Source organism: Benincasa hispida, chromosome 4 (genome assembly GCF_027475165.1).
Source record: "Benincasa hispida cultivar pf3 chromosome 4, pf3_genome.v1.1, whole genome shotgun sequence".
Lineage (NCBI taxonomy): Eukaryota > Viridiplantae > Streptophyta > Magnoliopsida > Cucurbitales > Cucurbitaceae > Benincasa > Benincasa hispida.
In genome coordinates this window covers 65,027,949-65,100,037 of record NC_143481.1, presented here as the reverse complement: position 1 = coordinate 65,100,037, position 72,089 = coordinate 65,027,949, and the positions used below count along the sequence as shown (strand labels likewise).

Here is a 72,089-nt window from a genome sequence, read left to right as displayed (position 1 = left end):
GACTGTAATAACCACCTCTTGCTATAGTAAATACTATTTTTTATTTCTTAATTAGCTACAGTCAACACTATTTCAAAACCCCAATTTGCTACAGTATTTACTATTTGCTATAGTTTTTACTATTTGATATTCATCATTTTTTTATTCTTTGCTACAAGGTTTATTACTTCCTTTTCAAACTAAAATAGTTTACACCTCAAACACATACTATTATAACCCAAACTAAAATAATCTATACCCTAAATACAAACTATTATAACCCAATTATAATAACCAACTCCTTGCCCCAAACACTCCCTAAAGGGTGAGTTCGAGGCAAGAACTATCCCAAGACTATAATAACCACCTCTTGCTACAGTAAATACTATTTTTATTCCCTAATTAAATATAGTCAGCACTATTTCAAAACCTCAATTTGCTGCAGTATTTACTATTTGCTATAGTTTTTACTATTTTATATTCATTATTTTATCATTCTTTACTATAGAGTTTACTATTTTCTTCTCAAACTAAAATAGTTTACACCTCAAACACATACTATTGTAACCCAAACTAAAATAATGTACACTACAAACACAAATAATTATAACTCAAACCACAATAACCTAGGACTATAATAACCAATTCCTTGCCCCAAACACCCCAAAAGAGTGTGTTTGAGGCAAGAACTATCCCAATACTATAATAATCACCTCTTCATACAGGAAATACTATTTTGTATTCCCTAATTAGCCATAGTAAGCACTATTTCAAAATCCCCATTTGCTACAGTATTTACTATTTGCTACAGTTTTTACTATTTTATATTCGTCATTTTTTTTTTATTCTTTGCTACAATATTTACTATTTCCTCCTCGAACTAAAATAACTTACATTTTAAACACATACTATTATAACCTAAGCTAAAATAATCTACACCACAAATACAAACTATCATAACTCAATTATAATAACTTAGGACTATAATAACCAACTTCTTGCCCCAAACACCTTCTTAAGGTGTGTTTGGGGCAAAAACTATCCCAAAACTATAATAACCACCTCCTGCTACAAAAAATATACTATTTTGTATTCTCTAATTAGTTGCAGTCAGCACTATTTCAAAACTTCCATTTACTATAGTATTTACTATTTGCTACAGTTTTTACTATTTTGTATTCATTATTTTTTTATTATTTGCTAAAATGTTTACTATTTCCTCCTTAAACTAAAATAGTTTACATCTCCAACACATACTATCATAACCCAAACTAAAAAAAACCTATACTCCAAATACAAACTATTATAACCCAACTATAATAACCTATGACTATAATAACCAACTATAATAACCTACGACTTTACATTATAATATAAAGTTTGATGAAAGAGATAAATATTTGAATATGATTCAAATATTAATTATATAAATGATATTCATATTAAAACTATAGGCTAAAATCAATATGAATATGATTTATATTGAAACTATAAGTTATATGAGAGAATATAATTTGAATATGAGTCAAACATGTGATGGTTATATTATACGTGATATGATATAAGGTTTTTTATTTAATTATATTAAATTTAATTATATAATTAAATGTAGAATAACTCCTTTGGGAGTTATTTTATGTAATGATGGGGAGTTATTTTGAATAGCTTCCCCTTACTTACTATTACACATAACACATCATAGAGTAGTTCTGTACAGCGTGAGAAACACAGTGAAGAATACTCTCTACAATTATTCTTCCTCTCAACTCAAAAATTCTCTCTAAAAGAAAACTTGCTTCTCCCTCACCAAAATTAAAAGACAACCTTACGACTCTGTCTTGACTCTTACCTTGAGAATAGCCAAAGAAGGCTTTGGTGTTGGTGTCCAAGAAAAGATGTGAATTTGCTATGTTTATGGAAGAAAAGTTCGTGACGTGGAGAAAGAGTTTGTGATCTCTAGAGAGGAATATGCTAAGATCGATTTTCTTCAAGGGTAAGTTGTTTACTTTTCCCTTTCCTCTCTGTGTAATTAATTTAGAAAGCATGCTTAGAATTACTGTTTATCCTTTTGTTTTGTAATTTCTCTATTTTAAGTTGCTTTCCAAAAAGAATTCATTGGCACAAAGGCGATCACTTGCTTCCGTTAGGATTCAATCACTTCAGTTAATTCCTTGGATTTGTTAGAAGTTGTCTCGATTTTTGTCTTTGGTAGATTTTGTCTCAAAGGATGTTCTTCTAGATATCAAGTCTGCATAATATTTCATTCCTTATTTAACTTATTCTGCATAATATTTTATTTTGGATATTTCCTTTTTGGTGAGCTAACAATTTTATATGGCGATATTTCATCATTCCTTTATGCTCTTTAAGTTCAAGAGGTACTCATGCTAGGATTGCCACATCAATTATTTGTGGGATTATTGTGTGAGCTTTACAGAATTCTTACAACACTACATTGTTTTCAAGTAGAAGTTCTTTAAGCTATTTAAGCTATTTATCGTGCCATGTTCTTCACTGGTTCTTGCTTCAATTCACGAAGGTTGATTAGTCTTTAGGGGAGCCTAAGACTTTGTTCATCGAGAAAGAAGTTCTCAAGACTTAGGGGAACCTAAGTTCTCATGTGAAGGGAGTTCACAAGTTGAAGAAAATATATCATCAAGTGAAAGGGAGTCTCATACACTTAAGGAGAGTCTATGTGTTTCAACATTAATATTCACATACTTAGAGGGAGCCTAAGTTCGAGATAAAGTGAGTCTTACATCTAGAGGGAGTCTAAGAAGCCAAGTCGGGTTGTACGTACGTCATTTTACTTGTTATTTATAGATAAGTACAACATTGTAATTACTTGACTTTTATATATTAGTAGAATATCTTTCCCAAGCACATTACCCCCAAGACGTAGGTGGTTTATTACTAAATTGGGTTACCAATCTCGGTGTGTTTATTTTGGTTCACTCTCTATTATTTTACTGTTGTTTCCAAAATTGTAATGACAAATTGTGCGAGACAAGTGTATTGAGTTCAACTGACCACTTTCCAAAATTTTATTTAGTAGTAGAGTGGGTCACTTTTATCTTAGGTGGATGGAATTAAGGAAGGTGGTTCCACAACGCGTGCTCCTGTCCTTGATGGGACAAACTACTCCTACTGGAAAGATAGGATGAAAACCTTCTCGAAATCAATCGATAGTAAAACCTGGAAGGTAGTAGTCATAAGATGGTCTCATTCAACTATGAAGAGTGTTGATGACAAATAAATCTTGAAACCAATGATTCGGTGGTATGAAGCTGAAGATGAAGCTTCTTTGGGGAATTCACATGCGTTAAATGCTATATTTAATGGTGTTGACTACAATATATTCTGTTTAATTAATATGTGCACCTCAGCTAAAAAAACTTGGGATATCCTATCAGTTGCTCATAAGGGAATATAAAAAGTCAAGTTGTCTAGACTGCAACTGCTGACATCAAAATTTGAAAATCTTAAAATGAAGGACCATAAATCGATCGTAGAATGTAGTATTTGAGTGCTTGACATAGCCAATTAGTCATTTACGCTAGCAGAGAAAATTTCTAAAGAAAAGTTGGTCAAGTACATAGTTCTTTACTTAAGAAATTTGATATGAAAGTTACAACCATCAAGAAGGCTCATGACATCTCCACTATGAAGGTTGATGAATTACTTTGCTCTTTATTGAGTTTTAAGATGTCTTTGGATGAAAAACTAGAAAAGCAAAACAAAGGGTTTTCCTTGCAATTTCCGTTGAAGAAGAGTGATAACTTGTAAAAATACAAGTTATTATATCTCTTTTATTTAAAATAATAAGGCAAAGACATGCAACTTAGATAAATTTTGTCAATAAATTTATACAAAAAGCAAAGCATGCGATCACTTACTTCTAACGCATAACATATTTAAATTCCAGACTAATTTCGCTACTTCTGTGTAGTGTACCCTTCAACAGTCTGATGATCGCATGATTGCATGCTCATTAATTTGTTCAAAGAAAGAAATGGCCTGAGAAGAAAATGAAGATGACCGCATAGGCTGCAAGTGATACGACATGACATGACATGGGCGGTGGGTGTCACATCATAAGTTGCGTTGGTGGCCGACAGGAAAGTTATGTTGAAGATTCAATGAACCACTGACACGTTGTAGTCGGCGCGACAGAATATGGAATTTAATATGCCCCATCAACGCAATCATGAACTTAAGAAAAGCAGTGATCGTAAACACCTATAAATACCCATGCAAATACCATGCAGAAGAATACATAATGAATAGTGAGAGGAGTTAGTCGTTAGTTGTTAGTTAGAATTCTGAGTTTGAAGTTCTTATTGTACTAGGGGATATATTGTGGGAGACATGGAGAACACCCTGAGAAGGGATTCTGCTTGAAACCTTTATCATTCTTCCATAGAAACTCCTTGGTGAGAGCTTATGACTCTAGGGAAAGAATAAGATTATTCAGTTCGATTATATAAAGAAGCAGCTATAAAACAAGCCGGAGGAAGGAAGGCATTGCGAACCACTTTTTCTCTCTCTCTCTCTATCTCTCTCTCTCTCTTTGTATTTGTATTGTATTTCTTGTATTGACAAATTCAGAATTGTAGTATGAATACATGTTTATTATACATCTTGTCTATCATTTCCACCAATATCATGTATAGCTAAATCGCTTCATGAGTTGGAAAGATTGTAGCTAACACGACTAAATAACTGGAAGAATCATGCGATCAACTTGTTTTATGCATGCTTATATTTGTTGCTTGAATCAATTGAGAAATTGTTCTAAGTAAAGCTAATCTAAGTTTGAGAGAATTTAGATTAAGACCTCATAAAACGAGAGAAAATGTTCCTTAGAAATAAGTACATTCTCTGTATATTACACCTATCACATGCATCTTAGAGATATGACAAAATACACTGAGAAGTGTTGGTCGTAACATTGAGTGTATAGCTTGGTTGTATATTTCATCCAGTTGTTTAGAAAATGTTAGTGAAAGTTCTTCTCAACCCTCCTTTCGCATAATTGTTATTCGATTCACACTGCTTCACTTTAGACATAATCCCATCACATATTTAGGTTTCAGTTTACTTATTTAATCACTATTTTGAACATTTTTAACAAACGCGAAGATCATATTTTTAGTTTCATCGCATACTTATAAGCAATCCCTGCGTTCGACCCTGGACTCACTAGGAACTTTGGTCAAATTTGCACTTGGGTTTGACTAAAAAAAACTAAGCTTTTAATTATCATACGCATTATTATTTCATCGCATGAACAAAATGCATCAAAGAGCATGATGATCCTAATAAAGAGCCTGATGAGTCTTTCGCTGACTCTATATCTTACCCGTCCAAACAATTCAACCATTTTCTCAAACAATTTGAGAAGAAGATATGAAATCAAAGTGCTTGGAATTTTAGATCTAGAGAAAATTCCACTCCTAAACAGTTTAAAACTCAAAATTCTCGAGAGGAAGTTGAAGCTGGTTCAACCAGCTATCAAAACAAGGAGAAGACCTTCAAATGCAGAGAATGTGAAGCCTATGATCATTTTTCAAGCTGAATGTCCAAATTTTTTGAACAAGTGGAAGAGAAATTACATCCTGACCTGGTCTAATGATGAGTCTGATAGCAGTAGCGACTCTGAAGCTGATGTTAAGGCGCTTGTTAGTAACATCTCATCTGACACTTTGTCCTATGAGAATCTTGAACTTGATGTGTTCATGGGAAGTGAGGAAAGTGAGAACAACCCTATGTTTCCTCATCCTTCTTATCAGACACTGCTCAATGAGCTGGGGTAGTATTTATCCTTGAATGCTTTCTTTAACTTTCCTCAAGTCATTGCCTTAGATCTATTTCTTAATCTAGGACTTTCCACCACTTCTCTGCCCCTTTCTTGAGCATGAACACAGTCAACCCGACCTTTCGGTCTTCAGAATATTTCATCACATCTAAACATTTCTCTATCAACTCAAGCCATACCTCGACGTCTTCTGGGTTCGCTGATCCTTCGAATGTCGTGGCACCTAGTGCCTTCAACCTCTCTATACCATACTTTTTCTCTGATTTACCTGTACAGATCCCACATTTGCTGCTAGCCTCTGTGCAATCCTATAAAAAACTCTATCCTCAATATGAGGATCGCTCTACCTTAAGGGGTACTAGACTCTCCTTCAGATGTAGTCTCTTGTATTGTTGGATCCTTGTTAGTATTATGATCTCTACCGACCTCAGGTTCTCTAATAGGATCTCAACCCCCTTATACTATGGGATTTCTGGTAGGGTTACGATCTTCGTTTGTCGTTTGCTTACTCAGTCTGCCATTTCTTCTAGGCATTCTTCCTGTAATAATGTAACAATATTAGGGACAATTCATTGTTTACATGCTCCTATTCTAATGCATGAGTTTAATTGCCAAAATCTTATGTTCAAATACCAACTTGTCACACCCCTCCCAAATTTTCTTCCTAACCTAGGAGAAGATGTAAGGACTGCAGATGTCAACCTTCTTATGACATCTACCGCCCATCTCAACTCTCATAACCTATTTCTCAAAGCCTTTAACACTAAACAATTTATAAGCATACAATCTCTAAGACACGCCATATCTAGAAACAACTAAAGACAGGCACACAAACTTATATATACACAACAAAATATTTATACAGATACACACTAGTGGGTTCTACTCTCAGTTTTACTCGTAGTCTTTACTATGTACATGATGTTTAACTCTTAGACAAAATATGTTTAACAACCTAAACTTTTATTCAGCTTCTTCTCTTCAAGAGTTGTTCTTTTGGTGGCAGACCGACAGACCAACTAGGCTCTAGGGGTTGACCGCCACCTGACGAAAAGAGAAAACATTGGAAAAGGTGAGCTAAATGCCCAATGAGTGACTTCTTAAATCTTGCTTTTAGTAAACATGGTATAAAACATAAACATACTCAAGTAAAAACATAATAAATTAGGGCTCGGTAAGCAATAAAAAGCATTCAAGCATAATATACTTAAAAATGCTTTAGGAAACCTGAAAAATCTCGAATATCAATCAAATAGTTTGGAAAACATCATCCTTTAGCCTTAGTTGAGGATAACCCTCTTGCTCAATCACTCCACATCGATTTCTTTAGCTAATGTAGAGTAATTTCAATACAATGGAGCTGATAATATAAAACCTACGTACGGTGGTCAAGCCTTATAGGCTTCTCATATGCCCTAAATATCGTCTTCCTTAGGTATCAGGGGACCCAAATACCTTCATACCTTTAATATTGGGTTTCCTCAATAAAAAAATCATAAAATTTAACATTCCAATGGAAATACATCGTGGCATAGAAATTACCGAAAAATAGCTCAACTCATGGAATGCTAGCTAACGTATGCTATAAAGCATTTAAACTCGAGTATGCTTCACTAATTTCTTTTAGAATTCGTTGCACATAACCTTTAAGCTTGGTTTTGAAAGCTAGGAAAACATACTTTAAAATTCATAGTATAATTCATCAAGGCATGTTGTACTTCACATAAAACCTTAAGCTTTCGAAAGAAAAGGGACCATGCATCCATATCTCAACTTAAACTAAAGCATGCTTTGAAGTAATACTTAGGAAAACATACTCTATTCAGGAAAATTCATCGCATAGTTAGCATCTCATGCATTGAAAACATTTCAAGAAAGCATCCTCGAAACTTATGAGTTCAATCATCAATCACTTCGAAAACTCTTAAGTACGTTATTCATCAAACTTATGCGATCAAACCATTAAATTGAAAACATTTATAAACAAGTCACTCGCTGTCTTAGGCTACTTCCTCAAATGATGGTAAGCTTCCCCTATTGGCATTTGACTTAATAAGTACCTTTGGTTAATGTCATTAGCTCCCCTTTGAGCTTAACTCTAACACTTAAACCTAACATCAAACTTAACATTTCCTCATAACTCTTCAACGCATAGCCTAGCTTAATGCATCCTCAATACTTAGGTAGTTTCAACACTCTATGATTCTCAACCAAATGTTACCTTGAAACTAGGTTGGTGGGTGCCAACACGCATACAGATGCTCACTGGCATCAGGATGCGCCCACCTTGCCTAGACAACGAGTGCTCGTGGTCGAAACCCTCAGTACGCATAACCGTCACATGCAACCTCATGCTTTTCTGCACACACACCTCAACAAATGCCCGTTTACTACAACATATGCCCTCGTCAATCGCGAACATTCACCAAATCACAGACTTAGTATGCCAACTACTTGCTTATGCTTGAGATGTGGCTGCCTGCTTGTATATCCTATCAAAATTTCATATTCAACTTCTAGCTCAAATAACTTAAATTTCAAACTTCATCTCACAAAAATTCTTCCTAAGAACTTCTTTCTAAACATCTTAACTATCTTACCTCAAAATTCCAACCTCTTGTTCCTCTTAATAAACTTGAAATCCTTCAATCTTCCATATTGCTCGAGTGATCCAAGAGCCTTGAACACTTGTGAAAACCTTCAGCCTTCAACTCAATCCGTGAGAATTTCCTTTTAGCAGCCCTGGATTAACTTCAGCACTAGTCAAACATCAATTTAGCAGTAATTCCCCTTTCTTTGCACGAGTAGTTTGGGCAAACCGAGCTTCATATTCCAACCTTCCTTTTATACTAAAGGTTGCATGCTCATATTTAGTTATTAGGGTGACACCTACCCCACTAATACTTGTTTAGTCCCCTAATCAGGCTACTTAGCCTACTAACTAGGTGATTAAGCTGGTTGCTTTAGTCTTTCCTCAATGCATAGGCTTGCGACCATGCACGCTTCTTTTCTTAACCAACGCATACTCTGATTAGCGCTGCACTTCCTTGGTCATCGCTCAATCCTAGCCATCATCGCATCTTCTTGCCTTAGGCACTCCTTACAAGCCTTGTCAGATCATCCTTGCCTCACTTAACTCCCATAACATACCGCACCGCACTAACAGAGCAACGCCACTTACCCATGTCATGATTGTTATTGAAGTATAGTGTATGCCTAGTTTATTGTATTTTGTACTTTATTTGTATTGTACATTTGGCTCCCTAAGCTTTAGGAAAAGGGGAGATTGTTGGGATTGGTGTCATAAATCTCTCTTGTATTCTCGTAGTTTGTAAACTTTGTATAAAAAAATTGTTATTATTAAAATAATTGTTATTTTATGAGAATACACTCAATTCAATAAACAAAGATTCTAGTTTATTTTATGTAATTTAAACATGTATGTAGAGACATATAGGTGGACCATGTTCAAATGATAACCTAAATGGTCTGTAGTAGATGGATAAGGTCAGATACCTTATCCTGGTGACACTATAGGTACAACTTGATTTCTAGATATTACAAGTGTTGTAAAGTGCTACAAATGATCTAATCCTAATTATTCATGTGGACATTTGAGTGGGGGTATCCTATACAAAGAGTTGTATAGGATCGGACCATGAATTGAATAGTCTCATTATATAACGCCGTTAATAGTAGAGACTTACATTTCACCAGGATGACCATAGGTGACATGACCTAAATCCTGAGTGAGTTGTGAGCTCCTACCTATGAAGGCAGTTCTTCGATTTGCATGGGTACGAATGGCCAGATTGCCGACTCAATATGCCTACCATTTTGGGGATTCGTTTAATTGTGGAGCTAGGAACATACCTACACAAGACAAAGCTACACAAGACGAAATTCACTCTTTCTCTGATGTCGAGACAAGTAGATAAATTGATCTTTTAAGGGTTGATTCTAGGGCTTAAACAATGTGGCCACACCCTCTGTTAGCCCGAGAGGGGTTTGGTCATAGTTGGACTATGACTTATTGTTCATTAGAGGGATCGGTGGTACTTAAGGAGTTAGATGTGACTATATGTGCAAAACAGTAATTTTGGTCCAGTTGTACTTATGAGCAATTTGTGAAGGGTCATCACATTGTTGTCTGGCTATATCCAATAGACATAGAAATATATCTACAATGTGAAAAACGCAGTTGTCTGTCTTTAGTGGAGTGTCGGACAGTTAATGGATGTTGAATAATTTAATTAAAGAATATTATTCAAGTACCATTGGACCTTCAAGCTACAAGTCCATGAGGTCCCCTCTATAGCTCAATAGAGATTTAGTGAGAATCAATTTTGGATTAATTTGAATTATTCAAATTAAATGAGGAAATTATAATTAATTTTACTTAATTATATATGATATAATTACTATAATATATATGATAAATTATAATATAAAGTTTATTTAAGAGGAAATAAATATTTGGATATGATTCAAATATTAATTATGTGAATTAGATTCATATAATTAATTTGAGAGAATTAAAACTATAGGTTATATTGTAAATGATACAGTAGTAAACTATAGATTATGTGTTATATATAATATAACATAGAGTTATATATATATATAATAGGTTATATATAATTTATTTTAAATTAAAATTAATTTATTTTAATTAAAATTTTAAAATTTAAATTTATAGGGAGGGAAATAACTTATCTCCCTTTTATTCTCTCAACTAACGTAGTGAGTGGGAAAGTTATTTTTTTGTGATATCTTATTCTCAGAAGATTAGAGAGAGTCGTACGATGACTTCTAGATCTCTCTGGGAAATCTATAGAATTTTTTTTTTTTTTTTTTAATCTTCTCCTCCTTTTAATTACTCTCCCTCTACCCAAAACTAAGAGCCCACACCTTCTTAAAGACTCTCTACCCATAGGAGAATATAGAGGAAACACTTTTGGTGGTGACCATTATGGATTACGATTTGTTCATGATAGATCTGGATAAGGGATTTTTCGTGAAGAAGATTTTTTCTTCAAGGGTACGTATTTTTATAACCCTTTTTTCTTTTCTCTTCCTTATGGGCATGCTGTAAAATTTTAATTACACTACATAATTTGTTTAAGTATTTTGTGATTCTATGAAAAACTAAAAACTTAGGACGATTCATGTTTCCGCTAAGGGCCTTCATAGGTTCCTTCAATTCTCAAACCTTAAGGAGAATACAGGAGGTTCTCTTGTGGTGATGACCATCTTGGATTGCTACAATTTTTGGAAACTGAGTTCCAGACGAAGTGTTCGTGATCGGATCGAGAAGGGATCTAACAAAAAATTGGTTATTCAAGGGTAAGTTTTTATTCTTCCCTAATTCCCTCTTCAGTGTTAAGTATGCTGTAAAATTTATGGTTTTGCATAAACTATTATTATGTAAATTTGCAATTCTGTGTAAAATTCGAAACTGAGACGATCCCGCTTCCACATTCGAACTTCACTATTCCTTCAATGGCCTAAGCCTACGGCAGCCTCACACGCAAAACTTTAATCTTCTGGTGAATATGTACCTCACGGCTCTTCTAACTTCCTACCTTAGTGCCCCCTCCTAGTGCATTTGCTTAGGCAACTTGGCTGCTCGACTGCAACATGCAATGGCCTTCACTAACCTTAAATGAGGCTAATCGTATACTCCTTCACGAGCCTTGACCAACACATCACTCGATATTCATCCTAATCTCCATCACGACTTTTTATATGCACCTTGTGCCACGCCTACTAACCTTTTAAGCATCACTCATCGCCAAACATACATTTACCTAAGCATGATCGGTTGCTCACTTTCCACTTACCTTGGCCTTTACCAACCTCCTTTATGAGATTATTCATTGTGGGCAGCCTCGGCTAGGTCTTTCCTCGTCAAACACCCTAACCTTGATATATATAGCCATCATATCATGCCACAAGTTACACTTAGCAAAATTCCTCCCCTGAAGCCTTAAATGCATAGCTTGGCAAAATCTTCCTTCCCAGACCCTCATATTTTCCCCTGAGTGTTAAAAGTTCCAAACTCACCCACGAGCCTCAAATATCATGCTTAAGAAGTTTTCGTCACCCTTAAATCTAGCTCAATGCCTAGCTTCTGAAGGGAAACTCAACATGAGGAGTTCCTTGAGCGGAAGCCGATCGTCCAAATTCCAATTCGATTGAAGTATAAATTTATAGTACAACAAACATACTATGCAATCAAAATAAATTACAACATGCTTTTCAAATAAAATATATAGTTAAAAAGAAATCACCTTTGAATAACACTTCTTCTCGTATCCCTCAAATAGTCACAAATTCTTTGATCAAATAGCAACAAGGACTTGAAGGCCTTCTCCAAGTGAATCACGAATCAAATGGAGGAGAACACTACTACTCGAATTCCTCAGTATGCTCAGGGTGAGAACCTAGGAGTGGTGGGCTTTGACTATTTTGGTTAAGAGGATATTTTTTAGTTTAGAGGAGGAAGACAATCGAAGAAGTACTATCGCATAGGAACTGCTTCAATCATTTAGGTTATCGCATAGCAAAATTCTTTTAATCGTGTAGACTATCGCATAGACAAAGAGTCTATCGTATATGCTCTCTTTCTGTCGTGTAGACTATCGCATAGCCTCTCTTTTGCGATCTTGTTGTTCTCCTTTTGATGTCTTGGTCTTCCAAGTAAAATATGATTTTTTTTTTCATTTTATTCCAATTACCATAAAATTTCCATAACTACCTATTAAGGTAGTTTTTGAGAAAAAGGGATTATTATTCAAAATAAAAAATAATATAAATAAATATGATAACCAACTTATCACATTATATTCATAATCTATAGTTTTAATATTGCATCACATGCAATATAAACTTTAGTTTTTTTTCTCTATTTTATGGCATGTAATATATATCATATTTATATTAAATGAACAACTATTTGAATCTCATTGAAATATTTATTCCTCTAAATAATGTATCAAATACATTATATCAATTATATTATATATAATTAAATTTCCTCTTATTAATTTGAACAATTCAAATTAACCCAAAAACTGATTCTCAACGTTGTCCTTTTGAGCTATCAAAGGGACCTTATGGACCTGTAGCTTGAAGCTCCAACGGTACGTGAATAATTAATTGAACTCTTTAATTACATTATCCACCATCCGTTAACTGTCGGACACTCCACTAAAGACTAACAGTTGCACTATTTGCGCTACAGATATATTTATGTGTCTCTTTGATATAACTAATCAACAGTGGGACGACCCTTCACAAATTGCTCGTAAGTACAACTAGGCTAAATTACCATTTTACCCCTATAGTCACTATCTAACTCCTTAAATACCATTGATTCCTTTAGTGAACAATAAGTCATAGTCACACTATGACTGAATCCTCTCTGACCAAGAGATGGTGTGGCCACTATGTTCAAGACTCAAAGCCAGCCCTTAAGAGAGCAATTTATGTACTTATCTCTAGATCGGGAATGAGTGAATTCCGTCTTGTGTAGCTGAGTTCTCAACTCCTCAATCAGACGAATCCCCAAAATGGAAGGCTTGGTTAGTTGGCAACTGGCTACTCCCACCCATACAAATTAAAGGGCCGCCTTTACAAGCAGGAGTTCACAACTCACTCAGGATTCAAGTCATGTCACCTATGGTCATCCTAATGAAATGCAAGTCTCTAATATCAACGGTGTTATATAAAGAGACTAATCATTTTGTAGTCCGATCTTATACAAACTCTTTGTATAGATACCCCCGCTCGCATGTCTCCACATGAATGATCAGGATCAGATCATTTGTAACACTTTACAACATTTGTAGTACCTATAAAGCGGGCCGTATCTGTAGTGTACCAGGATAAGGTACCCAACCTTATCCATCTAATACAGATCATTTAGGTTATTATTTAAACAAGATCCACATGTATGTCTCTACACATTTGTATAAATTTACATAAAATAACCTTGGATGTTAGTTTATTGGATTGAGTATATGCTTATAAAATAACACTTATTTTATTGATAACAATATCTTTATATAGAGTTTACAAACTACGAGATTGCAAGGAGATTTAAGACACAAGTCCCAAAAATCTCCCACTTATCCTAAAGCCTAGGGAGACTAATGTACAATACAAATAAAGTACAAAATACAATAAACTAGGGCATACACTATACCCTAGTAACATCTCCCACTTGCCCTAGACAACGTGTCGCATATCCCGTAGACCGAGACTTTCTAGATGACCCTCGAACACTTTAGCCGTGACAATCACATCTCCGCAATTCACAATCTCCCGGATCAAATGATATTTTTGTTCTATGTGTTTGCCTCTTCGGTGACTCCTAGGTTCCTTAGAATATGCCACAACACCACTCCACCATTATCACAATAAAGTGAAATGGGTAAAGACATATTTGGAACAACTTCCAAATTAGTAAGGATCTTCTTAAGCCAAACAACCTCTTTAGCAGCTTCACAAGCGGCTACGTATTCGGCTTCCACGGTGGAGTCCGTGATGCATCCTTGCTTGATGCTTTTCCATACTATAGCTCCTCCATTTAGAGTGAATACTAATCCTGATATGGATTTCTGAGAATCTTATCAATTTGAAAGTCAGAGTCTGTGTATCCTATAAGGATCAAATTCTTATCTCCACAAGCATATAGTCCCTCGTTCTCCGAAGATACTTGAGGATCGTTTTGACCGCCGTCCAGTGATTTAATCCTGGATTGGACTGATATCGGCTGACAATCCCTACTACATATCAAATGTTAGGTCTTGTACATAACATTGCATACATAAGACTAACAATAGTCGATGCATAGGGAATCTTTCTCATTTCCTCAACCTCTTGAGGTGTCTTAGGACACTATTCCTTAGAACAAAACAATTATGTACCTGAAATGCAATAAACCCTTATTGGAATTGGGCATTAAATATCTGACAAGCATCTTGTCAATATACGATGCCTAAGACAAGGGCCTAGGGTTGGCAATGGGGCTAGGGTGGGGCGGTGGGGTGTCCCCCGTCCCCGGGCCCGTGGGGGAAATTGTCCCCCATCCCAGGCGGGTATTCCCCTTTGGGGAAACAGGTCCCCGCGGGACCTCATTCCCCGTTTCCCCGTGGAGAATCTTTAGGAATCCCCATTTTTTTAGTTAAAATTTGATTAGTCCACGAAAAATTCATTAAAAAAGTTTATCGAATTCCTCGTTTTTTAATTCAAGTGATTTTATTTGAAATTTGACTAATGCACAACAAATGAACAAAAAACAATAGACTATTCTATGAAATAAACACAATTGACAATTTAAAAGCTAACATATCCATTAGATAACTTTACAACTTAAAATTCAATAAAGTTTGAATAAGAAAGTCTAGTCAATTAAAGGCAAACGTCTTATACATTCAAATAAGTATACAACTTAAAATTCAATGAAACTCGTCCTTCTCTCTTCAACGACTTCACAATCAAATCTTTCACCTTTCTTGGCATCATCCCATCCTTAGTTGTATTCATTCCTACATTGAAAATGTAATAAACAAATAATGTTAAAAAAAAAAAAAAAAACTAGACCACGAAATAATGTTAATCCTTGAACATACCTTAGTCACCACACCATCTTCATCAGAATCGTCTGCATCTTCTAAAACAGTTGCTAAATGTGTAACCATTTCTTTTCCCGTGATAGTACCTTACATTGTCAAATATTTGTAATAAAAAAAATATTTATCAATATATTAAATGATAGAAAGATGTAAAACAAAATAAACAAACTAACCTGTCAAAACTTTAGTTGCAATCCAATTTTGAGCGCACATCAAAGCCTCTATCATCTTTGGATGAAGTTTGTTACGATGTGGGCTTACAATCCTACCACAGGTACTAAAATAGACTCTGATGCAACACTAGATAACGGGATGGCTAATATGTCTCTTGCAATTTCTTGTAAAATTGGATACTTGACACCATTCAATTTCCACCAACTCAAAATGTCAAAATCGGATGTTCGAGGTAAGACAGGTTCATCCAAATATGCATCAAACTGTTGCTTCTGATTTATATTATTGGAATTTGATACAAACAAGTCATAATCATTAAAATCATCAAATTCGATATTCTGTGAGGTTCCATCTAAATTTCTAGCGTGATAATCATCACTTTCACCTTCATGCTTCAGCTGATATTCTGTTTTCAAATCTGAACAAATTTTTTTAATCCTTTCTACTTCAAGAAAAAACTATCTCCATAAATTCTAGGGAAGTAAAACTCAATCAACTTTAATTTATAACGTGGATCTAAAACTGCAGCTATGGCCATTACCCCATGAATTGTCTTCCAATACTTATCAAACTTTGACATCATATTTGAAGCCATGTCTCTGATCTCTTGAATGCTAGAATTAGTCCACTCAGAAATAGTTAATTTCAATTTACAAATTTTTGGGAAAAAAAGATTAGCAGTAGGATATTTGGATCCAGAAAATATTTCAGTCACGTGATGAAATATTTTCAGTTTCTCACATATCTCTTTTGCTAATACCCAATCTTGATCCAAAGGCAAACACTTGTACTTTGGTTCTCGGTTTTTTAATCGATAAAAAACCGCTTTGTACTTCAATGCAGTGGTTAACATAAAATAGGTAGAATTCCACCTAGTACAACAATCAAGACTCAACATCTGACCATCATAAACATTCAACTGTCGAGCTGTTTCCTCAAATTTCTCTTTCTTTTTTTGTGTATGCACCCAAAAAGACACACTACTACGTACTCTTTCGATCCCATCTCCTATCACTGCCAACCCATCTTTCACAATCAAGTTCGGAATATAAGCACAACATCACATATGAAATAAACTCCCATCCAATATTAAGTTTCCACCCAAACTATCAACAAACATATTAACCATAGAGTCATTGGTACTACAATTATCTACAGTTACTGATGACAATTTTCTATCAATATTCCAATCTAACAGACATTCCATTATTTCTTCATGAAGCATCTCAGAAGTGTGTGGAGAAGAGACATATATAAACCTGATTATTTTGTTTTGCAAAACCCAACTATTATCAACAAAATGAGCAGTGACGGCCATATAACCTTTTGTTTGGTAGTTGGAAGTCCACATGTCCGTTGTCAGGGAAATCTTTCCTCTGATCTCATTCAACAATGCCATGGTTTTCAACTTTTCAGTCTCATAAATTTTCAAAATCTCCTTCTTTATTGTGTTTCTTGACACCATCTTAAATAATGGTTGGATGACATTACAAAATTCCCTAAAACCTTCATGCTTAACTATTGAGAGAGGATATTCATGCCTTATTATCATCCAAGCTAATGATTTTTTTATAGCTTCCTTATCGAAGTTGTATAAGCTCAATGTATTGTTCTTCTCTCTATTAGGATTCAATAGGGATTGTCATATGTCCTTTTGTCCTTTATATGGGCATATCTTCATATGATCATGCAAATGTTTGGTTCCAGTTTTACTTTCACCCCCTAACTTTCGTTTGCAATAATTACAAATCGCCTTGTCTACTTCGTCTATTTTTTGTTTCTTAAAATGGTTCCAAACAACCGATGTCAATCTCCTCTTTAAAGATCCCTTCTGAATATCGTCATAAAAAATAACACAATTATCAACAATCAAATTATCATCATTCGATGAGCATGAAGTTAAATTTGGGGTTGAATCTTGGGTTGGATCTGGGATTGGACTTGGAATTGGATTTGAAGCATCTTTATTTGTAGAAGGTGATGACGACATTGTTTTCAACCTACCAAAAAATTAATTTAAATTTTAAAACCCCCTCTTCAGACTTGGACTTCATTTTTAAAGTATTCAAACATATTCAAAGCATTCGACGGTTCAACCCCAAAATTGAAAGCATTCAAATTTCAAACATATACAAACATATTTTCCAAACATATTCAAGCCTAAAATTCAAAACATTGAAATAACAAATATACACGAAGACGTGGGTTCGCACTTCGTTATGGTAGGCGCGATTTTGAAGCTATTTTTGAAGCTGTTTTTAAAGCGGTTCGAACTCGAAACAGAAGACGTGGTTTCGCGTAGTTTTTGAAGCTGTGGTAGGTGCGGTTACAAAGCAGAAGACGTGGGTTCGGTTCGTTCGAAACTTCGGAAGTGAGTCGGCTGGGCAGTGTAGAGATAGAGACAGAGAGGGGAGGCAGTGATTGTGAGGTGTAAGTCGGCTAGAAGAATAGAAGAGACAGAGGGGGGAGAGGAGGGATGGGATTTTAGGGATTTTGATTTTTTTCATTTCAATTTTCAGTAATAAGTTTATGGATTTAGGGATTTTTGGGTTTGGGCTTTTGAGTTTTGGGCTTTTACTTTTTGGGTCTTTTTATATATAAGTTTATAAAATTTATAAATAAATATATGTATTTATAAAAAAATATATATAAATTCGGGGTCAGGGTCGGGGTCGGGATCGGGGCGGAGATACTGTCCCTCGACGAGGCCCCGAATAAATTCCCCGGTTTGACCCCATCCCCGGTTAAACTTGGGAATCCCCGCCCCGTTGGGTTTTTTTGCCAACCCTAGACAAGGCTAACCTTTTGTTCTTACGATCCCTTATGATCTAGATCCCTAGAATAAACTGTGCGTCTCCCAAATGTTTCATTTGGAATTGGGTGGCTAGTCATTTCTCAGCGTCAGTAAAAAAGCCTACATTTCCAATGAGTAGGATATCATCCACATACAACACGAGGAAAGCTAATGAGTTGTTGATGCTTTTCTTGTAAACATAAGATTCATCAATATTCTGATCAAAGCTATAAGATTTGATCGTAGTATCAAATCTTATATTTAAAGATCTAGATGTCTATTTCAGTCCATAAATGGACCAATTAAGCTTACAAACCTTTTGCTTTTGATCTTGTTCAATGAATCCTTCTGGTTTAACAATGTAGATGGTCTCCTTAAGATTACCATTCAAAAAGGCAGTCTTGATGTCCATTTGCCATATCTTTTAGTCATAGTATGTGGCTATGGATAGGAGAATCCTGATAGACTTTAACATGACAACAAGTGAGAAAGTTTCTTCATAGTTCACTTCCTCAACCTGGGTATAGCCCTTTGCCACAAGTCTAGCTTTAAAGTTCCATCTACGCCTCTTTTTCTCTTGTAAATCCATTTACAACCTATAGGTTTTACCCCATCAGGTTGATCTACAAGCTCACAGACAGAATTGAAGTACATAGACTCCATTTCTAGATTTATGGCTTTAATCCATTCATCTTTGTCAACATCTTCCATTGCTTGTTTATAAGGCAATGGATCCTCAACTCCATCATCAAATATGATGTTTTGGGTTTCTGTTAAACCCATGTAGCATACATGTGGGTTCACAATCCTCCCACTACGTCGAGGCAATCTCAATTCTTGAGATGATTGACTAGATGAACTGACATCAATAACCTTTGTTGATCTATCAGTCTGTTCAACAACTCTTGTTGATGTTTCAACAGTTTCATCAAAAATCTCATTTAAAACAAGTTTACTTCGTGGCTTATCATCCCTCATGTGGTATTCTTCTAAGAAGGTACCATTTGTCGATACAAAACACTTTGTTCTCACTTGGATCATAGAAGTATCCACCTCTCGTTTCCTTAGAGTAACCTACAAATAGGCACATTTTTTAATAAGGTTTCAACTTTTTGGAGTTTGTCAAAAGCACATAAGTTGGACATCTTCAAATCCTGAAGTGACATAAACTACCTTTACGACCTCTCCATAACTCAAAAGGTATTTCAGAAACACTCTTTAAGGGAACATTGTTCAAACTATAAATTGCAGTCTCTATTGTATATCCCTAAAATGACTCTGGAAGATGAACATAACTCATCATAGACCGAACCATGTTCAATAGGGTTCTGTTTCTCCTTTCTGATACACCATTCTGCTGAGGTGTACCTGGGGCTGAAAGTTGGGACGTGATTCCATATTCTATCATATAATTTTGGAATCCTAATTTCATATGCTCTCCACCACGATCAGATCGTAGTGTTTTTATCTTCTTACCCAAAAAGTTTTCATTTTCAGTCTTATACTCCTTGAACTTTTCAAGAGTTTCAGACTTATGTTGCATTAGGTATAGATACCCAAATCTAGAATAATCATCTATGAAAGAGATGAAATATTCATACCCAACTCGTGCTCTTACATTCATCGGACCACAGAGGTCTGAATGTATAAGCTCCAAGGTTTCCTTGGCTCTATAGCCTTTTCCAGTAAAAGGTCGTTTGGTCATTTTGCCTTCAAGACTTGATTCACATACTGGCAAAAAGTTTTCTTCTAAATAATTTAGAATCCACTTTCACCAACTTCTCAATCCCATTGAGATTGATGTGACCTAATCTTAGATGCCAAAGATGGACATTTTCTTTAGGAGGAACTCTTGGTCTTTTTACAATTGTTACTATTTTGAACATTTCAGTATTGAGCACAGCTTTTATGACTAACGACCTTAGTACATACAAGTTATTTTCCATTGAACAAAAAACTATCTCCATTCCATTCTTAAAATTAACACTTTATTCTTAGAGAAGGAAATGGAATAATTTTGTTCAATCAGACAAGAAAATGAAATTAAGTTCCCCTTGATATGAGGAACTACATAAACGTTATCCAATAATAGATACCTTTTCTTGTCCAAAAATAACTTAAGCTTGCCTACAGTAATAGCTGAAATGGCCTCATCAGTACCGAATCTAAGAGTCATCTCTCCAGTTTTCAACTGTTTCCAAGAACTAAATCCGTAATGGGAAGAACACACGTGGTTAGTAGCCCCTGAATCAATTATCCAGGCATAATCATCATTTTCTACTAAGCACGTCTTTAAGACAAATAAATCTTATTTATCGTATTTGGAGTTCTTCCTTTTCTGGAAAGTAATGGGATCAGTATCAAAATCCATATTATAAACTCCAATTTTCATTTCAGAGGACAATCCTCTCGATGAACATCATCAGAGTTAGCAACAATTGCTTTCTCTGTTAGTCCCTTGACATTCAATGTGTACTAGAGATTATCTTGGGAACTAACACTATTGGTTTCATTGTCATCAATCCCATTTTGCTTGAATAGTGAGAATTTACGTTCAAACAATTCTTGCAACGATTCGATGATCTATTGTGCAATGACCATGTAATCAAACCTTTTGGCTAATGCATCAAGTATGCTTGCCAAAATGTGAACTCGGACCTTCGAATTAGCATTCATCCACACCTCATATGCATTACGAACATTTCATGGTGCATCAGGGGTTGAGACTTGAGGACAATCCTCAAATATGAAAATTTTGAGGTCGTTTACCACGAAAAATGTTTTAATAGATTCTTTCCACGCCATGTAATTAAAACCGGTCAAAGTAGAAAAGACAGTTAACGAAAAATCAATATTTGACATTTTGCTGAAAAAAGCAAATATATTGATCCACATTAGATTTAGCATAACTTTTTAAAACAAGTCCAATCAGTTTTAGCAAAATCTAAATTAACCCCATATAACATCTAGTTTTGCAATGACGCTTTAGTGATGTAGAATAAAAGCCACCGAAGGGTAGTCAATTTCTCCCTTCAGCTTCCTCCTTGCATTCCTTTTCAAATTCTCACTAAGTGTGGATGTCTTCTCCAACTACATGAGAGCATCCTTTCCCTAAACTTAGGGAAATTTCTTTCCTTCTTAACATTTATATACATTCTATATATACATAGCATTAACATACATTACATCAACATTACAAACATCTTTAGCATATAATCAAGAAGAAACTTAAACATAATTACTTAGTAAGGTAGGTTTAGGGATCTACACTTAATGTCAAATATTTTCATATATTCAGCATGTGTTATATCTTAGTGGACAGAAACATAAAGATAAAATGAGATTCCAAATTAGGTGAAGGCACTTTTTTGTGTTATTCCATAAACAGTAGTGCCTACCGCGTGTAGAACAAACGTACACGATGCGTTATGGAATTTATAAATGTTGTAATTGATGATGTTGAGAATGGTTCTGATACTGTCTCTGAGGAAGAAGAAAGTAGCATGTTGCTTGTTGTTAGCTGCAATATCTAGGACAAGTTATCTTACAAGTGCATTGAAAGCCAAAATGAGAATAGTGAGAATGTAACTGAAGAACATGAAGTTAGTAAGAAGAAACCCTCAAGCAGGGTTCGTAAAAATCATTTTGCCTCTAACAAAGTTTAGAAGAAGGGTTCTCTACTAGGAGAAAAGATAAACTTGACTATCTTTAGATGACAAGTAACATCCTTTTACTTCCTATATTGAGCCAAGGAATGGCAGTGAAGCTCTTGTTGATGAGTGTTGGGTGGATGCAATGCAGGAGAAGGTCGGTCAATTTCTGGGGAATGATGCTTGAACTTTTGTTCCTCGTCCAGAAAATATAAATGTTTTAGGGACAAAGTAGATTTTTAAGAACAAATCTGATGAAAGTAGAAATGTAACTAGGAATAAAGGTCGTTTAGTTGCTCAAGGGTATACTCAGATTGAAGAAGTAGACTTTAATGAAACATTTGCTCTTGTGGCTCCACTCAAAGCTATCATATTGCATTTTGGTATCTCATGCTTACTGAAATTTAAGTTATTTCAAATGGATGTGAAAAGTGTCTTCTTAACTGCGTACTTGAATGAAGATGTATATGTTTATCTACTTCAAATGTTTATTGATTCATTTCACCTCAATCATGTGTATGAGCTCAAAAAGGCTCTTTGTGGCCTTAAGCAGGCTCTTAGGGCCTAATATGAACGGTTAACTCAGTTTCTTGTCGAAAATGACTATAGTAGAGGAGGAGTTGATAAAAATCTTTTCGTGAATAAATCTGACAGGGATTTTGTAATTATACAAATTTACGTTAATGATATTGTTTTTGGTAGATGTCTAAAAAGATGGTTGATCTATTTATAGAGCAAATGAAGAAAGAGTTTGAAATGAGTATAGTAGATGAATTGACCTACTTTCTTAGGGTTTCAAATCAAACAACTTGATAAAGGTATATTTATCTCTCAGAGTAAATATGTTAGAAGCATTGTGAAGAAATCAAAGCTTAAAAAGCAAAATTCAAACAAACTCCAGCTCCCATTCACTCTACGCTGTCCATAGATACAAATGGAAATAGTGTTGATAAAAGCTTATATAGAAGCATCATTGGGAGTTTATTATACCTCACTGCTAGTAGACCTAATATTGCTTTTGCAGTTAAAGTTTGTGCTCGATATCAATCATGTTCCACATCTATTCATCTTCTCATTGCAAAGAGAACAATAAAATATCAGTGGAATAAGTGATTGCGAGCTATTATATACTTTTGACACAAGTAGTTCTTGAAGGAACGGTGAAGTTCCATAGTAGAAGCAGGGATCATTCCTGATTTTTAATTTTACACAGAACAAAATTTACAGAACCAAAAATTATGCAAATTACGAAAAAAATTTACTGCATGCAATTGAAGAGGGAATATGAATTAAGGTTGTATCCTTGAAGAACACAAATATCTTCGTAAATTTCCTCTTCTTTGATCACAAACAATCACAAATCAAAAGATTTCCAACGAAGACACCACAATAAGAGAGTCCTTTGTATTCTCTATAGGAGAAGAGAAATACAGGAGGTGTAGGCTCAGTGTTTTCAGAAGAGAGGGACAAGATTTTCAGATAGGAGATTTTCTTTTGCAGGGAGATCTGTAAGAACCTACCACACAGACCTTCTCTGTGAAGAAGAAGAAGAAGATTCTACATTAAAATTGCCCCACTTACCACGATTTGATGAGATAAATAAGGGGAAATAAGTTATTTCCCTCCCTTTAATTTAAAATTAAATCAAAATATAATTTTGATTTAAATAAATAAACAAATAAATAAGTATGTATATATATATATATGCAATGTCATATATAACACATAATCTATAATTTTTATATTGTATCAAATACAATAAAACCTATAGTTTTTAATTCTCTCATCAATGCATGGTATTTAATAATATAAATCATATTTATACTAAATTTAATTATATGAATCTCATCCATATAATTAATATTTATTTGCTCTCAAATAAATTTTATATTATAATGTATCAAATACATTATATTAATTAAATCATATATAATTAAGTTAAATTAATTATATTACATATAATTAATTCTATCAATTAATTTGAACAATTCAAATTAATCTAAAATTGATTCTCAAGAATCCTGTTGAGCTATAAGGGGACCTTGAACCTATAGACTGAAACTCTAATGGTACTTTAACAATTAATTAAACTCCTTGAATTAAACTATTCAACATCCATTAACTGTTGGTCACTCCATTAAAGACTGATAGCTGTACTTTTCGCACTACAGATATATTTTTGTGTCCATTGGATATAACCAGTTAATAATGCGACGACTCTTCACAAATTGCTCGTAAATATAGTAGACCAAAATTATCGTTTTGCCCCTATAGTTACATCTAATTCCTTAAGTAGCATTGATCCCTCTAATGAATAGTAAGTCATAGTCCAACTATGACCAAATCTTTTTCGGGCCAAGAGAAGATGTGACGCCACATTGTTCAAGCCCCAGAATCAGCCCTTAATGGAGTAATTTATCTACTTACTCAGACGTTGGGGAAAAAGTGAATTTCGTATTGTGTAGTAATGTTCCCAGCTCTCTAATCAGAAGAATCCCTAAAATGGTAGGCTTATTGAGTCGGCGATCTGGACACTCTCACCCATACAAATCAAATGACGCATTCATAGGCAGGAATTCACAACTCACTAAGGATTCAGGTCATGTCACCTATGGTCATCCTGGTGAAATGTAAGTCTCTATTATCAACAATGTTATATAATAAGATTAATCATTTCGTGGTCCAGTCTTATACAAATCTCTCTCACATGTCTTCACATAAATGATCAGGATCATATCATTTATAGCACTCAACAACAATTGTAACATCTACAGAGCGGGTCATATTCATAGTGTCACCAAAATAAGGTATCTAGTATTATCTATCTACTACAGACCATTTAGGTTATCACTTAAATATGATCCATCCGTATGTCTCTACATACATGTTTAAGTTACAGATGATAACCTTTGATGTTAGTTTATTGGTTTTGTGGGTTAATGCTACTAAATGTCGAATAAAACATCTCATATTTTATTAGATAAATAAAATTGTTTGTACATTACAATTATAAACTACAAGATCCACAAGATTTAGGGCATCAACCCCAACAGTTCTATTATTGGCTACTGTGATGCTAACTGGGCTGGGAATTCTAAGGATAGAACAAGTACTTCAGAAGGATGGTTTTTCCTCAGAAACATTCTTATATCATGGTTTAGCAAGAAACAAAAGTTTGTTTCTTTATCTACTGTAGAAGCCAAATACATTGTTGCAGGCAGTGGTTGTACTTAGCTGATGTAGAGTAAGCAGACGATGAAGGAATAAGATGTTCAACAGGAAGCCATGACTTTGTACTGTGACAACCTTAGTGTTATCAATATATCAAAGAATCTTGTTCAACACAGTAGAACCAAACACATTAATATACGACATTACTTCATTGGTGAACTTGTTGAAAATAAGAAAATTGTTATTGAACACGTTCGTAATAAAGATCAACTAGCAAACATATTTACTAAAGCCTTGGATGCAGCTTAGTTTGAAGCCTTAAGTACAAGTTTGGGCCTTGTAAAATTAATTTCTGGCTATTAATTAACAGATGTTGTTTTTGACAGGTTTAGGTCTTTATTGTAAACAGACCTTCCAAGCAGTGGGAGGAGGCCAAAACTTTGACCACTACCTATTGAAGAATGAACTAGTGACTTATAGATAGTGACTTGGTTAAGGGAAGCCACTAGAGCCGTAGCGAAAGCGGGTGTTCATGGGGTAATTGCCACTACTTATGAATCCGAACCTAAGTGATAACGAGTATGAAATTAAGGTCATTTTTGTACAACAGTGCACTCCCGTATTAGGTTTCCTCCTCACTCCCCAACACTCTCATTTCTCATTCATCCCTTATGCGTTAGAGCTTTTCCTCCGTCCCTTTCTCACACTCCTCTTCGTGATCGCCTCTCTAAACTTCTATAAATAATGCACGGGGAACAATATAGATAATTAACATATTGTTAATGCGTTTTACCATTGACAGATGGTCATCTTCTGAAAAAAAAACCTAAAAACAAAGGATGAATGGGATGAAAATGAAACGGTGAATTTGGGAAGAGAGGCACCAAAATGGGAAAAGGCATTGAGATGTTTTGGTGTATAAAGGTAGAACGCACACAGTAAAAAGGTTGGGTGTGTTTAGGTTGATGACATATGGCATTAGGGTTCCACAGAAGGACAAATGTTTCCAACTACTGCCCCCTTCCTTTCCAGTTGTCTTCTTCACTTCTTATATTAAAACCTTTCTCACCAAAACCAAAATCAACCTTAATAACAATAATCCTTACTCTCTAAAACAACATTCTTCCTTCCTTCTCACTGTCCCTTTGCCTTTTCATCATCCCTTCATTTGTAGGGTCCCCTCTCCCAACACTCTCTGTTTCCCTCATTATTAAATCCTCCTCTCCCTCCCTCTTCATTTCCCCAACTTCCGCCCACTTTTCTTCTCTTTCCCCCCCTTTCTCCTCTCCCATGGCAACTCCCTCTTTGTCCTTCCCTACTGAGTTTCCTTACGATTTCGACTCCTTTTTCTCCAACTCCGACCTCAACTCGCCCGTGGAATCGGTTGGAAGCTCTGTTACGGATTCCACTGATAGCAGTGGCAGCGACGATGATGATTTCTTTGTGGGGTTGGCTCAGCAACTTGCATGGACTTCCCTCTGTGAAACTGAGAAATCTACATCTCCTTCCTTCAATCCAAAAAATTTTGAGGTACCCTTTTGATGAAATCTTCATTTCTCCCCAGATTTTACAAGTTTGGATTAGTTTGTTTCTGATTTAATTTTCTGATTTTTGTTTTTTTAGAAGATGTATGTTAAAGCTGGCTCTCCTCAGTCGACTTTGACTGGAATAGACACCTGGTTTCGCCCTGAAAGTCCTTCCTCTCAGTTGCAATCGCCTCCCATGGCGGTTTTTGGGGCTGAGAATGATGCTAGAGCGCTCCTACATGCAGCTGCTAGAGAGGCTGCTAGGTTGAAGATGAGCGGCGAAACAACCCCATTTCGTAACAATGACCCTTTTATGAGAGAATATGTGGGCGCTCGATCTTCCATTCCAGTTAAATCTACTAACAATGTGGATTATGGGGTTTTCTCGAATCAGAACTGTGCTCGGAATCTGGCATTTGCCGCTCAGGTAAAATACTTCCCAATGTTCAAATCCTTCCATTCGCTGAATCATTCAGAGCGGAGTATTTTAACAGATGGGTCCTCTGTTTTAATTTATGGGTCGTCTTCCATTTCTGAGGTTTTTGAAATTTTTCGTTCTACAGATGCAGCAAGTGAAACAGGATATTGTACTACAAGCTCTTCGTGCTTCTTCTTGGGGAGGAAGACAAGCTAAAGTCAGCTGGTCGGCTCAGCCACACTGGAAGGCGGAGATTCAAAGCAGAGAACGAAACGTTCTTAATGCAAGTGGCCGGTGCGGTGGAAACACCGGCGGATTGTACCACTCCCCATGGCTTCCGCCGCCCCAAAATCAGCAACCACCGTCCAACCCCTCCGTGATGCGCTGTATTCACCCCGGCAGATCTGGCGTGAAAAGGGCTTCCTCCGGCACCGGTGTTTTCTTGCCTCGCAGATACATAAGCCCTTCAGAATGCCGCCAGAAACAAGGTATTTCAGAGCCGCCCTTCATCTGAAAATTCACATGGGTTTCTTTAATTAAACTCCATAATAATCATTTGTCCTGCCTAATTAGGAAGCCCAGCCGTTCGATTTGCAGAGGAAATGAAAAGCCCCATTCAAGCTCCATTAAACGGCTGGCTATCCCCTAGCATCGGTAAGCAAGAAATTCCCCTAATTTTTGGGCATATTATGCATTAATTTAACGATTGTTGTAATGGGTTTCTTGGATTGGACTTAAACAAACTACAGATTCAATGTTATCTCGAAGAAATAATCCCCTTCTGCCATTGCCAAGGAGTTTCCGGACAGAGGGAGCCATGAATCAAGAACTTCACCTACCTCAGGAATGGACATACTGATGTTGGGAAAGCAGAGAAGAGTTAGAGATGGAAATTGTTTTTTAGGGTTTTAAAAAAGAAGCCATTAAAGTAGGCATTTAGCAGCATTAATTTATGAATGAAGAAGAAGAAAAAGGATTGAAAAGGAAGTTTTTTTTTTTTAGAATTAGGGAAGCAGCAATAAGTAACCATGAAGTTATTTATTGAATGATGATGTTCATGTTGGTAGGCAGCTTTAATAATAAAGGAAACAGTGAAAGTAGTAGTGAGAAGGATATCAAGAAGGATGAAAGCTTGAAAAACAAAAAGGACAGGGATGGTCTTGTGTCCTTGTAATAATTCTGTAATTTTGTGTTATAGTGATTTTAGAAATGTTTTTTTTTTTCCCTTTTTTGGGTGGGGAAAATATAAAACCCTCTCTGGCTTGTAATTTCCTTGAATGATTTAAGGATATGCTTTTAATAAATAATAAGATATATGTTGGCTTTTCTTACATTGTTGTTGTTGTACATTCAAAGTTTACCTATTTTCTTGCACCAATTATTCAAATGTGTTATTTTGATTTTTTATTTTAGCTTCTTATAAATCAAATTATAAACATTTTTAGCCTTTTAGCACTTGTTAGTAGATCTAGAAGCATATGGAAAATTATTAGAAATAACATATGAAAACTAACATGTTTTTCAAAAAGTCAGAAGTTATTTGAATGAGTTTTTTTCGAAAATTTTGAAATTTAAAATGAGAGTTTTGAGTATGATATTTGTGTTGAAGGGATGTAATTGAGGTGTGTAGGGCGGGAATTGGGGCATAGGATATAAAGTAAGACAGAAATTCAAAATGAAAAAAAGGTTTGAAATAAATAGACAACGACAAACTTCTCAACTTAATATAATCTCCAAAAGTCTCCTCTACTATGACAATGACCTTCAAATTTCAGCCATTTATTCATATGATTTTGTGGAAATTTTCTGTCACCCATAACTTTGGCAAACCCCTATCATAATTGTTGTGTTTTTATTAGCTTAAATTATAAGTTTGCTTAGTTTTTTCTCTAAAATTTGAGATTTTTTTTTTATATGATTGATGAATCTTTAAAGATGTCTAATAAATTCTTTTAACTTTCAACCATTTTTTATTCTAAATTTTTATGTCTCGTTTGAGAACCATTTTGTTTTTGTTTTTACCATTTTCTTTTCATTGTTTTTACTTCCCTGAATTCTTGATCAAAATCAATAAACAAAAACAACTTTTCAAATTTTTCTTAAAAGTTAATTTTTAGTTTTTAAAATTTGGTTTGATTTTTGAAAATATTAATAAAAAGTAGACAAGGCATGAATGTAACATTTTTAATTTTTATAAAAAAAAAATAGAAGGGAAGTGAATGTAGAGTTTAAAATCTTAAATTTTAAACACGCACAAAAAAAAAAAAAAAAGAAGAAGAAGAAAGAAAGAAATACAAAATAATTTCCAAACTTGGCCTTAATTTCATTATTGAAGTTTAAAATTAAGATTCCGTTTGACAACAATTTAGTTTTATTTTTGAAAATATTAATACAAATAGATCATAAAACCTAAAAACTGTTTATAAACTTAATTTCTAAAAACAAAAATTAAAAAAATCAAGGTTCCATTTGACAACCATTTTGTTTTTGAAAATTAAGTTTATATACATTACTTCCACTTCCAATTTTTCCTTATTTGTTGTTTACTTTTTACTAGTGGTTTAAAAAATCAATTCAAATTTTGATAACTAAAAAAATTAGCTTCCACAAAGTTGTTTTATTTTTGGAATTTGACTAAGAATTTAACTATTGTATCTAAAAGAAGATACAAATCATTGTAAAAAATGTGTATGAAATAAGATTAGTTTTTTAAAAAAAAATAAAAAATCAAATGATTACTAAAAAATTTTTTTTAGTTCATAATTTAAAAATTTTAGGAATTAAATAGAAAGAAACGTCTAAAATGAATATAAAATTTATGGAATAACATTGAGGAGAGCATAGATGATTGGGAAAACTAGAAAAGCAAAGTGGAAATACAATCAATTAATCGCTTCAAGCTTAAGTGTAAAGCTATGGGTGGAAGTCCCACAAAACAAAACTAGAGAAGTCCTTTTTTTTTTTTTTTTTTTTTAGGGGGGGGGGGGTTCTATAAATATTAAAACAAAATTAAAGGAGTAGAATTTAAGCTTGGACTCCACAGGCAAATGAAAAGGTGGGGCCAGGGAAAGATTTGGTATTTAGAAGTGGGTCCCACAGGCTTCAAATGTGGGTCCCATTCTGGTAGTTTCATTTTTCCCGCTTCTTAATCTTGAAAGGGCAAATTTCGGAACATCCTCGTTCCTCGTGATTTTTGTTTTCTTTTTTGTTTTTAGTCTTTCAATGCTTCTATTGACTTTGGTCAAACCTCTTTTTTTTTTTTCTTTTATTATTATATAAATATATATTTGAAAAATCTTAATGTCTTCCAATTTTTGAAATTTGAATGAATGGCTATGTTTGTTACGGCCACACCATGCTGAGTCATCCACCACCTCATCTTCATTTTGTTGTTTTGGTTTTTATCAAATAATTTCAATTTTCAAATGGTGCCACTACTCATTCAGATTCAAATTAATTACGATACCAATAAATAGCGCTTATATATACAACTCTATTAATTCAAGTTGTTGCCCTTACCTAGTCGTTTACTAGTAATGAAACTAAATTGATTTGTGTTTCACAAGGATCTACATGAATAGATAGTTTTTTTTTTAACCAACTCGAAAATTTATTTGAATTAGTCAGATTTATTATCTGAATGACTCGAATCACGGTCTTCATTCCAACCCTTTAAATTCGGATTAGGTTGTCAGGTTATTTTTCTTATTACATTTTTTTTTATCAATTTAAAATACTTAAATTTGTGTAATAATTAAAATTTCATAAAACTCAAATGTTAAATATCAAAATCCAAGATATTTATTACAAACTTAAAAAAAAAAATCATAAAAGTATATATGAGCTCCAATACCTATAAGTCATGATAATATATATATTTTTAATAATATTAGAAATTCAGGTTGGGTTGAGTCGACCCAAATTTTTAAAAGTGTAACCGGAACCCAATCCAGTCCTACAAAGTATAAAAAATTCAATCTAAACCAATCCGAAATTAAAACTAACTCAACCCAATTCTTATTTGGGTTAGATAATCCAGATTGTTGGGTCAATTGAACACCCCTAATGTATCATCACAAGTTTAATAATTAAATAATTAAATGTTATAAGGAATTTATTCAAATCGGAAAGGAAAGATATCCATCAATTTTAATATATTTAAAGATATTTACATATGTTTTACGGTAGAGACACTTTCAATAAACTAATAAACCAACCATTGCCAATGTGGGTGTAGTCTAGTTACAATTATTTATTTATTTTTTTAATAAATCTTTTAATCAAAATGAGCATAAATGCAATTGATACAGTGATTATACTATAATTTCGAAGATATAGGTTACATCTATGGTAGTAAAAATAAATAAACAAACCATTTTGATAAAAAAAATTTAAGAAATGGCAATTGATGTTTAATAACTGTAATGAGCGATTTTAGATCAAATGACATAAAAAAAAATAGAGTGAAAGAGCCATACAATTTGTGCAAAAAACAGAAGCCAGGAACCAAAATAGGTCTAGGGAAGAGAGTTAGCTTGAGTCTTTGCCCAAAGCATTACCTTAGGCCTAAAATGCATATGGGATGGCTACTTAGGTCAAAGTTAACCTTAGAAAAAAAAAAATTTAAAGTTTCATTTGGAAAAATGGCAAAAATGTTTCAAAATTATAAAAATAGCAAAACGTATTAATATAATAGAAAATACTAATTAGTAAATGACAAAACTACCCTAAAACAACAAAATTAAGTACAAATGAGAACACAAAGATACACGGCTCAAAAACAATACAAATACCACAAATACATAGTATTTAAACGTTTCAGAAACAAAAAAAATCACTCAATATGGTCCTTAATGCTTCAGAATGCGTGTATGCGAGGGAAGATAACGACCGGGCGGTAGGAATCATTAGAAACTTATAGATGTCTACAACGATGGACTTTCTCCAAGGTGACAAAGGGCAAAGTTGATTGTATCAGTGAAGTTGTTGTTGACAAGTGAGTATTTGAGAGAATTGCGACAATGTGACTATTAGAAATATGCTTATGTTTGACATCAAACCAATTGTAGGGAGTTTCATCGTCTTCATTCCATGTGATTAGTTTGTTCGTAGAATCTTGAAAGGCAACTTTAAACTCTATCAACCCCAGAACATCATTGTTGGAAACGATGTTCAAAGTAAAAACAAAAGCAAGAAATATGTGTGCGAGCAAAAAAGGTCGATGACTTGGCGAGGGTAGTCATCAAAACGATGGAATTCAAGAAAGAGTTGCTGAACCAACCATTGCAAACATGAGATTGAGAAGGAGAAAAGGAGATTTTCGAGGGTGGTTAAGTGAAGAAGATGAAGAATATGAGATTTAAGGTTTTTTTTTTTTTATCTTATTTTATTATTATTATTAATAATAATAATAATAATAATAATAATAATAATAATAATAATAATAATAATAATAATAATAATAATAAATTGAACAAAAAATACACATATATATACACGCACATGTTTCAAACATTTAAAGTTTAATTCTCATTTATATGTTTCTTTTTAAATACGAAAATCTATTTTTATGTGTTTTTATATGAAAAATTGAAAACATTGAAACTATGAAAAAAAAAAGATCCAATTAATTTGATGATAATATGAATAAAATAATGAAAAAATATTTGGATACAATTGAATTTGTAACACACATCTAAGCAAACCGAAAGTTAGTTGGATAAAATCAAATTTGATAATAAAAGATAAATTCAAATATAAATTGGAGAGAAAAATCGAGCTCCAAAGAACATATACATGGCCAGCTTACGTACGTCTCGTTTACCAAATGATCACGTATACCACGCTCCCCTCTTTCTATAGAGGAGAGATAAAGAAAAAGAAAAGAGATATAGTGATCATGCCGTAAGAATTTGTTCGTTTCTACTTGACGTTATTTTCCTCGATTTTTTTTTTTACATTACATAAGTAGCTTGCTTACTTAGCGCTTGCGCTAAGGATCTAATCAGAGTCAAACTTGGATTAGAAAAAAAAAAAACCTTTCCCTTACTAGCTGGAGTACACTTGTACTCCTTGATCTTTAGTGCGGATTAAGCCAAAAAACATTTTTTCCCCTTCCAATATTTTTCTATTGGAGCTTCCCTCATTTCTTTTATCGAACATAATGGTGCGAATAGTGCTTTAATGAGTTATAATATGCAACGTCAAGTAGTCCCGCTTTCTCGGTCCGAAAAGTTCATTGTTGGAACAGGCAGGGTTGGAACGCCAAGTGGCTCGAGATTCAGGGGTTGCCGCTATAGCCGAACACGAGGGAAAGATCATTTATACCGATACTAGAAGTTTTTATTTATTGTAATTAATTCAATAAGTAGTAGATAAAATCTAATTTGATAATAAAATATAAATTCAAATATAATTTGAGGGAGAAAAATCAGAAAGCGAGTTAATTTATTTTCAATTACACTGTATTCATAAATCCGTTTTCATTTAAGCTTCAACAATTACAATGTATTTATAACTCAATCAACCACAAAACCTATGAAAGGAGCCTAACTCATAACTCATTCGAGAGGCATAACAAAAATAACAAGAAAACAAAAGTGAATTAGGGGAGAAAAATAAGGAGGAGATTGGTTTATTTTAAATCCATTCGTGAAATAGTTATCAAAATCTAATTTGAATGTTAAAAATAAATTCAAATTCCAAAAAAGGGCGAAAATTATGGAATGATGCTCATTTTTAGTTTTGAAATTGGATATGTTAGATTATAATATGATTAATTTGGTTATTAATCAAGCTCTCCAATTACCTTTTATTTATATCCATGTTATTAATCAAGGTTTCAACTTACACTGTATTTATATCTTGGTTATTAATAAAGCTCTACCCTTACATTGTATTTCATATTTTGGACATACGAACCAACTAAGGAAAAGCCAATATTATCAAAACGTCAGCTAAAATAGTGACTAAATATGAAATATGTATAATTCAATCTAATAACATATACAAACAATTTAAATCTTAAAAAATATGAAAAAAATATTTGGTTACTTTATTATGAATATGTATAAAATAATGAAAAATAATTCAAATATTTGAATAAATTTAAAATTTGATTAGATAAATGAAATTTGATAATATGGATATTTAAAATATAAATTTGGTAGAAAATTTGGATATTTAACTCAATTAATTCAAAAAGTGATTAAACAGAATCCAAATTAATAATAAAATCTGCATTAAAACGTTAACTAGAAAATAAAAAATGGTGATCATTTACCAGAAAAATGGATAATTAAGGCATCGATAATTATCCTATAAACAGAACCTCAACATTGTTTATAATTCTACGTCTCATGTAGTTGCCATAAATCTTATTATTTACTGATTTGAAACCCTAAAATCTCCGTATACTCCCATTCGCAGACCCTTCACGTTGTTTTGGGCTTTGGGTATTGAGAATTGGGCTTAGACTTGGAACTAAGATAATGATTTTAGAGAAATTGAAGAATATGTCTAAATGGGTGAAGTGATTTTGAAAAATGTCTATTTTTAGGATTTTTTTTTTCTTTTTTAAATCTCTAAATCTTTAAATGGGTGTTTATTAATTTGCTATTTTCTTCCTAATTTGCCCTCCCAACTACCCCGTACGCCTACTATGGTCGTCTCTCTCTCTCTCTCTTTTTTGTTTTGTTAGATTTAAAAATAGATTTTGATTTGAAATTTTATTTAATTTTTTGAATCAATTTGAAATATTGATATTATCCATATATATTTTATAAATTATAAATGAAATAAACTCCAATCATCCGACGAAAGAGACCTTCATCTCCCTTGCTTACAAGCTTTCGTGAAAGAAGGTCTTTGACTCTAATTAGTCGACTTCAACGCTCCAAAAGCACATGATGGTTATAGTCATTCTATTTGACATAATGTGCCACACAAAATCTGGCAAAATCCTAACGAATTCAGTCCTAAAAAATTCATTGGATATGGGCGGTATGAGATTTTTAAGGGGCAACAAAGTTTCAATCGAGCTAACATTAACCCACTGATCGCCAGGACTACCTTGAAAGAACCCCTAATTTAAGTCACCAATTTTCGCAAGGTCTCAAATTTGATCAATTATGATTGTAGGCGACTAGGGTTTTGGGCCATTGATTATAGATTGATGATGGGGATGGTGAAACTGGAATTGTCGGATGGTGGGTCAGCCATGTTAATGAAAGAGGGATTCTAGTTTTGGGTTACAACAAATTGGTGAACGTTGCAAGTAAGTTTGATGATCCAATGAAGCATAATAGCATTTGGTGTATAATATAATTTTGTTTGTTGCATGACCTAGTAGAAGGTACATATAACCAAATTGAAGGTATATTATAAATATCCATGGTAGTAGCATGACGTAATTTGTTGATTTTTTTAAATCTCAACTACAAGCTATTTGTGTGGTGTTAGGGTAATTAAACTTATTTTAACTAGTTTAAGTACAAGGTATTTGTATGAAAAAAATTTGAGGACTTATACGGGAGTTTTCAATATAAGAAAGTGTATTTGAGAGAGTCGATAACTCTCAATATACGAGTTATTAAGGATGAGATGATTGCGAGGAGATGAAAGGAGATTTCAACTTTTGGATTAAATTTGTTGCATTTAAATATTGTGTAATTCTGATTATTAGAAAGGGTATACTCGTCCATGTTTCTGTTACAAAATAATTATCGTATATTTTAATTACATATTTTACGTTTAGACATTTTTTGAATAAAAAATATTTTTAGATATATATTTTTTTCAATTTTCATTCTAAAATTAGACATTTATCTGGTTGTCCCATGATTTTAAAACAAACACAAACTTTTTATTTTACTTATTTATTTATTTTTAGTTTTTAGTTTTTTCCCACCTAAATTTGTGCAAGTATTTAACAAGCAAGAACCAAATTGATCCAATAAACCAAAAAATCTATAAAGCATTTGGCCAATAGGTTTAAGTTTTGGCTCCTTCTTCCATTTGTTTGTCGAGCTGAAGTGGTTGTTATGTATAAATTAACTATACAGAATCCTTTATTTTTAGTTGGCAAAACTAAACATCACAAAGAGCTATATTTAAGAGGATAAGTTTTAGGTTTCAAACTCGTGAAAGTCCACACCGTACCATCGTATCATTGGCTAATCAATCAAACATGATCATCAATTGTCCTAATCACTAATTCCTCTTGTACTAACTTCAAATACTATTGCAATATTGTCATTAGAGGATAAAACTAACGTCTCACAAAGGTTCAAAATAATTTTCTATATAAAAGGAGTTAGTAAAATAGGGTTCTTCGGCTATAATAATATACAATAATTTTCTATATAAAAGGAGTTAGTAAAATAGGGTTCTTCGGCTATAATAATATACAATAATTTTCTATATAACCAAGGGAATCTCACTTGACCTTCACTTGCCTCCGATGGTAAATATGTATTTTTGAGAAAGAGGTGACCAAAAGAACAATCAAAGTAACTCACAAACATAGTGCTTACCATAGGATCTCGATGCTTAAATCTGTTCAAAGTACTGAGTGTAGCAAGTTTTTAGGAAAAAAAAGATAAGCTTATTGTGAAGATATAATTGTGTATTTATCAGGGGTAAGCTTAAGATTTTTCTAATACTTTTTCGGATTGGATTAGGATGCCACCGAGGGATTGAGTTAGGGCCTGCAAAGAGAAAGCCATGTGGGGCATAAATTGACCCAATTGTATCATTCTAATAGTTTATTTGACATTGTTTTGGCTTTTTGGACCCATCTCGTACGAGTTCCGATGTTAGATCAAGTCAAACTCTCTCTATTTTAAGTTTACCCTTATGGTTATTTTTACTTTTAAGATTTATTTTTCTCAATTCAAAATTATCCATAACACTATTGAACAAACAAATCAAGTGAAAATGGACAAACACATGAAAAACAGGTAAGAAAAACAAGACTCGACTCATTGAATTTTCATCTTATGATACAGTAAATTTGTTCGAGCGCAACTTTAATAGATTCTAACTCCACATTTAAGCATCTCTTTTCACATTTTTTTAAACTATATATATATTTTTTAGTTTTTAAAATAACATTTTATTTTTCAATTAACTTAAAAAAAAATGTTTCAAAAGTTACACCATGTATGGTAACCATTCAGTATTTAGTTTTTATTTTTATTTTTTAAAAAATTAAGCATATTCCATTTAGTTTTTAGTTTTTATTTTTTTTAAAATTAAGCATATTTCATTTATATTTTTTACACTGATTTGCATCTTTTTCAGGTACAATGGTTGAATTCTTAGCCAAATTCCAAATTCCAAAAATAATTTTTTGAAAGATACCTTTTTTAGTTCTCAAAATTATGCTTAGTTTTTTTAAACCATTGGTGAAATGTAGATAACAAAGGAAGAAATTTTAAGATAGAAGTAGTATCCATAAACTTAATGTTTTAAAAAATGATTACCAAACGGGGCCTACATTTTTCTTTGGAAAATTTTCAAAAATAGAAAAAATGTCAAACTATTTACAGAAATAGCAAAAAGACATTGATAGACACTGATAGACTTCTATCAGCATCTTTCAGTGATAGACTTTTATCTGTTTCTATAATTGATAGACATGAATATACTTCTACCAGTCTCTATCGATGATAGATTTATATCGGTTTCTGTTATTGATAGACACTAATAGATTTCTATCAACGTCTATTAATGATAGATAAAAAAGGAGAAAGATGATTAAATTTTGCTATTATGTATAAATAGTTTTCTTTCCCGAAACATGGCTTGTAAATATTTATAAAGTAAATAATAAAACCAAGATTTTTCCATCGTGTGTATGAAACAATTGGGCCTTCGTCACAAGACTTCGGATACTGATCATATTGGGCCCCTAATAGAGCCTTTTCCTCTTTGCGATTTTTACAGCAAATCAATCATAATTTTATTTTTTTTTCTCTCTATAACGCATCGGAAGTAATTTACAATAAATTAAACCAAACCTTCTTTCAATTTTTAAGTAACTTAAAAAGTAAATTGTCGACTTATTTGCATTTTTCTCTTGCCCTCTCATTGGCAAACAATCGACAAGGTGTAAATTTTTAATTTTTTTTAGTACGAAAGATTTAAATCACAAATACCGTGATGATTAATACAAATTAGATATCAATAAAATTATGCTTTGGTATCAACCTACGTCTTGTAAGTAGTACAAAGTTTAACATCTAATATCCAATTAATCTTACGTTGACAAGTATCTAACCTGTTCCATGTACATATATATGTTGGGTCTCCTTCCATTTTTGCTAGTAACCCTAATATATATATATATAAAAAAGAGGTTATATTGAGCTTATCATTATAAATTCAATGGAGCATAACTTACAAATGTATGATGTTTACCCATTCAAATCTAACATTTAGGTCGCATTTGAAATTGTTTTGTCATGCACTAAAAATGATAAGGAAGAACTACTTTGATTTTGAATAAAATTGATTAAAAATACTTCATACTATGGAGATTTTGAATTTGTTAAAATAATTGAAAATATACCTTGAATCATTCAAAATCAATTTAACGAAATTGATGTCCAATCCAACCCCAAAAATTGAAGGTACAACAAATATGTTCTTAGTATATTTATTTACAAGACTAGAAACAATTATTTTTTTTTTTTTATTATTATTCTAATTTCATCCTCTTACTCATATAGTGCGTATTTGGAAACAAATATGTTTGGGGTTTCAATTACAATAGTCTATGTTTTTAGCTATTTGTTACAGTATTTCTATTCATCGTCCATTTCTTACTATGAAATTATAATATGTGTCCATTTCTTATTATGAAATAGAGGTTGAATTATTGTAACCTACCAACCGTAACAATGAAGTTAGTGTCCCGAACAATCTATTATATGATGGAGACAAGTACAAATAGAAGTGATTCCCTGTTGAAAGCAAAGCGGAGGAAAGTAAAAAATGGGGGAAAAGAAAGAAGAAGGCCGAAATATGAGAGTAATCCTTTTTCCTCTGCCGCTTGAAGGCCACACAAACCCAATGATTCACCTCGCCCATATCCTCTATTCAAAAGGCTTCTCCATCACAATCATACACACAACCCATCTCAATAACTCTCTCCTCCACCCTTCAAACCACCCCATCTTCACGTTCCGGTCAATTATTCCCGACGAGGCCGAAACCAGTGGCGGCGGAGGCGTTATAGAGCTCATAACTTCGTTGAACAGGCGGTGCGTCGAGGCGTTCCGGAAGTGCGTGGCGGAGCTGGTGGCTGACGGCGGCAAGATCGGGTGCGTGATCACGGATGCTCATTGGCACTTCACTCAGGACGTGGCTAACGAGTTTGGGATTCGGAGAATTGTTTTGAGAACTGCAAATATCTCTGCGTTTTTGGGATTGCTTGCTCTCCCTGCTTTGCGTCCAAATTATCTCTTGCCTTCTTCAGGTCATCTCATCCATTTCTTCTTTATCTTCATTCTTTCTTTTCTCCATCGCCCCAATTCATTTCACAACCTTTTTCCCTGCACGATTCTGGTGGTGATTAAACCTCCCACGTGAGTACTTTAACCTTTCGAGTACTTGATAAGCGTCGTGATTACTAAATACACATTTTTCATTCAAAATATTTTTATTAATTTATTAAATCCATAAATAAACAAACAAATAAAACATTTATTCAAGATATCTAAAAGTATTTTCAAAGAAACCCTTCCAAATATTAAAGAATTTTCTGTCTGACATTAAATTATAGTTTCAAAACATTCAAACGACTAAAAAAAATTATTTGAATTAATTACTACTAAATGCACATTTTCATTCAAAACATTCAAACTTGAATTGATGCTTCAAAACTTATGGGTAAATCAAGTTTAGTCCAAAATTCAGTGTCTGCTAAAGAATCAATCAACGAATCCAAAGAAAACTCATCAACAACTAACCAAATAATAAAGATCCCACAATCGGCAGCATCCGGCAAACGCACAATGACGAAGGCTAAAAAAAATATGAAAGTAATAGAGATTTTTCTCTCTAATTGACCTGCCTTTGAAATGAAGTGGAAGATTGTATTTATGGAGGAAAAATAATCCAAATTTTAAATTATTTGGGATTCCATAACTTTAGTAGATAGATTAGATTTCTTTTCTTGAATATTTCACTTTATCTAATTAGGTCTATTTTTTAAAAATCAATAACTAAAATAGTAGATCGATTATATTTCCTTTTTGAGTAATACATTTTCTCTAATTAAGAAATCCATATTCTAAGTAATTAGAATATCGATAATCTAATTTATTTGGGAATCCATATTCTAATTGAATTGGAAATATCACAATATAACTAAATTAGAAATTTCATAATCTAATTATTTTAAATTAAATCCAGATTTCTACTATCAACCCAATTTAAATTAACTATCTTCACTAATTTAGATCCAAACTCCAAAATTAAAAAGAATAAAATCTAAAACCACAATTTTTTTTTTCATTTTTAAATTTCAAATTCCTTTTAATTTCCAAAATCCTAATTCTTTTCTTTTTCTTTATTTTCAAACATTTATCCAAAATAATCCAAAAATTCCAAAGCTTTTATCAAATTAATCTTAAACCAATTAATTTCTTTAATTAACTTAATTTTGACTCCAAAATCAAAAGTAAAGGTAATATACATCAATAGTTGAGATAAATTGCATCATTCCAAATATTTAATCAATTTAAAATCACAAATTTCCCAAGTAAATTAACCCAATTTTTTCTTAAATTGAATTAAAATTCCAAAATATTCTTTACAAATATCTTTTAAATTAATTATCTTACCTCCCAAATTAAATTTTTAATTCCAATTTACCAAAATAATGTCCAAATATTTCAAAATTATATGAAAATTCAGGATGTTACACCAATATTATTGAGCCAAGTGCATTTTAGCATCTACAAACATATATTTACATATTATATTTCTTTTCCCAAAAAATATTGAGATTAAATATAAAATTTATTGAAAGACTAAAATTTTAAGATTTGAAAGTATAAAAACCTAAAATTAAACAAAAGTCCCTGGTTGAGGGGCAAAATAGTATTTTCCATGCTGATATACTGCAAATACAAATATGTAATTTAATGTAAGAGTGTTCAAATATCCCGACAAATCAAATAATTTAGACTATGAAGAGTTGAGTTGGAATAATTTTGTTCTTGAATTGGATCGGGTTCAATTTTTTTATTTTTATTGGATTAGGTTGGATCGTGGGTTGGTTAAAAAAAATTTGAATTGACTAAATCTAACCTGAATTTTATATATATTAATAATATATATACATTTTTGTTTAAAGTTTGATTACTTTGTATTGATTGCTTTGTGATTTTTTTTAATACTTTTCTTTTAAAATTGTCATGATATTTGTCTTTGTTTAACGTCAACAATAAATAGCATAGATTTTTAAAATTTAGTATTTGAATTTTATGGGATTTTAGTTATTAGTTATGTGTTGTATAGAAAATTTACATATTTTTAATTAAAAAGAAAAAATAAGTCCTAACCCAACAACCCAACCTAATTTGGATTGGGTTAAGTTGAATATTTTATTTGGGTCATTTGAGTTGTCAACCCAGTCAATCCGAATTTTCGGATTGGTCCTAAAAACATCTTCAATCCAATCGAACCCAACCCATGTACACCCGACTATATAAATTAATATTAGAGTTTATTCATTTGTTTTTCCTAAAATTCTATTTCTAAAAATTAGGTAAAAATACATTTTTAGTCTTTAAGTTTTAAGACTAGTTTCAATTTTCTAAGTACACAAGTTACAATTTTAGTTTTTTTCGTTTTGAGTTTGATTTCAATGATTGTTTTCAAATAAAGGAAAATAAGTCAAGTTATTTACAAATTATAATAAAATTTTACTATTTATTAGTAACAGACCGCGATAGACATCTAGAGTAATAGTGACATTTTGCTATATTTGAAAATATTTTCAGCAGTTTTATAATTTAAAAAAATTGTCTTGATTTTAGTTTAGTTTTTAGGCTTTAAAATGTTACAATTTTGCCATTGACATTTGAGTTTTGTTTCAACTTGGTTCTTAAATTTCAAAATTTACACTTTTAATCTTGAGTTTTTACTAAATACTCACTTCCAATCTTTAGTATTATGCAGTGAAATTTCTAAAAATTATCTTTAATGTTGAGAAATCAAGTCAACATTTCAATTTGATCATTAGATTTGAAGATTTACATTGCGAAGTTTCCTATATTCGTAACTTAAAAGATCCGACATAGATATTAGAGGTCTCACATATCTATAATATCTTGCACCGGTGTACATGAGTTGATTGAGTTGTGTTGGAAGGATTTTTTTTGTACCAATTCGAAAATTCGGATTGGTTGAGTTGACTATCCGAATGACCAATTGGGCTCCAACTCAACCCTTAAAATTCGAGTTAGATTGAGTTGGGTTGTTGGGTTATTTATTTATTTATTTTTTCTTTTTTAATACTTTTCTATTAACTTAAAATGCTTAAAGTTTTCTACACATATTAATAACTAAAATTTCATAAAACTCAAATATTAGATATCAAAATTCAAAATATCTATTACAAACTTCAAATACCATAAAAATATATATGAGTTATAATATTTATAAGTTATGATATATATTTTTTTAATAATATAAAAAATTTTAGTTGAATTGGATTAATCCGAATTTTTAAAAGTGTAACCCGAACCCAACTCAATCTGAAAAGGCATAAAAATTCAATCCAACCCAACTCGAAATTGAAAATAACCTATATCAATCCTTATAATTTAGATTGAATAGTCGAGATTGTTCGGATTGCTAGGTCATTTCAATACTCCTATAACTCGTTTAAATGCCTATAAGAGTAAATCATAAAAAATACACCTAAATTTTGTGCTTTCTTTTAAAAGTATCTCTGAGCATTTAACCTTATTTTAAAAGTACCTGTAAATTTTAAATGGTGCACTAATACCCTTAAACCAAAAAATATGTTAAAAAAATCTCAAAGTATTTTTTTTTTAAATTTTAATTATTATTATTAAATAAACTCGTAAACTTTCAAATTTCTATGAATGTCATTAAATTATAAATTAAAGTTAAAAAAACCAAACTGTTATATATGAACATAAACAATCAGCATTTTGTTTTAAAAATTATCGCTAAACTTTTAAAAATTGTATTAATACAATTTAACCTTTAAAAATAAGGTTAAAAAATATCCTCAACATTCGTATAAAGACAAAATCGTTTCCATTTTTCAATTACTCTTTCCACTCTGCTTCAAAAATTAACACTTTTTTATTTTTACTCATAAAGATTTTGTTAATCATTTTTTAATTTAAATTAGTTAATTTGTTGTGATTAGTTAAGGTGGTTTTCGATGATCGAATATGATATTTTTTTGTTGGATTCTTGTATTTTGTGATTCATTGTTATGTGGAGTTTTAAGTAAAGATTTTGATTGTCACTTTGTGAGATTTTGAGGATTTTGTGTTTAATTTAAAATTTTGGATTTTGTTCAATTGCTAAGAAAATTAGCATAAGAATTGGAGAAATAGAAGTAAGAATGAGTGTATTTATGACAAAAAATGATGATATCTATATGAATTATTTTCAAACTGGTTCTTTTCCTTTTCCTATTCAAGATAACTTCAAAGAATTTGACTATACTAACAATATAAGAACTTTTTATAACTTGTTTTTTTTTTTTTTGTAAAGTCAAGAGTATTAATGTAACCATTAAAAGTTTGGAAATATTAAAACAAGTACCAACGATTTTTGTCCATATATCAATGATAAAAATATTTTCTTTAAAGTTTAACAAGTATAAAGGTGTGTGATCGCAAAGTGCGGGTGCGATCTTTTTTTTTTTTTTTTTAATTTTATTAACAGTACATCAATACAATTCTATTTTGGTTGAATGATCACTCATTTCCTTACTCATTTTTATAGATTTTTGCATATTTTGTTCCGACCATACTTATAAAAACAGCAAAATATTAAAGCATATTTGGTCTTAGAAAGTTTAAACTTAGATGAACATTGTGTCTAAATTCAACATTGCAGAAACAAGTTTGGAAGATCCAGTACCCGATTTCCTACACCTCAGATTCAAAGACCTGCCGGCGATGAAGGACCAAAATCCCCATCTCATTGACCAACTCTTATCTTCCATCTTCATTCAAACCAAAGCTTCCTCAGCCATCATCTTCAACTCCTTTAACGACCTCGAACTCGACCCCCTTCTCAAATGCCGCCAACTCTTCAACCGCATCCCAATTTTCCCACTCGGACCTTTTCACAAACAACTTCCACTCACTCCTCAACCCCACTCCTCCCTCTCTTGGCTCAACTCAAAAACCCCCAAGTCCGTCCTCTACGTCAGCTTCGGCACCCTCGCCGCCGTTGACCCCCACGAGTTCCTCGAGATCGCGTGGGGCCTGGCCAACTCCACTCACCCCTTCTTGTGGGTGGTCCGCCCCGGCATGGTCAGTGGGTTCGAATGGCTCGAGCCGCTACCGGATGGGTTCGAGGAGATGGTGGGTGAACGAGGGTTGATCGTGAAATGGGCGCCGCAGAGGGAGGTGCTGGCGCATCCGGCGATTGGGGGATTTTGGACTCACAGCGGCTGGAACTCGACGATTGAGAGTTTATGTGAAGGGGTTCCGATGTTGTGTTATCCTTGCTTTGGAGATCAGAAGGCTAATGCCAGATATGTCACCCACGTTTGGAGAATTGGAGTGATGTTGGGTGATAAACTGGAGAGAGGGGAAATTGAAAAGGGGATTTTGAAGTTAATGGCAGAGAAGGAAAATGGTGAAATTATGAAGAGGATTAAGGATTTGAAGGAGAAGGCTGAGTCCTGTATCGAAGAAGGAGGTTCTACATTCAAATCACTAGAGAATTTAGTCAATTTTATCCTTTAAAAAATAAGTCTTAAGCTGGAAATACGGGGCTGTTTTGAATATCTTGAATTTATACATCACTTTAAACGACCAAATATGGAATATTGTGTTATACAAACTCTAGAAGCACTGCTCAATCTATAATATGATATTATTCTTCTTTAATAATAATTTGCTTTCTCCTAAATATGTAGACATTTTTATATATGGATACGAGATAAATATGATACATCAATTTCTAAAATATCTTTTTTTTAAAAAATCTAAGGTATATGAAAATTTAACATAAAGACACGAAATGCAATATATTAAAGCATAAAATGTCAAATTAATGATAATAATATAAAATATAATACAAAATGAAAAAAAAAACAACTACTGTAGTACATACTCCTTCCAATCATTATTTGACACGTTATTAAATGATTTATTAATTTATTATTTATTTATTTTGTGGACCCCACATAATTCTTTACTACTATTATTGTAACAAGCAAGGAAGGAAATAATATGAAAAATGTAGCCCTATAAATTTTCTCATACAAAAAAATACAATAACAAAAATGGTTGGTGGAGCATTGAAATCATATTAATAAAAAAAGAAGATGACTAAAGGGAGAAGTATGAAGATAAATAAAAAAAACTTATTCGTTGAATTGTTGAAGATAATCAAATATGTCATTTTTTATGTGGCTTTGTGGAGATTCAGACGTGAAATCACGTATCATATACTACATCACAGATTACATGATTTCTCTATTGTTTTGTTTACGATGTATTAACAATAATCATACCATGTGTTTGGCTGAGCTTGAGTTTCTTTTTTTCTTTTAGTACAATTGGAGGTAGAAAAAATTCGAATAAGAGACCTCGTGGTTACTGAGGGTCTGTTTAGTAGAGAATCTGAAAACAGAAATTTGAAAATAAGGGATTAAATGAAAACAAAGTCGTATTTTATGTTTTCAAATATGTGTTTGGTGCAGAATTCAAAAATTGGATTATAATTTAAATAGTTATAATTACCCACTAAATATTAGTTGACAATAAATTATTATTAATTTATTTATGACATGTTGTTCATAATGTCATAAACCTCACAGTCTGTAAGCATTAAACATATTCTATTCACAATAAATATATTATTGAGATTTCTTTCAATAAAGATGTTATTGAATTGCATTCATTCCGAAATCCAATAAACTAACCCATGGATATAACATGAATACTTAAACTTTATGTAGAGACATAAAAGAGGATCAAATTTTAGTATATAGCCAAAAGGTCTATAAGTATATAAATAGGGTTGGGTACCTTATTCTAGAGACACTATGAATGTGACCCGCTTTGTATATTGATACAAATGATGTGATCCCAAAGTCGTTCATATGGAGACATGTAAGTGGGGATATTCTATAAAAAAAATGTTTTGTATAAAACCGGACTACGAAATAGTCGTTTTTTCTTTGTAACGACCGTTTATTGTTAAAACTGACTATTTCAATTTGATGACCTAAGGTAATTCGATTTTAATCTTGAGCTAACTATGAACTCATGTTATTCAGGATTATTCTTTAATTTGCATAGATGAGAGTGGTTCAACATCATTGTTCAATAAACCTCCCATTTTCGGGGTAAGACCGGATAGATAGCTGGGGACATAATCCTGCAAGATGAAATTCACTCCTACCTGTCTTAGAGTCAGCAGATAGGTTGTTCCCTTAACTACTGATTCCTGGTCTTGAGCAAAGGGGCCCATCCTCTCGTAGCTGAAAGGGAATCAATTTATTGATAGGACCATAAACCAATTGTTCCTGGAATCAATTTATTGATAGGACCATAAAGCAATTGTTCCTTAGAGGATCAGTGGAGACTTAAGGAGCAAGATGTATTATAGAAGTAAAACAATAATTTTGACCTAGCTGACTGATTATGGTTAAATCAAGTGGACAGAAATATATCTATAGTGAAGAGAATGCAACTACTGAGCTATAGTGGTATGTCTCGGTAGTTAACGAATTGTGATTAATTCGATTTAAAGAGTTTAGTCAAGGATTAAACCGTAGAATAGTGTGTTGAGAGAATTTGGAATATTCAAACTCGGTTTAGGGTTTGGATTATTTTTTATGTTTAATTGTCGAATTAAACGTTAAGGTTTTAGAGAGTTGTCAATATTTAAATATGATTTGAATATTTAATGAGGTGTTATATTAATTTAATATTTGATATTAAATTAAATTAATTAAATTAGTTTAATTAATTATCCAAATTAATTTATTAAAATTTGAATTTATGGAATTCAAAATTTTAAAATTGGTTAACTAAAATTCGAATTTATGCCATTCAAAATTATAAAATTTATTTAATTAAAATTAATTTAAAATTTAAATTTTAAAATAATTTTATATTTAAATTAAATCAATTTTATGAATTAAATAAATGAGATTTAATGGAAAGTGGGATAATCCCACAATTTTCATTAAATTCACCTTATGCCACTCAATTTTTAATGGAAAATTGAGTGGCTTCATCTCTTTTAATCTAATTTGCATGGATTAGAGTTATAAATTGAGGTTGACTCCAATAAAAATTGAAATCTAAAAAGAAAAAACTAGTTTTTCTTTCTTTATTTCTCAAAATCCACACAAATTTCTTCTCAATTTGAGTTCCACCACTCAATCTAAGGCTTGGGGATAATAGAGAAGACTTATGTAGTTGTCTACTTCAAGGATAGAAGAAAAATTTCATGGTGATTTCAAGTAATTAGGAGAATTCATCAAAAGTATGATTCTGAAACACATTAATGGATAAAACTATGAACATGCTAGCTAAATGCCTAAAATTGATGTAGTTAGAGTGTTTGGATCCTTAATTGCTTCTGTATGTTGAATGTAACTTCACCACATGTTTTATGTTAAAAAAAATTATATAATTATTGTTTTATAATATCATATTATTTATAGGAAAAATTGAAATCTTAATCCTATGACTTGATCGAGTAAGTTAAAGTTTTTATGGTTTATAATAAGAATTAATGGCCTATGACTCTGATAAAAACTTCATAATAAATAGATTTAACAAACCATAGAGACTATATACTAGTTATATCAAACACTAAAAACGAAATTCTAAATTTTAAAATGACTAATTTTATCTGCAAACTTAGAATTAATAGGATTCGAATGACCTATCAAATTATATTAGCTGAATTCAATGAATTTAAAAATATAAAACAAAATTTAAATGGTAAACCATACAGATCACAATATGCTTGGATGCCAATTAACTTAATGGCAGCCTAACTTTGAGGTTTTTTTTTTTGTCTACTTGTGATATTTGCATCAAGATGATCTATCCATCGAGAAACAAACAAATAATTCAAAGTAGAAGTAAAGGGACTTGACAAGTAGCACATCGAATTTGACACATGTAAGACACTTGTAGAGTTCTCTCAGATCAAACAAATCTCATCCTTCTTTCTCCTACACTATAAATATACCTTTCGTCTGTATCACCGTTTAAGAAGCAACCCATCTAGCAATTTTTTCAAGTGAAGACGGCGATGTCGTTGATCCCAAGTTTTTTCAGCGGCCGGCGGAGCAACGTGTTCGATCCATTGTCTTTGGATATATGGGATCCATTAGAAATGATGCAGTTTCCAGGGACTCTGGCGAACACCCCATCCTCCGGGGAAACGACGGCAATTGCAAACACTCGAATAGATTGGAAAGAGACGCCGGAGGCTCACATACTGAAGGCGGATCTGCCGGGGCTGAAGAAGGAGGAAGTGAAAGTGGAGGTTGAGGAAGGGAGAGTTGTGCAGATAAGTGGGGAGAGGAGCAAAGAAGAGGAGGAGAGGAATGAGAAATGGCACAGAGTGGAGCGGAGCATGGGGAAGTTTATGCGGCGGTTCCGGCTGCCGGAGAATGCGAAAATGGATGAGATTAAGGCGAATATGGAGAATGGAGTGTTGACTGTGACGGTGCCTAAACAGGAGGAGAGGAAGCCACAAGTTAAGGCCATCGATATCGCGGGATAGAGTTGTTGTTGCGCAGTGGCTTTGGTAAATGTCAAATAAAGAAGGCTTTCGCGTGTGTTTGTGTAATGTAAATATGGAGTAACTGCTGTTTGTTTGTTCCTTTTTTTCTGGTTTTCTGGTGCTTCAAGAAACTAAAAAACAATCTTGTATCAGATATGATAAAGCTTATATATGTTTATTAACTTTTTATTTTTTATGGGTTAGCTGCCGAATAAGAATTTCAGATTAAAATATATTTTACCATTAATATTTTCAGATACTGTCAAATATCCATTTTTAGTTACAGTACACTCGCTGGATATTGAAGGTTAATGTCTGATAATTTCTATTGAAATTAGTTATTAAAAGAAAATTTAAGAAACTATTTAGGAAAATATTGTTGTTTTCAAATTATTTGTAAAAATATTATTGTTGTTTTTTTTTTTTTAAATAAGTGGAGGTTGAAAATTAAATTTAGATGGGTCGATCTTTACATTTGTACGTCGAACTTTGAATCTTCGACCTTCAAACTTTGAATCCTCGACCTTGTCCTATGAGTCTGTTTAATTATCATTCTGGAGACCTATGAATTTGTTTAATTATTATTCTGGAGACCTTCCTCATAATTATTTGATGTGGAGAGAACGAAAGATCTTCTCATTTCGGAGACTTTTTGGAGACCTTTCTCATAAGATGTGTTAAAAATAATTTTGTATTGGAAGAGAACAAAAGAGGGAGGAGAGAGTGAGATTTTGAGAGGTGAGGGAGCGAGATTTTGAGCAAGATCTTGAGAGTGAGATCGATATTTTGGGCGAGAGCGAGATATCTGTATAATTTTTTTTTTTAATACACATTCCTTTCTTTCTTTTTTTTTTTTATTTTCCATTCTATAAAATAAATTTTAAAAATATTTTATTATTATTTATAATTAAAAAAAAATCAAAATCTTTTTTTTTAATACACATTCCTTTCTTTCTTTTTTTTTTTATTTTCCATTCTATAAAATAAATTTTAAAAATATTTTATTATTATTTATAATTAAAAAAAAAATCAAAATCTTTGTACCAAATGTACAAAAGGAATACAAGATCATTATTATAAAATCTTTTAAACTATTGACTTCACTATTGTAATTAAAATCTTTATATCAATAATACAGTCTTATTTATAGATTTGCATGTGAAGGTATGTGAAGGTTGTGAAGGTTTTGAGTGTTGATTTGATTTATTATGTTTCTAAATTATTATCTAAAATATGTAAATTTGAATATTGAAGTTTTTTTTATCTAACTTTTTAGATTTAGACTATCTGATGTTATTATTTATGTCAGTGACATTTGAAAGCTTCTAGATCAAAATAATTACTATTCATAATATATAAAAAGAATAAATTAAAAAATATCTCATAAAAAAAAAAAAATGTAAATTAAATATCTCATTTATATAAAAATAATTACAAAAATCAATATGTCCCATAAGACGGACGTCATCGATTTCGAGCTGGTTATCGTCGACGACTTTGAACTTGAGGTTGCTCGGGTTCTTCTTGATGTTGCTCTGGTACCTCTGCAGGCGCTTCATAATATAAATATTCATTATGCTCTCCATGACCCCGATCATGTTCATGCACGTATGAAGATGAAGGACCAACCTCTGAGTCATAATGTTCTGAACCAAATGCTGGCATCATCATCATCAGACTAACATAATCAGTTTGACTCTATGTCTGCATCATAGGGGTAACTCTTTCACATTATGTGTAACCTTATCAAACTCATCCTCTTCTCGAACAGGTCCTCTACGTCTAGGAGCTGGTGGAGGAACAATAGGTATATTGTACATATAATGAATTTCCTCCATATAGCTTTGGTTGTCACTACATATAGCAAGAACCTGGTTCGGATCATTCGCAACCTCACGGAGTCTATGGTTGTTCGATCTCTGTGAATTATAAAACAATTAGACAATATTTAAAATAAATTTAAATTAAAAACAATTAGATAATATTCATTTACTAGATGACCCACAACTGCTCCCGGACGAGTGACGTAGCGCCTTGTGATATTATTATACCAATGAATATATTCTGGAGTGACATATGTGTCAAACTGTTCAAGAGAAACCTCCACTACAATAAACCTTGCACGATAGTGCCATCGCACTACCAAATGTGCAATTTTTTCGGACCAATCTCCAGTCCTTAGGTCAATATCATGCAGTACGGGTTCAGTATTACAAGGCGATGGGACATTCTGCTAAAAACCAAATTGTCTCATTACCCTGTCAGGAAGATGCCACTCACCAATATGAAAACATATGAGAGGACTCATCGTCTGCCATATGTTTTGACCATTCGTACAAAAATTAGGCAAAGTATGCATAATAATTTTGTATGGCTCCCAAATAACCTGAAATACAAAATATTATATTAGAGAATATTAAAGACAAATACAATAAAAATGTGTATAAAATAATCAATTAGGTTTAGTGTAATGTACCTGTTCAGGTTGAAGCAGATCAAACATATATCTATACTGGCTAACTACATGTGTGGCTGTCCTAGTCACACAATATTTGTCTCCCCACCTAAAATTTTAAATTGATAATTTAGAATTTAAATTAACTAGATCAGTGATATAAAAATTAAATTGAATTAAAACAACATACTGAGAACCGTAGGCTCGTCCAACTAACTGAGCGTCATTAACATGTTGTAGCTGTGGAGCCATTATTGGAAATCGCTCCCAAGCCCATAGTTGCAAAAGTATGAGAGGCCCAGCTATCTCTCGAACCTCAGGTCTTGTTGCTTTGTATAGTTGTCTATACAACCATGCCAAGCATGCTCCATCCCACGAATACCGCCCCGCATCATGGAGGTTAGCTAATAGTGGTAGGAACATCAAGTGAACAAAATGACTTGATTTATCTGAAAACAGACTTCCACCCATCATTTGTAGTATATATGCTTGCGCATATCTTATGAAGGTTTCCTTGTCTGCATCATCTGTGAGCTCACGAAATTGTGTTCCTAACCATATTAAACTTAACCTTGATCCTTTAATCTTGTCGGTAGGGGGGTCGCACCGAGGTACAGTTGACAAACTTCTAACCAGTCATCGTACGTCACTCCGGTGTCTGACTCACCGTCAACAGGTAACCCCAACAACACTTATATGTCTTGTAGAATGATAGTGCACTCTTCAACAGACATATGGAATGTATGCGTCTGGGGCCTCCATCTCTCGACCAAGGCTGTGATTAGATGCCAGTCTAACTGAATAAATCATAATCTAGCAATCTCATAGAATCTAGATGTACGCAGTAGCGGTAGTATTCGAGGGTGGAGCGGGATAGTGCATTGGAGAACTGCCTCTCGACGATTGCAAGATATTTTCTCCAGTAGTACGATCTCGCCATACAACAGATGATCGATGAATAGACTGGTCGTACAAAACATCGGGATCAACAGGTCTTGGGTTTAAAGCCATGATCTGAAAAAAAAATATTTATTTCTCAATTAAAAAAATATTTGTTTCTCAATTAGAAGAATAATGTACAACTCAATTAGAAGAATAATATACAACTTAATTAGAAGAATAATGTACAACTTAATTAAAAGAATAATGTACAACTTTATAATAAAAAAAATTGAATATACAATAAATTTATTTACTTTCAGTAGAAATATATATATATATATATATATATATATACACATGACCAATGAGAAAAAAAGCTAGTAATCATTAATGAAAAAATAACAACAATAACAAAATTTTGAATTGTAAGAGAGAGCGAGATTGAGAGCGAGATTGTAAGAGAGAGCGAGATTGAGAGAGCGAGATTGTAAGAGAAAGCGAGATTGAGAGCGAGATTGTAGAAGAGCGAGACGCATACATTCCATAGACGTTGGAGATTGTCCCATCTTACAATCTCGCTTTCAATCTCACTCTCTCCTACAATCTCGCTCTCAATCTCGCTCTCTCTTACAATCTGCTTCACCCACATATCTTCCTTGTCGAGGGTTGAAGTTTCGACTTATGTATGTTGAAACTTCAACCCTCGACAACCCTAATTTACTTATTGTTTCCAAGTTTTTGTTTGTTTGTCGAGTTCTCAACTTTCGACCTCTACATTAGTTGAATCCTCAACCCTCGACTTCTAGCCTCGAACTCCCAAAACAACCATATTTCTCTAATAAGTTTCAAAACAACAATATTTCTCTAATAAGTTTTGGAAACAATAATATTAATATTAAAGGTCCTAGTAGAATGACTTTAAAAAATAAAATTTAACAAATACAAAATTGACGATCACAATTTAATAAATACAAAATACAAAATTAAATTAAATAAATATAAAATAAAATTTAACAAATACAAAATTCAAATGATTTGTTTAGTTGTTATTTGATAAAAGTAAAAACAATTCATTCAAATTGAGGAAATTTTAAAAACAAAAACAGATTCCAAAGATTTAAGAAAAATGTCATTACTATTTTTGGTGGTTTTTTTTTTTTTTTTTTTTGCCCTTCAGTCAACAAATAGAAGAGGGAAAAAGAAGTGGTTGTTGGAGAGCGTTGGGTGCATGGGAGAAAGAAGTAGTTGTTGGAGAGAGTTTGGTGCATTTATTAAAGAGTGAAATTAATTTGAATGTTAGTTGAAAGTAAGTAGCAGTGGGTAGTAAAGTCAAGTAAATAGAAATAGTAAAGTCAAGTAAATAGAAATACTAAAAAAACAATGAACCAAATATGACAAATATGGCAGTAGAATGAACCAAATATGACAGTAGAATGAACCAACAAAAATGACAGTAGAATGAATTTGAGCATATAAGATAAGATCGGTCCTTGGAAGAATCCAAAAAAAACAATGAACAAAATCATCATATCAAATTTTTGTAAAACTAAAAAGTAAGCTACGAACTGGAAAAAAATATTTATGTAATATAACACAAAAACTCTATTAAATTAGCTACAAAATTTGAAATGAAAATCATATTAGGATGAGCGAGATCAAGTATTTCTTTAACAAACTGTCTTCCTAGCGATGCTTACTTTACCAGCGAGATTTAGCCCATATTTCTAGCGAGATTCCCTTCTAGAGCGAGATCCTATTCCCTTCTAGAGCGAGATCCTCATCACAAAATTAGCAAGATTTCATTTTAGAGTGAGATTCTCATCACAAAATTAGCGAGATTTCACTTATCGAAGGTTGAAGTTTCGACTTATGTATGTCAAAACTTCAACCTTCGACAACCCTTTAGTTTCCAAGTTTTTCTTTGTTTGTCGAGTTCTCAACGTTTGATTAATGTTCGATCTATGTATGTCAAAACTTCAACTTTCGACAACTCTAATATACATATTGTTTCCAAGTTTTTCTTTGTTTATCGAGTTCTCAAACCTCTACATTAATCGAATCCTCAACCCTCGACTTCTAGCAAAACAACAATATTTCTCTAATAAGTTTCAAAACAACCTTATTTCCCTAATAAGTTTTGAAAACAACCATATTAATATAAAAGGTCCTAGTTTTGAGGGGATAAAAAAGAGAGTTTTGAGTAGGTAAAAAAAGGGTTTTAATAACCCATAGGTTTTCTTTATGGGCTTAACAAACATAGGTAATAAATACCCACCCAACTCAATAACTCATACTCATTTATCAAACATCTCCTTAGTAATATTAATTACCTACTATAGTAACAATTTTTTATGACAATTTTTTTATTATCAATAAATGATTTTCTGTAATATTTATCTTGAGAGTGAAAATTTACATACATTGACATTTATTTATAGTCATTATGGATTAATGACAGTATTTTGATGCCAAAACAGATACATTTCATGACATATATGTTTCCTCTAACGTGTTTATAATGATGGGTAATTATTTGTTTCATTCCTAATATTACACCTATGTTTACGCCTATGTTTTCTGTTATAATTTTGATAGATACATACAAACATAAATATGAACTTTCATATATAATAAAGTGTTGGTATCTTTTATACAAAGAAACTATATACAAGGAAACTAGTAATTAAATCTTGGTAAGTTATTTACAAAGAAACTAAATACAATAAGTTTTGTTAAAAAAGTTTCTCATTATCCCAACAAAGAAAAATATATATACATAACTTACTAGGCGGTTTTTTCATTTCAATAAATTTGTGCAAGACCTATTTAAAAAAATATTCATTTTAGAATTCAACCCAATACATCAATGTCAATAATAATTATTATATTTGCAAGATAAATATATACCTTCTTAATGTTTACAAATATTTCTCTTAGCATACACTGAATACTAAAACACACAACATACAAACATAAAATAGACAAACCGAAAGTAGAATTATACTTGATGTGTTATTAAAAGAACATCCAAGTGCTCCTAAATAATAATTTCAAGGTTTAAAGGTTAAAACTCAATACTAAAACCTTCGTGCAAGTTGAGAGGTGTTCAAAAGAATTTACCAACAATTTACTACAAGAATTAGATGTCTAATTAGAGCGTCTCTCATAAAGCATAAACTAGAGAAATTAAAAATAAATGAATCATACCTAAAACAAGATTACACAAAGCATAAACGTATATTTACACAAACACCAAAGCATGAAGCAAACCTATTTGTGTCTAGAAAATAGCAAAGAGATTATTTTAAAACAACAAATTTGATTATCAAAACCAACAACAAAGTACCAAAACATAATATTATAACTGTAAAAAAACTTTAAAATGCCGAAACGTCACATGTTCTCTCAAAACCAATTTGAAGTGTTTTCCCAAAAGTGTTTAAGTGACAATTAACCTAACTAAAAATGCTCAACCTGAGAAAACATGTAATCAATTTCATATCAACCACTACAATATGAAATTTGTGTGTTTTGAGTTTACAACTAAGGAGATTTAAGAGAGAGATTTTTGTTCAAGAAACCACGGGTAATATGACCAAAGGAAGTGACGATCTTGTTACAGTTATAAAAATTCCAAAAAGCTTTTTATCAACTTCGAGTTTAGTTTTCATTTGTTCTGCACTAACCTTTAATAAATTTTGGCAATCTTTTTTACCTTAATTCAGCTACCCCAGCTCACCAGCAAGTGTTGAAGACCAGGCCGATATGAAATATTGAAATTCAACAGACCAAAAGAGCAGATTCTGAATCATCTAAAACAACCAAGAAAAAGAAAAAGTGTAACAAGAAGAACTTACCCACAAAGAAAGGTGGCTTCATAGGAGGATCAAAACCGTTCAGGTATAGTACCAACCTTTATCATCATTAGGAGCTTCAAAATCTCTAGCAAAGACTGTGAACAATTCCAATTTTCTCGAAATCAATAACCTACTTCGATTATGCGATAACACATTACTTAAGTCATAATTAATATTATTAATTATAGCTTAAATAAAACATAGAGAATGATGCTAAACATACGTACACACCAAGTAGAGTCCACTTACCTAAACCTTTACTAAATAAATCCAAACAGTTCCTTAAAACACCAATTAGAACTCTTCGAATTAGTTTGAAACAACTACAAATAAAACCAAAAGGTTAAAAACTAGTCATAAGCAGTTTATCTGAGTCAAAAGGTATACAAAGTAAGTGATTACGTATTAAAAGCCGTCAATGTGCACGACATACTTCTAAACAAATATCAATATACATTAATATATTAATATTGCAACAAAACATCTAATTGACAATAAGTCAAGTTATGAACCAAACATAACAGTTAGAAAGAATTTTGTAATGGGTGATTTTTTTGCATAGTAATGCTAATTGGAAACCCTTTTTCTAACCCTTGGCTTTTTAAGTAATCTCCCATCTTCTATATATGCCTTTCTATCTAATATAATTCTAAATGGCTTATCAAAGAATAAATAATAGATGATATGAGAGAATGTACTCTAAATGATTGAGAAAGTTGTGAGCCTTGAACACTATCGAGGGGCTAGATAAAAGAATAGTGTAAACGATAGAGAGAAATGAAGGCTAAACGATCGTTGTCAAAAGACCAAACGATCGTTGTCAAATATCTAAACGATCGTTGTCAAATATCTAAACGACAAAGGCAAGCGTCTACCCGATAGAGGTAAGAGTGTAGACGATAGGGTAAGAGACTGCATGACTAGGTTGAGCATGTAGGCGATAAGGAAGATGCTACACGATGGAGAGTACACAATAGGAAGTAAACGATAGAGACGATTGATTAGCAACACGATAAGTAGAGAGAATAAATGATAGAAGAAATGTATTAAACGATCGGCCTTCAACAATTGTTATGGCCCGTCGTGTAGCACTATTTATTAACATATAAAATGCAACATGACATAGTTTCAATGGTCCAACATAACAACCATGAAAGAGAAAACACAAAATAACAGCCAAATAGTGGAACCTAAAAGCTGAAGAAAAAGCAGAAAAACGAATAAAAATTTGTTATATTTTCAGCAGATGTGACACTCATTTATCATCCCCTGCAAGCGAACGAGGAGCTGCCGAAACTATAAGCTTGGTCTTCAAACTGAGAAAGCGAGGACTTGGTAAGGCTTTTGTCATGATGTCTGCCAGCTGATCCTCAGAGGGGAGGAATCTGACTGAAAGCTATTGGAAGCAACCTTTTCTTTGAGGAAGTGAAGATCAATCTCAAGATTTTTTGTCCCGTTGTGAAGTACAGGATTGGCGGCCATGTATGTGGCACTGAGGTTGTCACAGAGCAGCAGAGGGGTGAAGATGCGATTGACACCAATTTCAGTGAGAACTAATTGGATCCATAGTACCTTAGCGGCAACATTGGACATACCACAATATTCTGATTCGAAACTGGATCGAGAGACTACCTTTTGCTTGGAGGAGCTCTATGAGATAAGGCTGGAACCAAGAAAGACACAGAATCCACTCGTGTTTCATCTGTCATTTGGGCAGCTGGCCCAATCGGAATCTGTGTAGAAAGTTAAGGTCAAAATAGGGGACTTGGTTAGAAGAATACCATGATTGGTCGTGCCTCTGAGGTACCGAATGAGGCGTTTGTCTGCTTGAAGACGTGAAGTTGTTAGGGCGTGCATGAACTGACAGAGCTTATTGACACTAAAGCTGATGTCTGGTCTGGTCAGTGTACAATATTGGAGGGCACCGACTAAACTTCTATATTCAGAGGGGTTGTCCAGAGATTATCCATCAGTGAGGGACAACGAGGCGCCAACGGCCATTGGAGAGTGAATTGGCTTGTAGTTAGTGAGTTGTGCACGTTCAAGTAGACTATGAATGTACTTGGACTGAGACAAATGTAAGTGATCGGATGAGCGAGCCACTAAATGCCAAGGAAAAATGATAGATCACCTAGATCTTTAAGTGAAAATTGAGTGTTTAAACAAGTAATGAAGTGTTGAATAGTGGCAGAACTATTGCCGGTTACAATAATGTCATCAACATAAATGAAAAAGATAATTAATGTATGTGAGTTGTGGAAAATGAACATAGATGTATCAGATTTCGCATTGGAGAAGCCCCATTGTATCAGACAGGTACTGAGCTTTGAGAACCATGCGTGAGGACTCTGCTTGAGGCCATACAATGCCTTGTGCAAAAGTAACACATGATCAGGGTGTTGATAACTTATGAAACCAGGTGGTTGCTTGATGTATACTTCCTTAGATAAGTCACCATTAAGGAAGGCATTGTGTACGTCAAGTTGCGGAATGATCTAGTTATGAGACAGGGTAATTAACAGAACAAGCCGAATGGTAGTAGGCTTGACAACTGGACTAAAGGTCTCAAAGTAATCGATGCCATAGTCTTGGTTGAAACCTTGAGCAACCAAACAAGCCTTGAAACGAGTAATCTCACCTGATAGAGTTTGTTTGAGTCTGAACTCCCATTTGCTGTCAATTACCTTGCGATCCTTGGGCAGAGGTGTGAGAGACCATGTATTATTTTTTATGAGGGCTTCATATTCCTCAAGCATTGCTTGCTTCCATCTTGGATGAAGGAGGGCTTCCTTGTAGGATCGTGGTTCTGTTTTGTCCAAGTCAGTAACCTCGGACAACCAAGCCTTTGGTTTAAAAATGCCCATTTTTTATCGTGTAATCATGGGGTGGTTATTGGTTGTGAGGGGTAGGGATGGTGGTGGTTCTGAGGTGATAGGAAGGTTTGGGTGTGAGGAAGGAGCGGGAATTGGAAGAGTAGATATGGGTGGTGGTGAGAGAGAGGGAATAATGGGAGCTGGTGGAATGGTTGATGATTCAGATGATTGGGGAAGATGGAGAGTGGGTTGGTTGAATGGTGTAGGGTCAGATGTGGGTTGGGGGGATGAAGATGGGATGGAAGAAGGTATATGGGGGTGATCATGGTGATGAACACAGTTGCTTTGACCTTATGTAAGGAGGAAGGACTGATTGGAATGGGAAATGAAAGGACTGGAGAAGAAGAGTGTGAAGAAGAAGAGATTAATGGAGAATTATCAAGGAAAGGGAAGGCAGTTTTATTGAAAATGACATGCCAAGAGAATAAATGGTTGTGCGATGAAGACAAAGATATCCTTTGTGCAAGGAAAAGTAGCCTAAGAATACACATGAATGAGACCTATATTGGAGTTTATTATCATTGAACGACCAAAGGAATGGAAAACAGGTGCAGCTGAATACTTTAAGAAATTGGTAATCAGGAGGTTTAGAGTATAAGGTTTCATAAGAGGATTTATTTGCAAGGAGAGGTGTAGGTAGCCGATTGATAGGGTGGATAGCAGTGTGGAAGGCAAAAAGCCAAAAGGTATGTGGAACAGAGGAGTGGGCAAGCATGGCTAGACTGACTTCAACGACATGCATGTTCTTTCGTTCGACAGTGCCGTTTTGTTGAGGTGTGTAAGGACAAGATAAACGATGGATTATGCTAAGTTTGTCTAGTATAGGTGAGAGAGCTTTGAACTCCCCTCCTTCATCAGTTTGGATTGATTTAATGGTGGTGGAAATTTGGTTTGAAACCATTGCTTGAAACTTAAGAAAACAGGGGAGAACTTCAGACTTTGCTTTCATTGTATACATCCAAGTAAAACGAGCGAAAGCATAGATAAATAACAAAAAATATCTATCTCCATTTACTGAATTGATAGGGGAAGGACCCCATACATTGACACACACTATATCAAAGGGAGAAGGTGGACGAGAATTAGAAGATTAAAAAGGTAAATGATGGCTCTTAGCCATTTGACAGTGTTCACAAACTGATACATCAGTATTAATTTTGTACTTTAGTTTGCATTTTGAGTGCTGAGATGAAGGCAGTTGGATGAGAGGAGGAATTGAATGATCGTGTAGCAGATGGATTGATAGAGAGCTTGTATAGGCCATGATCAAGTGTGACCCGAGGAATGGACTCTTGGTTTGAAGGTCCTTCACAACAAAGGAGTCATGGAAAAACTCAACATAAGCATTATTATCATAACATAAATGACCGATGCTAATTAGATTTCGAGATATTGAAGGTGTGTGAAGAACAAAGTGAAGATAAATGGGAGTATTAGATGTAGATGAAAGAAAGAAAGAGGAACCAGTGTGAAAGATGGGAAGGGATTTACCATTTCCTATGACAACTTGTTCACCACCATAATAAGGGATAGGCCGTTGGATGTTGGACAGGTCAGGGGTCATGTGATGAGTAGCTCCAGAATCCATATACCAGCCTTCATCGAGATGATTTGTTTTTGGAGCAGGGGGAGTAGAATATAGGATAATGGCCGATTTAGGGTTGGTGTTGCTTGAGAAACATGGGTTTGAGGATGTTGAATGGTTTTGTATTTCGGATTATCAATGTTGTAGCATGATAATGCTGTATGGCCAAACTTATTGCAGATTTGACATTGTGGCCGATTGGAGGAGTGGGATGGTTGATGGATGGGTGGTCGTTGAGCTCAAGTAGGTGATCTATGAGCTATATAATCATGGCATTCACAACAGGGTTAGGGAGAATACCTGGAAGAGATGGAGGAGGTCGGAAGGATGACCTGGTAGTTTGAGGCCAGTGAGGACGTCGAGGTTGTAGGGAGAGATGGACGACATTGGCTTGTATTTGTTGGAGTTGGTCTATAGCAGACTAGGATTCTAGCTGAGAGTCAGATGCGATGAGGAGGTTGCGGACATCAGCAATAGATCGGCGATCAGTTCTGTAACGACCCGACCTTTTGAGTACTCTGATAACGGTCGTTACTCATAATTACACATTTACATTTAAAACATTTTGACCATTGAGGAAAATAAATTTCATTAAAATAATGAAAACAGTTTTAAAAAATAAATAACAAATAAGTAAAACCTTTGTTCGGGGTCCCTAAAATAATGAAGCAAAAAAAAAAACTTAAATAGATAAAATTTTGACCAACATCGAGTTTCAAATCAAAACTTTTAAATAGCTTGAAAACGTAAACTGAGCGGAAGCGATTTACATGTCCCATATGGCACGATCACAGGTCCCTCTCGTCACCCACCGATCCGTTCCTATCATTACCTAAAAAACCTAAATTAAGAAAGGTTGAGTATAAAATACTTAGTAAGTGATCTCATTACTGAGATCAGGCTATGCTTCCATGAGCAAAGAAAAATAGCTCGTGGCTCATACAACTACATCGATTTTTTATGATGAAAGGAAAACCAAAAGACGTACTATCTTGCCTTGATACGCATGTCTAGTGGCCCATAGGCACACCGTCAAACATGAAAATAACATAAACGTGAACTCGTCGACTTACGTATGTCTAGCAGCCCGTAGGCACACCGTCAAACATAGAAATAACATGAACGTAAACCTGTTGGCTCACGCATGTCTAGCGGCTCGTAGACTTGCCGTCAAACATGAATATAACATGAACGTAAACCTGTCAGCTCACGCATGTCTAGCGGCCTGTAGGCACACCGTCAAACATGAAACATGAAAATAAAAGTACATGAACGTAAACCTGTCGGCTCATGTATGTCTAACGGTCCGTAGGCACACCGTCAAACATGAAAAAATAACATGAACGTGAACCTTTCGACTCATGCATGTCTAGCGGCCCGTAGGCACACCGTCAAACATGGAAAAATAACATGAACGTGAACCTTTCGACTCACGCTTGTCTAGCAGCCCATAGGCACACCGTCAAACATAAAACTAGACCCGTAGGTTCTCTAAAATAAAACATGTGTCAAGGCGAGACAGTAAATCGCTCTATTGGTCTATTCATACATCACATACATAATATCAATACTGATTAGAAATTCGAACATGCTCATATTATTCATAACTTTCATGCAACAAGTAAATCATAATGACAAAATCATGCTTCTAGAGTCCATTAATTAACTTTATAATTCTAGTCTAGGTCACCTGACACAAAGGCACCGGTAATAGTACTACTTACCTCAACTTGGTCACAAAAGTCCACGCAAATAATTCCTTAAAACCTTTGGAGAACTTGAATCACCCCAAAGTTGTGGCTTGGTCCAAGACAAATTCCAAAACTTTATTCAATTAGCCAATCTGATCAAGAATTAAATCCAAAATCAATAACTTAATTTTTCCACTATTACTCTCAATCCAAAAGAACAACCAACCTACAACTTACCCAAAACTTACCGATCTTTACCAATTTTTTGCAAAATGAAAAAATGGTCTCTAGTTTGATGGTCAATGCCTCAAAACTTTCACATCTTGAATCTAAGTTTCACACCAAATAGAGGTTACTAATTTAACCCAAAATCAAATGGGTAAATTTCACCTCCCAAATTATAAGGAAAATAAATCTTACCAAGGTTTTTCTCAAGATTCCGGCAAAGATCGGGCAAGTGGCGGCTGATGGTGCGTAGGCTCGTGGCTACCATAGATAGGCAGCAGGTGTTGCTGTCGGACGACATAAATTATTTAGGCTAGCAGCCGGTAGTGAGGGTCTTGCATGAGGAGAGTTTGCGAGAGTGAGAGAGAATGAGAATTTCTAGTTTTACAGATTTTATTCAGCAGCGATTACGAACAAACCAGAGCTTCAAACAACAATCCAGCCGTTCGAAATGAAACTCTATATGTCTCGAACAGACTGACCAAATTTGAGCACAATCCAACGGTTCAAACTTCGGCAATCAACAATTTTGTGGAAGCTGTCGTTGAAAAACCGAATTGTTTTCTCTCCAAATTTTTGGCCTCTTTTCACTCTCATTTAATTTCGAAAAAAATCTCAATTCTTTTATTTTTTTTTCAAAATTTAAAAATATAAATAAAATATTTTACCACAATCTCTCCAAAATCTCTGAAGATTCTATTAAATTTATAAATCAATTAATTTTTCAAATTATTTCAAAAACCAAAATTAAAGGGTATAAAATCCATCCATTTGATACAAATTAAATCCTTCCAAATATTCAAATCAATTAAACCACATGAAATTAATTATCTCTTAATTTTTTTTTTAAGCTGGCCCTAAAATCCAAAATCAAAGGAAAACAAAATTCAATATTTTCAAGATAATCAATTCGAATATCTAATCAATTAAATTCAATTTAATCAATAAATTTTTTTCAATTATTTCAAATGAAAGGGAAATTTAAACTCAATAATTTTAGATAATTAACTTAAATTTTTCTGAAATTCCGGATGTTACATTCTTCCCTCCTTAAGAAACTTTCGCCCTCGAAAGTTCAACTTCTTAAAGGCTCGTGATACTTAGTTCTTATCTCATCCTCATATTTCCAAATTATTTTTTTAGACCGATAATTTTGCCAAAGAACTTTTAATTAGCATTAACTCTACTTTTCAGAAAGTCTTCACCTCCTACCATGAATTGTATAATTTATCTAAGATAATATCATGTTACTCTTTAATCTTAAAACAAACACATATCACTATTTAGACTCTCCCATGCACGAGTCTGAAAATCTCACTGCTCTTGAAGTCCCCATATACTATAGAGTATTTTTCATTCCAAAATACATCATCATAACCTTATAATAGTTGTAACTATTACCTGATGTCAGTTTCTACGATAAAGACCATCATGATTGCATACGTCTATATTGAGAATGTTCACACTCCATTGAGTGGGTCACCTCACTGTCCATGCAACAGAAAACATATCTCTCATGGCATCTCAAGTCCAGGATTCGGAATTCAGATTCGACACCTAATTTCCCTAACAATCCCCTGCAATCGAGATACGCTATCATATTCAATCCGTAATAGTTGATACAAAGTCGTGTGAATTATCTTTCTTTCCTAATAAACAAAGCTGATGTGCTCCAAGGCAAAACATTAAGGCACATATGAAACACTTTGCTAAATAGTTCTTGTATCAGTGACTTAGGCTATTCCAACGCTACTAGAGTCCTTCTATGAGGAGCCTTAAGGATAGGAGTTGCTCTCAACTCAAGTTCATCTCTAGTGCTAGGGGTCATTCTGGAAGATCAAATTTACTCAACCTTAATACTCATATAGCTTGTTTCTTACTTGGAGCTAGATTACTTTCACCTTCAAATCAAATCGATGGCTTCATTAATTCCTTGTTCTATATATTCGTGTCCACAATCAATATCTCTAAACCTTGCTAATACCTTTCAATGTCTTCCCCCTCTTTAATGAGGCCTTACCCCTTCCATTTCCATGATTTGTAGCAACTATTGCTACAAAACATCCTTTCATAAAACGTTATTTCCTCCGACTCCACTATAATTTGAAGAAGATTGCTAAGCACTCTTCCAATGCGTGATAGTCTAGCTTAATCAAATTCTCATGCTAAAACATGACCAATAGCTTAAGCAGGATATCCATTCAACCAACAAATACTAAGATCCATAGTTCCAAATAGTAACGAGATGTTCATACCAACTCTAAAGGTTCATAAACACATATTTCCTATCTTGGAAACCAAACCAAACCTTTGTTCTTAATCTCAAAACAGTAATTCCCGTTACCTTCTCAAACAACAAAAATTTCTCAAATCCTTTCATCTTCCCTTATATTTTCCAAGAACAATAAATCCAAGAGGCTCTTTTCCACTTTCCTAGTGAAATATATCTATATCAAAACATGTGACTGTTCGAATCTCCTTTCACAGTGTACAATCCAACAACCTAAGCTAGCTATATTTTTTTTTCCCGAATAATGCCTACTGTAGTTCGAAGTTCTAAATGGTAATAAGAGATTCCTCCTTTACACTAAAACCAACGCCTAGTATCACCCATATCATGTTTTAAAATCCAAACCATACTTAACTATTTGAGAGTCTTGAACACATTAATTTCCATTTATCTTCCCAAATGAATAAAACCTTTCCTTAAACACTATTATTTTTTTCACATTTATCCTTGGTTAACCTAACAACTTGAAAGTGCACTTTTTACTTTCCAAGTGAAACATAATCCCTAAACCAAGACATGTGACCCTTTATAACCTTTTCCAGAAATCTAAAATGTCATTCCAAACTTGGAACTTTAGTAGGGTATCTCCATAAGATAACATTGCTTTCATACTTCAAAACATTTATCCTTCCTCTTGGTATAGTTAATTAAACTTGAACCTTTTCATTGCAACAAACACATAGTTCAAACCCAAGCACCTTAAGAATTTTCAATCTAATAACTCAATTTCTCCCATCCAAAGACAACGATAATTTCAACTATCTTGGCATTCCTCGACCAATTCATCTTACCTAGATCTTGTAAAGAGTTCCTCATGCTATCGCTTTATCCTCCATCTAGTAGTTCTTCTTCCTTTTAGGCACATTACATAAAGAACCAAAACACCATACATTACTCGCTCCACCAACTTCAGTACCATGAAAGTGATCATGACCTATTAATCCTTTCAAAATTTTTCTTGGAACATTTTGACTTTAACATCTAGTAATCCTTAATAGAATTTATAGTCTCTTCTTCACCTCTTCTTTATCTTATAAAGAAACTTTAATATCGTAACTAAGAACATGTGCCTTGTGATAAAGTTCCTTGTAGCACCACTAGTTTTATTTTCGTAATGCAAAACTTAACATTATTCCCCAGTGAATTTCCAATTCACCTACTTTATTCTATAGCTTAACCAAATACATCCATTTCTTTCTTTCATGTCATAAGTGCATAACACTTCATAGTTCTATCAAGTTTCAATATCCCTGAACAGAAATATATGTCCGTTTCTAACAATCCTTCCATGAATTAAACTAATGCCAAATGACCTTATTATGATCCTTCTTTCTTTCCATAACACCAAAACAAAATAGTAATCTCACATTAACTTCTTTCAGGTCGTTAAACTAGCAATAACAATCAGTCAATGCATAAGCTTAGACATGAAGGCTTTTAAACAAATTTTCCATAAAACATTTAATGAAAGAACATACCTGGTAAGGACAAAGGATCCATGAATAGCCATAAGGGACACAAAACCGACTTACATCGTAAGTCAGTCTACAGAACCTAACACTTAGGCTCTGATACCAATTGTAACGATCCGACCTTTTGAGTACTTTGATAACAGTTGTTACTCATAATTACACATTTACATTTAAAACATTTTGATCATTGAGGAAAATAAATTTCATTAAAATAATAAAGACAGTTTTCCAAAATAAATAACAAATAAGTAAAACATTTGTTCGGGGCCCCTAAAATAATGAAGTAAAAAAAAAAAAAAAAAACTTAAACAGATAAAATTTTGACCAACATCGAGTTTCAAATCAAAACTTTTAAATAGCTTGAAAACGTAAATTGAGCGGAAGCGATTTACATGTCCCATATGTCCGTTCCTATCATTACCTGAAAAACATAAATTAAGAAAGGTTGAGTATAAAATACTCAGTAAGTGATCCCATTACCGGGATCACTTACTGAGTATTTTATACTCAACCTTTCTTAATTTATATTTTACCGGGGTCAGGCTATGCTTCCACGAGCAAAGAAAAATAGCCTGTGGCTCATACAGCTACATCGATTTTAGATGATGAAAGGAAAACCAAAAGACGTACTATCTTGGCTTGATATGCATGTCTAGCGGCCCGTAGGCACACCGTTAAACGTGAAAATAACATGAACGTACACCCGTCAACTCACGCATGTCTAGCGACCCGTAGGCACACCGTCAAACATGGAAATAACATGAACATAAATCTGTCGGCTCACGCATGTCTAGCGACCCGTAGGCTCGCCGTCAAACATGAAAATAACATGAATGTAAACATGTCGGCTCACACATGTCTAGCGGCCCGTAGACATACCGTCAAACGTGAAACATGAAAATAAAAGTAACATGAACGTAAACTTGTCGGCTCACGCATGTCTAGCAGCCCGTAGGCATACCGTCAAATATAGAAAAATAACATGAACGTGAACCTTTCGACTCATGCATGTCTAGTGACCCGTAGGCACACCGTCAAACATGAAACTAGACCCGTAGGTCCTCTGAAATAAAACATGCGTCAAGGCGAGACAGTAAACCGCTCTATTGGTCTATTCATGCACCACACATATAATATCAGTACTGATTAGAAATTCGAACATGCTTATGCTTGATCCAAGACAAATTCCAAAACTTGATTCAATTAGCCAATCTGATCAAGAATTAAATCCAAAATCAATAACTTAATTTTTCCACTATTACTCTCAATCCAAAAGAACAACCAACCAACAACTTACCCAAAACTTACCGATCTTTACCAATTTTTTGCAAAACGAAAAAATGGTCTCTAACTTGATGGTCAATGCCTCAAAACTTCAAAATCTTGAATCTAAGTTTCACACCAAATAGAGATTACTAATTTAACCCAAAATCAAATGGGTAAATTTGACCTCCCAAATTATAAGGAAAATACGTCTTACCAAGGTTTTTCTCAAGATTCCGGCAAAGATCAGGCAAGTGGTGGCTGATGGCGCGTAGGCTCGTGGCTACCATAGATAGGCAGTGAGTGTTGCTGTCAGACAGTATAAATTGTTTAGGCTAGCGGCTGGTAGTGAGGGTCTTGCATGAGGAGGGTTTGCGAGAGTGAGAGAGAAGGGGAATTTCTAGTTTTACAGCTTTTATTCAGCAGCGATTACGGAAAAAAAAAACTTCAAACAACAATCCAGTCGTTCAAAATGAAACTTTATATGTCTCGAACAAACTGACCAAATTTGAGCACAATCCAACGGTTCAAACTTCGGCCATCGACAATTTTGTGGAAGCTGTCGTTGAAAAACCAAATTGTTTTCTCTCCAAATTTTTGGCCTCTTTTCACTCTCATTTAATTTTTTAAAAAAAATCTCAATTCTTTTATTTTTGATATTTTTTTTTCAAATTTTGAAAATATAAATAAAATATTTTACCACAATATATCCAAAATCTCCAAAGATTCTATTAAATTTATAAATCAATTAACTTTTGAAATTATCTTAATTTAGGCTTCAAAAACCAAAAATAAAGGGCATAAGAGCCATAAATTTGATACAAATTAAGTCCTTCCAAATATTTAAATCAATTAAACCACATGAAATTAATTATCTCTTAATTTTTTTTTTAAGCTAGCCCTAAAATCCAAAATCAGAGGAAAACAAAATTCAATATTTTCGAGATAATCAGTTCGAATATCTAATCAATTAAATTCAATTTAATCAATAAAAGTTTTTCAATTATTTCAATTTAACCCCAATTTTCTAAATGAAAGGGAAATTTAAACTCAATAATTTTAGATAATTAACTTAAATTTTTATGAAATTCGGGATGTTACATTGTTCTGTTCTGAATGGAAGACACAAAAGGATTGTATTCATTGTCGAGGCCTTCGAGAATATATGCAAGATGATCACGGTAAGACAGTGGTTCCCCAATAGCAGCAAACTTATCGGTAGTGTCTTTGATCTTAACGAGGTATTGAGAGACACTGATGCCATCCTTTTGTATCTTTTGAAGCTGAGAGCGCAAACCCATAATTCGGGCTGTTGAAGAGGATTCACAGACTGTTCGGAGTGCTTCCCAGATTTCCAATGCGGATTCGTATCCGACGATTTCTCCCATTTTATCTTCATTGAGAGAGGAGTAATTAGCTCATAATAGTGCAATGACACTTCTGCCAATAAGAGAAATGAGGATTGAGTTGAGTTTTCTGAGGGTCGAGGTATTTTGGTGGCTGTGGATAGGTACCGTCAATGAAACTTTCAAGGCCATAGTCTATAATGAGGTTGAGAAGCTGATTCTTCCAAAGAAGGTAGTTCAAATCATTTAGCTTGACAGTGAGGGATTGGGACATATGAGGGAACTTTGCTACGGGGGATTGTGAGGATGGGACTATGGAGAAAGGATTAATCGGTACTTGATTTGGAAAAGAAGGATGGGTGGGATAACTGGCATAGTGAGGGTGAAGGGGTGGTGGTGGAGGGCCATATTGCAGAGGGTATAATGGATTTCGAGCAGGGTGAGGGGCATGTTGAGTAGCAAGTGGGGTAAACGACGGAGAAGATATAGATTTGGTGGTCGAAGGTAGAACAGTTGAATGGATACCTGGATTTGATGTCACTTGTAAGGTGGAGTTTTCTTCAGATGTTCCCGAGCTCGATGCCATGAAGAAGGGAAGGATGCTTTAGAGCTCTGATACCATGTAAACGATAGAGAGAAATAAAGGCTAAACGATCGTTGTCAAAAGACTAAATGATCGTTGCCAAATATCTAAACGATAGAGGCAAGTGTCTACACGATAGAGGTGAGAGTGTAGATGATAGGGTAGAAGACTGCACGACTGGGTTGAGCGTGTAGGCGATAAGGAAGACGCTACACCATGGGTCGAGAGTGTACACGATAGGATGTAACGTAGAGACAATTAGCTACATGATAAGTAGAGAGAATAAACGATAGAAGAAATGTATTAAACGACCGACCTTCAGCAATTGTTATGGCATGTCGTGTAGCGCCATTTATTAACATATAAAATGCCACATGGCGTAGTATCAATGGTCCAACATAACAACCATGAAAGAGAAAACACAAAATAATAACCAAATAGTGGAACCTGAAAGCTGAAGAAAAACGAATGAAAATTTGTTATATTTTCAGCAGACGTGACACTTATTTATCAAATAGTATATTCATTTGACATTTGTTGTCACAGTCCAAAACATGATGAGGTTCCTAATCCAAAAATATCTTATCAAAATTTTTAAAATCATTTTGATTTTTCATGTTCATTATCTCTGGACATATAAAATATGAAAAACTTCCAAGGAGATGACAGAGTTTGACATACTAATCATTTCTAAAGTGCAATGTTAATCTTGACCCATCCAAAAACACCTGTGGGATGCATGGCTATACAGGGAGATACTAAGTTATGCATACATCTCAACACATTTTACTTGGTTATACTCTAGACCTTGAGGGGTGTTTGTTTCAAGGGTTGGGATTGGATGAGTTAGGTATCCTTAAACCCAACCCTTATTTGGGGCATGAATTTAGGAAGTCTTGGCTTTCTACCTTGTTTACTATTCAAATCCATGGGTTAACTCTTTTTTATTTTTTATTTTTTCTTTTCTTTTTCTAATTTAATCTAGGAAGTACGTCGACCAACCTCCAGACACCACTTTCAGTGACCACCTTAGCCAACTCCGACCGCCTCCCTCCGACGACCATCGTTGGTCAACTCCGGCTGCCACCTTCTGGCGGGTGCTGCGGGTCAACTCTGGTAGCCACCTTCGACGAACGCTGCCGGCCAACTTTGACACCACCTTTGGCGACCGCCACCGACCAACTCCGGCCGCCACACCCAGCGACCGCCACCGGCCAACTCGGTCGCCACTTCCTGCGATCGTCATCGGTCAACTCCGGTCGCCACCTTGAAGTTTGATGATATCGAACATCCCATGAGTTTTATGCCGACATGCCCATAACCTCCAATCACAACCATCACTCCATGATTTACATCCAACATACCAAGATCTTGATTTGATTCCATTACAATAATCTCGTAGTGTTCTATCACACAATATTTTTTTACCGTAAGCTATAAATCTTCTTTAGTATTAAACAACATTCCTTTATATATTAAACTATAATTATCTATCTATACTCATTTCCTCCAAAGTAGACCATAGTTCACATGTTGAATTTGTAATTTCCCAATCTATTTGGGTGAACATATCCGACGGTACCAACTCAAGATCATGTTCCCCACTACTATCATATCCAAATAATTCATCAACTTCAACATCAATATCACTTCATCAACTTCAACATCAATATCATTGTCTCCATCATTTCCAGGTTCAAGAATAACTAAATCTTCAGAACGCATCGACATATTTATTATGATTTTTTCAACCGTTATAGTTGACAAAAAAAAAATGTTAATATGTCAACCCAACAAAATCCAATTTCTAAGTTCAACCTAAAGATCTAAATATTATACATTTAAATCAACCCAAATCTAGGATCCATAATATTCATTTAAATCGGTCCAAATCTAAGATTCATAAACTATACCTTTAAATCAGTCCAAATTTAAATCCATAAACTATACATTTAAATTAGTCCAAATAAAAACAAAATAATATATCAATGAATCATACATTTAATTCAGCCCAAATGCAAACAAAATATTATATATATATATAAACCAATCTTCATTTTTATAAACATATACATATATTTTCAACCCAACAAATACATAATCATCCAACAAATTAATCATAAAAAAAATAACAAATAGGCAAACATAATCATCCAGAAAAATAGACGAACAAAATCTAATTTTTAAGTTCAACATATATCCAAAAATAAATCATGGATCCATAAACTACACATTAAATTCAGCCCAAATACTAATAAAATGATATATATATATATAAGATTATGTTTTGGAAAACATCATAGGAAAAACTTTTACCTCAATCAAAGAAAATCGAAGGAAGATAGACGGTTTAATGAAGAAGGAGGAAGACAGATAATTTAATAAAAAAGGAGAAAAGCAGAG

The 72,089-nt window shown here is 33.5% G+C and overlaps 3 protein-coding genes across 4 annotated transcripts; all 3 read left to right on the top strand.

Moving 5' to 3' along the window:
- Window positions 1-26,309: 26,309 nt before the first annotated feature.
- LOC120075245 (uncharacterized) lies at window positions 26,310-28,502 on the top strand. 2 transcript variants are annotated; one of them, XM_039028460.2, is made up of 5 exons: window positions 26,310-26,757; window positions 26,851-27,180; window positions 27,317-27,659; window positions 27,745-27,825; window positions 27,921-28,502. In XM_039028460.2, the coding sequence occupies exons 1-5, from the start codon at window positions 26,518-26,520 to the stop codon at window positions 28,028-28,030; spliced, it is 1,104 nt and encodes a 367-aa protein (XP_038884388.2). In that variant the 5' UTR covers window positions 26,310-26,517; the 3' UTR covers window positions 28,031-28,502. The 2 variants fall into 2 exon arrangements, with proteins under 2 accessions (XP_038884388.2, XP_038884389.2); XM_039028461.2 differs by having other exon boundaries at window positions 26,382-26,757; window positions 26,854-27,180.
- Window positions 28,503-39,029: 10,527 nt separating this feature from the next.
- Window positions 39,030-45,315, top strand: LOC120075107 (UDP-glycosyltransferase 76B1-like). The gene is made up of 2 exons (XM_039028279.2): window positions 39,030-39,652; window positions 44,290-45,315. The coding sequence occupies exons 1-2, from the start codon at window positions 39,169-39,171 to the stop codon at window positions 45,147-45,149; spliced, it is 1,344 nt and encodes a 447-aa protein (XP_038884207.1). The 5' UTR covers window positions 39,030-39,168; the 3' UTR covers window positions 45,150-45,315.
- Window positions 45,316-48,635: 3,320 nt separating this feature from the next.
- Window positions 48,636-49,298, top strand: LOC120076456 (17.3 kDa class I heat shock protein-like). The gene has a single exon (XM_039030291.2). The coding sequence runs from the start codon at window positions 48,688-48,690 to the stop codon at window positions 49,162-49,164; it is 477 nt and encodes a 158-aa protein (XP_038886219.1). The 5' UTR covers window positions 48,636-48,687; the 3' UTR covers window positions 49,165-49,298.
- The last annotated feature ends 22,791 nt before the right edge of the window (window positions 49,299-72,089 follow it).

Bases quoted from the DNA above. Each gene is read 5' to 3' on its own strand.
- LOC120076456 (XM_039030291.2), top strand. From the start codon at position 48,688: ATGTCGTTGATCCCAAGTTTTTTCAGCGGCCGGCGGAGCAACGTGTTC.
- LOC120075245 (XM_039028460.2), top strand. From the start codon at position 26,518: ATGGCAACTCCCTCTTTGTCCTTCCCTACTGAGTTTCCTTACGATTTC. The intron at 26,758-26,850 runs GTACCCTTTTGA...TTGTTTTTTTAG, and splicing joins TCAATCCAAAAAATTTTGAG to AAGATGTATGTTAAAGCTGG. The intron at 27,826-27,920 runs GTAAGCAAGAAA...AACAAACTACAG, and splicing joins CTGGCTATCCCCTAGCATCG to ATTCAATGTTATCTCGAAGA.
- LOC120075107 (XM_039028279.2), top strand. From the start codon at position 39,169: ATGGGGGAAAAGAAAGAAGAAGGCCGAAATATGAGAGTAATCCTTTTT. The intron at 39,653-44,289 runs GTCATCTCATCC...TCAACATTGCAG, and splicing joins TTATCTCTTGCCTTCTTCAG to AAACAAGTTTGGAAGATCCA.